The 56,071-nt window shown below is 36.6% G+C and overlaps 2 protein-coding genes across 3 annotated transcripts; one reads left to right on the top strand and one right to left on the bottom strand.

Moving 5' to 3' along the window:
• Positions 1–13,295: 13,295 nt before the first annotated feature.
• On the top strand, positions 13,296–43,337 carry UPF2 (Regulator of nonsense transcripts upf2). Its single transcript, XM_051219194.1, has 23 exons — positions 13,296–13,329; positions 18,216–18,283; positions 18,318–18,482; positions 18,522–18,752; positions 18,788–19,005; positions 24,973–25,289; positions 26,548–26,588; positions 26,630–26,722; positions 27,265–27,346; positions 28,821–28,958; positions 29,504–29,595; positions 30,663–30,915; positions 31,580–31,857; positions 32,388–32,516; positions 33,252–33,413; positions 34,081–34,219; positions 34,537–34,676; positions 36,395–36,932; positions 37,871–38,067; positions 38,629–39,093; positions 40,904–41,096; positions 41,276–41,402; positions 42,678–43,337. Exons 2-23 carry the CDS (start codon positions 18,248–18,250, stop codon positions 42,697–42,699), a joined length of 4,056 nt encoding a protein of 1,351 aa, XP_051067897.1. The 5' UTR covers positions 13,296–13,329; positions 18,216–18,247; the 3' UTR covers positions 42,700–43,337.
• A 1,068-nt stretch (positions 43,338–44,405) lies between these two features.
• Positions 44,406–55,138, bottom strand: GTF2B_1 (Transcription initiation factor IIB). 2 transcript variants are annotated; one of them, XM_051214710.1, is made up of 6 exons: positions 54,840–55,138; positions 54,697–54,798; positions 54,370–54,649; positions 51,232–51,361; positions 48,314–48,595; positions 44,406–44,935 (listed from the first exon to the last, which is right to left on the bottom strand). In XM_051214710.1, coding segments are annotated over exons 1-6 (927 nt in total). In that variant the 5' UTR covers positions 54,842–55,138; the 3' UTR covers positions 44,406–44,804. The 2 variants fall into 2 exon arrangements, with proteins under 2 accessions (XP_051067895.1, XP_051067896.1); XM_051214711.1 differs by having other exon boundaries at positions 54,370–54,798; positions 54,840–55,099.
• Positions 55,139–56,071: the final 933 nt, after the last annotated feature.

The raw sequence follows: 56,071 nt of genomic DNA, 5'->3' as shown, positions 1-56,071 counted from the left end.
GAGACTGCTGCTACATTATTTGCATTTGTTGGTGTGTATAGAATAGGAGGGCTAGGTCATCTAGATGAATGCAGGCTGTCCATTGTATTCCGTGCTTCCCTTCAGATATGGAGGTTTTCGCAATCCAGCTAACCACCAGAAGAAAAATAGAGGGTGAAAGTGAGCAGTTTTGTCTGACTCCGGTCATTACTTGGAGCACATCTGTCAGCTGTCCTCCATGCGTCACTTTGCAGTGTAGTCCGTTGTATGTAGTCCGTATGGTGTTGATGGTTTTCTCAGGCACACTATAGTGTCGAAGTAGTTTCCATAATGTTTATCTATCCATACTGTTAAATACTTACTCATAATCAAGGAAATTGATTTATGGTGACGAGTTTTATTCAATTGATTGTTCAACAATGATCCGTAGTGTGTCTATTTGGTCTATTTGGACCGATCCTTACGGAATCCAGCCTGTTGATCCCGAAGGTGAACGTCCACTGAGTCTTTTATCCGGTTCAGCAACACGCTGTTGAAAACTTTTCCTTGTACTGACAGTACTGTGATGCGTCTGTGGTTTTCGCATTTGCTCAAATCTCTTTTCTCAGGTTTCCCAATGAGTCCGTAGAATTATGGTCAAAGTTCGTTATTAGTATTGCTCTAATAATATACACAGTCATAAAATGGCAGATTTGTCATGATGTGAATACCTAATCCATAAGATCTTGCGTGGAAGTTACATCATTTTCTACACTGACTCGTCCTATTGTATGAATCACTGATATGATGTTACCTACTTTCGGAGAACACGTTTGTGCTGGAGATTGAACAATATATTTAATATGAATAAAAGAGATAATTTACACAATAATTGTCACACCTGCAAGGCTGAGACATGTCATTCGACTGGATCCTGAATGGATGTTCCCGCGTTCACGTTTACTGACCTTACAATGTTACACGTTGAAAGTTTACTTCCCTAGTTATTTCATGTTCAGCCTTGAGAATTGTGGTGAGCACCAATGCGATTATAAGGCATCCCTCTTTCCAATCTGTCGGCATTTGTTCTTCCTCCCAAATCTTCCCGAATAGCACGTGGAGTAGGTTTGCAGTTGCTTTTATGGGTGACTTCAATGCTTCGGCTGGTATATCGTCAGGGCCTGCTGCTTTCCCACTCTTGATTTGTCTGATGACCATGTAGATTTCTTTAATCGTTGGTGGAGTGACATCTATAAGAAGGACTATAGGTGCTGCTTCAATGTCCAGTGCATTCAATGGGGCTGACCTGTCCAAGAGTTTCTCAAAGTGTTCTACTCACCTCTTCCTCTGCTCTTGAATCTCAGTGGTTGGTTCGCTCTCCTTGTCATTGACCTGTCTCTCTGATTTACTATATTTTCTTACTAGTTTCTTCATTGTGTCAGATCGTTGTCTCTTATTTACTTCTGTTGCAGCTTTTTCCGCTGCCATTGATAGGTCTTCCACGAATTTCTGCCTGTCGGCTCTAATGATCCTCTTCACTTGTTTGTTTCTGTGAACTTGTAGAATTATGGTCTACTTCGATATTGGTACTGCTCTAATAATAAACCTAATCCTAAAATTGTACAACTGTCATGATATAACTGCCTAATTTATAAGATCTTGCGTGGACATCACATCATTGTCTACGCTGACTCATCGTTTTATGACAATTACCAAGATGTGGTGAGAACACATTCAGACTGGAGATAGAACAATATATTTATTATGACTAAAAATAAGTTGTGCAGAGTGACCACACCTGCGAGGTTGAGCCATACCATCCGATCAATTCGAATTCATTCACTTCCCTCCTCCCACCTTCTCCATCGTTGGGTTTTTCTCTGCTTTAAATGTTGAATATCTATTTTCCCAGTTGCCTCGTGTTCAGCTTTGGGGATTGTGTGATTAGAGTCAACGTGATATTGGTTCGATACAATATTGGATGGGATAGTCGCGCGCCGGAAGTTAACAAGAATAATAAGAATCCCTCGGGTATTGATAAACTGAAAGATAAATCAAAATGAAAGTGGCAGCATCTGGTCTGGAAATACATGAAATAACTTTAAAGTGTCTGTTTTAATACATAACACGCTTAAAATAAAAGCCCACATGAACATTATTTATACGTTAAGTATGGCGGGATTATTACAATGAAGAACAATTTAGTATAGAGATATTTTAACAAGTCAAATTAAAATAACAACATGTTGTTAATGACTCAAGTTTTAGGCCGTATAAGTAATTTTAAAATGTTTGGTTTTATTATTAACACGCAAGAAAATAGAAGTCTATTTATAGATTGTATAGGAGTTTAACAAAGTGGGACTATAAAAATTAAGAATGATTTCGTGTATAGATATTTCAATAAATCTCCGTAAGATGCGTAGTAATAGCCGTAGGTTAATAAAATTCCGTGTTTAGAAATACTAAAAACGATCAATATTGTAGAAGTGCTAATATTGTTACTATTTTTGGTTTAATTTATGAAATCGAATAACGTTTATGCAGACAACCTGTCCATATGTGTTGATTTCCAATTGCACCTGTATTAGTAGGCTAACTGAAAGAACAAAAGTATTACCGTGGAGGAGAATTCCAACTAGTGTCCCAGTTAATCTGATACAGTTTATTTAGTTACGGGGTGATTTTCATGACTTAATTTTTACTTGACCGTGATAAAATTTAGCAATACTACTAACACATATGAATGGCTATCAAAAAGTTTTTTAATATGTAAAAAGTGATAATTATGTGAATTTTGGTCAGATTGCTTAGAGCAATTCGTTAAACATGAGTGCATTCGTAAGATACATGTTCTAGTCTCAATGTTCTGATTTGCCATAGACTGTTTATTTATATTTATATCTATTGGCTGATGTTGCATAGAAGTTAGTCGCAAGTATGCAGGTTATCATAAGGCGGAATACGATTTCATTGAGATATAATGACCATAAGTTGTTGAAATCGACTGAAACTTTATACCGCAATTATAGATGATGTGGTGCTGCAAAATGTCGTCGGCTAAATAAGTCTTAACAAGATGATTTACAGTGAGTGATGACTATCAGGGAGAATATAGGGTATAACTAAGAGGAGTACACTCTCAACTGATGTATATGATAATGGCTTGATCCTTAGTCAGTTTTAAGGGTAATAATAATATACTTATGCATGAGCAGGCACACTCCATTTTTACAGGCATGATCTAGAAATTACGACATTTGTTGGCGCATAGCATGCTTCCCAACTTAATAAGTTTATAGTTGTTATGGTGTAGACTCGTAGAGCGCTTGCTGTAAACCATGACACTGAAGAGACGCGTATGTCAAGTTTGTTCCAGACGTCAGAAGTTCCATAGCTATGCCCTCAGAGAAAGATTCTAAAAAAAGAGAAATGGGTTGGTGAGGTATGTGAAAATTTGAAAATAATAAACATGGTCGGAAAAATAACCTCAAAATTAAGAGTACTTATGGAACTTCAGGAACTTTTCTAACCACACGATCATTGAAGCCGAACATCGAAGTACTGTGACGATTCGCATTCAACACATATTGGTGGATGTGGGAAAACTTGATTGGTATGGCCACGTAAACGTGGTCACTTTGTGAAAGTTCTTCTTCTTCATATCAAGCATGTTTCTATCTTGCCAGTACAAACATTTTCTTCTGAAGAACTGAATACCATACTGTTGGTTATCACAACACAACGAGCCAGAATAGATAGTGAAATAAATTCAACATAAGATCATATAGATTAGGTAATCACGTCATGGCAAGTCTAAAGTTTTGAAATAATTTCATTGTCATCGTATCAGATTTAAGTGCAATTACAACGACCAAGTCTATACTCCTAAAGTGAAGCTACCAGCATTAAATTAGCGGGCCCAGTTTTGAACAGAACACAGTTTTTGTTTTATTTGTCTTGTCATAGGGGCGAACCTTCCGATAAATCAGTAAGATTACCTTTGACATGAATTAAATGCATATACATGTTTATCTTCTATCGCATAATCATTTTTACCCCGTTTATATTGAACTAACACATCTATGTATCACGTAGCTAGCACTCACTTTTTCAACTTGTGAGCAATAAATTAATTGAAAACGTCGTACAGTACATCACCATTAATGGTATTTTGTGAGACGTTTCGATTTCAAAATAACTGATTCACTGGTCCTGCTTAACCTTAAACTCACAAATGGCTTGTATCCTCAGTAATTTCTAACCATTCATCTATGAGCACTAAAATGGACGAATGGTTCATTATATAATCAGAACACTGAGTTCTTTGCATGCCTTTCACGGTCACACTTTTGTTGAACCAATCATTGTCAGTTATTCATACGAAATTCATGATATTAACACTATTTTCACGTAAGGTAACATTTTTACACAACAGTTCAAGTATTTCTGTGGCATAACTAAATCCTATCGCACATGTGGCTATTCTGTTTTATTAATAATACTATGAGCACAATATACTTTTGCTGTTAATACTTTAAACTTTTAACCACCGATTTGTGCTACGCGCTTCAGTGTGCCTTGACAAGACACTTTACTGTACTAACCCTTTCTTAATTTAATAGCTGAATCCATGAGTCACTTAAAGTCAGGCTATTATGGAAAACATGAGAGCACTGGACGGGCGTTTCGTCTTGGCATGGGACTCCTTGACAGTGCTCATCCAAGATCCCACACGTGGAACTCGAACTTTAGTGATTCCAGGTTTTCCATGATGGTCTAGTTTAATCGACTCATGAATTCATCTGTTAAATTACTACAATCTACACAAACCCCCTTCCTTAATTGTCACAACTACATCCATTTTTGTCCTGAATAGCCCGCAGGTTGATCTCTTCTTTACGTGTGTTGAGAGAAAATTTAAAACTCTGCGGAACGGTAGACCGAGAAATGACTGGTACATTTTACACTTTGTTAGTCATACAATAAGTTAAATGCCACTAAGTATATTAGCTAGATTTTCTCCTTTCGATATTATTAATATTGTTCGTTGATGTTAAGAATTATAACCACTTCATTTTCATTACGAACTTTCGATATTTGAAGGCAGTTATTACAATCATAGTAACGTTAATGGCTGGCTAACCCCAAAAATGGTTAATGGCGTATACCAACCATAGAAGCCAGGTTTGGGAATTAATCACTTGTTCCGACTAAACGTCTATTCACACCTTTTCCACATGTCTGGGTAACTTGCAATCCGAAACATCCCATAAGAATGCGGTTATCATGTACAAAAGCAACACCTTAGTATACACCCAAACTATCGTTGTCATGATTGCTGGGTTACAAACCCAACTAACAGACCATATGCATGCATAGTAGGCGTAACTGTAATATTTTCTTACGTTCGTCGATTATTAACTATCGTTATGACCAATATGATATGCGCATTTGTATTGCGTAAAACGAACAAGCCTCTTGACTTTAGTGAACAAGGCCTCCTTACTATAACATGAATATTAACACCAAGCTAATCACGTGGTTAGTAATATAATGCTCTGATCATGTCGGTGACCCTTGGAAGTCGATTCGATCACAGGACACGACACTGAATTCTTTCTAATTTTTTAAATATTCTATGTTCAGACATTTTATATATCTAATGTTACGAACTAGGTAGTAAAGAGCGGTCGCCACAGACTCAAGGCCGTTTATACTTTCAGTTTACTTCCTCGAAGATAGACTCTTACCTCTTTTCACGGTGTGATGACTTACGAGCCAGGTTAATAAACACCTAATAGTCTGATAGAGCATAAGAACTTCACACCACACGCGAATGGTGTTGGGAAACCCGCTGGCGGCTCAGATATCCTTGTCTCATTATTTTGCCACCCGATTGCTTGACAGCTCTGATTCCCATGTAGAGAACATATACAACTACTCATGTGTGATAATTTGTGGAAAGGAGATAAATGCTACCGAGGCAAAAGTACAAGCTAATAAAGTATGTGAGGTCTGTAGATTTTCTCTGAATAATGATTGAGCTCTGGTCGTTAAGGGCTAAAAAAGCAAGAAAGTCAAACACTGAACGAGTTATTGATTATCCATCAAGTTGTGGAAACCGAACTGATATGTTTTTGCTTAAGAAATTGATTGAACCTGCATTCTTATAAAAGTTGCTTACAGGAGTAAGCCTATGTAACGACATAGGTTGGCTGGTTAAGAGTTGGTCGAAAACGCCTTGGTAATGTCAAACCATTTAAACTGAAGTATTTATATACTTCTTTATTTTGCGTAGGCATTGTGTTCCCTAACATCCCGTATTGAATGTTGAAAGTGTTGTGTTTGAAACTAGCGCTCCAATTGTTTTGTTTCATGCTCCGAATAGAAACTTACTCTAACTATTTGTCTGAATTTTCCAATGTATAAAAAGAAGAGTAACTGCTAGCATCAAAATGTCATACCGATGAGTTTGAATAGAATCAATGCTTTTGTTTTTGAAGGTCCTACTACAGCCTTAATAACTTTTTTTTAAATTTATTGAAACAAGTTATGTATACGGTTGAGTGCTACTTTCAGACTATTATGGCTATCTCTTTTCATAAAATTTAATACATAAGTCACTCACTCTCATTGAGGTTCTAAGATCGCACCAATTACGGTTAATAAGTTTATGGAATTGCTCGTAGGGGCAATGTTGAAACCGATATCAAACATACTAGTGCCTTCTTTAATCAAATTTGGCATGAAGTCTCCAACGTGTAACAGATTTGTTTAAGATACGACGTTTAGGGTCACCTTAAGGTCCCTCCGGGGGCTACTGCCGGTCCCAAGCCCGGATAAAGGAGGAGGGTTGGGCATGGGGTTAGTGTCCCCATCCCGTAGAAAACTAACTCGCTAAAAAAACGCTAACCAGAAAAAATTATTCAAACCTTCTAAACTCTGCCCTGGGAGTCAGAAGGTCTTCGTTTAGAAGAATTATGACGCCTCATGATGAAAGCCGAATCCCTTCGGAAGTTACGAGGCCGATGCCCCTTCTGACAAACAGAGCGACCATTTATTTAGGTACATGGAATGTTCGTACAATGTGGGACACCGGAAGAGCCTTCCAGATTGCTGCAGAAATGAGAAGATACAACCTAGAGGTACTTGGGATCAGTGAAACACATTGGACACAAGTTGGACAACAACGACTAACTACAGGAGAACTCCTGTTATACCCCGGCCATGAAGAAGAAAATGCACCACATACACAAGGAGTTGCATTGATGCTGTCCAAACAAGCGCAAAATGCACTTATAGGATGGGAATCTCATGGACCAAGGATCATCAAAGCCTCGTTTAAAACAAAGAAAGAGGGCATTTCAATGAACATCATCCAATGCTATGCGCCTACCAACGACTACAATGAAGACGCTAAAGATCAATTCTACAATAGACTGCAGTCAATAGTCGAGAAGTGCCCAACAAAGGACCTGACCATTCTGATGGGAGATTTCAACGCCAAGGTTGGAACGGACAACACTGGATATGAAGACATCATGGGACGACACGGACTGGGAGAAAGAAACGAAAATGGTGAGAGATTTGCAAACCTATGTGCCTTCAATAAACTGGTCATAGGCGGCACTACATTCCCACATAAACGCATAAACAAAACCACATGGACTTCACCGGATCACACCACGCAAAACCAAATCGACCATATTTGCATCAACAAAACGTTCAGGAGGACTATAGAGGACGTGAGAACCAAGAGAGGAGCTGATATAGCATCAGATCATCACTTGCTGGTCGCCAAGATGAAATTGAAACTCAAGAAACACTGGACAACGGGGCGGACAATATCACAAAAGTTCAATACGGCTTTTCTTCAGGATACTGACAAACTCAACAAATTCAAGATAGTCCTCAGCAATAGGTTCCAGGCCTTTCATGATCTACTCAATAGAGAAGGAACTAATGTGGAGAGCAACTGGAAGGGGATCAAAGAGGCAATCACTTCAACACGTCATGAGGTTTTGGGCCACAAGAAGAACCATCACAAGGAATGGATCACTGTTGATACACTGGATAAGATTCAAGAAAGGAGGAACAAGAAGGCAGCAATCAATACCAGCCTAACAAGAGTAGAGAAAGCCAAGGTACAAGCTGAATACACAGAAGTAAACAAACAAGTGAAGAGGAGCATCAGAACCGACAAACACAAATATGTGGAAGATTTAGCAACGACGGCGCAAAGGGCTGCAAGAGAAGGAAATATGAGACAACTGTATGACATAACAAAGAAACTCTCTGGAAATCGCCGCAAACCAGAACAACCAGTGAAAAGCAAAGAAGGCGAGGTAATCACCAACACTGAAGAGCAACAAAACAGGTGGGTAGAACACTTCAAAGAACTGTTGAATCGACCAGCCCCACTGAACCCACCCAACATCGAAGCAGCACCCACGGACCTCCCAATCGATGTTGGCCCACCAACAATTGAAGTGATCAGCATGGTCATCAGACAAATCAAGAGAGGCAAAGCAGCGGGACCAGACAACATTCCAGCAGAGGCACTAAAAGCAGACGTAGCGGCAACTGCAAGGATACTCCACATTCTCTTCAATAAGATTTGGGATGAGGAACAAGTACCAACAGACTGGAAAGAAGGACATCTGATCAAAATACCGAAGAAAGGCGATCTGAGCAAGTGTGATAACTACAGGGGCATCACTCTTCTCTCAATACCGGGAAAAGTCTTCAACAGGGTATTGTTAAACAGGATGAAGGACTGCGTAGACGTCCAACTTCGTGACCAACAGGCAGGATTCCGTAAGGATAGATCGTGTACAGACCAAATCGCAACTCTACGGATCATTGTGGAACAATCAATTGAATGGAATTCATCACTCTACATCAACTTCATCGACTACGAAAAGGCATTTGATAGCGTGGACAGAACAACACTATGGAAACTTCTTCGACACTACGGCGTGCCTCAGAAGATAGTCAATATCATACAGAACTCATATGATGGATTACACTGCAAAATCGTGCATGGAGGACAGTTGACAAAGTCGTTCGAAGTGAAGACCGGTGTCAGGCAAGGTTGCTTACTCTCACCCTTTCTCTTTCTCATGGTGATCGACTGGATCATGAAGACGTCAATATCTGAAGGGAAGCACGGGATACAATGAACATCTAAGATGCAGTTGGATGATCTAGACTTCGCAGATGATCTGGCCCTTCTATCCCAAACGCAACAACAGATGCAGGAGAAGACGAACAGTGTGGCAGCAGCCTCAGCAGCAGTAGGTCTCAATATACACAAAGGGAAAAGCAAGATCCTCCGATACAACACAGCAGGCACCAATCCAATCACAATTGATGGAGAAGATTTGGAAGATGTAAAAACCTTTGCATATTTGGGCAGCATCATTGATGAACAGGGTGGATCTGATGCAGATGTGGAGGCACGGATCGGCAAAGCAAGAGCAGCATATTTACAACTGAGAAACATCTGGAACTCAAAGCAACTGTCAACCAACACCAAAGTCAGGATTTTCAATACAAATGTCAAGGTAGTTCTACTGTATGGGGCGGAAACCTGGAGAACTACAAAAGCCATCATCCAGAAAATACAGGTGTTTATCAACAGTTGTCTATGCAAAATACTTCAGATCCATTGGCCGGACACTATTAGCAACAACGTACTGTGGGAGAGAACAAACCAGATCCCAGTGGAGGAAGAAATCAGGAAGAAGCGCTGGAAGTGGATAGGACACACATTGAGGAAATCACCCAACTGCGTCACAAGACAAGCCCTCACATGGAATCCTGAAGGTCTAAGGAAAAGAGGGAGACCAAAGAACACATTACGCCGAGAAATGGAAATAGACATGAGAAAAATGAACAAGAATTGGAGGGAACTAGAAAAGAAGGCCCAGACAGAGTGGGTTGGAGAATGCTGGTCAGCGGCCTATGCTCCATTGGGAGTAACAGGCGTAAGTAAGTAAGTAAGTAAGTAAGTAAGGTGTTTCTAAAGTGCCTTAGCTTGCTGAAGAATTTAAATCATAGTTGGGAGCGATATAAATGCGAAAGTATGTTACCTGATACCCATCCCTACCTGATCATCACCTGTAATAGAACACGCAAGAATAATCTGTTGTGTAACACACATTGGTGAGTACACTCCAGTTGAGCGTAAGCAGTATCCCTGAATGAACAAATGAATGGTCTCACCCTGGTGTCCGAGCAGCTATCAAGCCGAATGTTTGGCAATTTTTAAAATATGGAATGAATAGGAGCCATAAAGCGAAAGAACTTCCCTGATACTACTGTAAAAATACAAGATAACGAAATTTAACAGGTTTGTTTGTTAATCCGTTTCTAGTTTTGACCATGTATACCTCAACCTTGAAGATTTTTTTCAGAATTAAGTGAATTTGCATACCTCGAAACTCTCGTGTACAATTTTACATGCTGGGAAGAGGCATTACTTGTAAGATAAATTACTGCTGAAATGTTTTCTTGCGCTCTCACCGAATAATGGGCTTCAGAACTTTGGCTTCTCGTCAACTAATATGGTAGTCTGTGTAGGATCCAAACTACGGTTTGGATGTTGAAGAATAGCCTTCCGTGACTTTAGACACGCGCCCTTTCCCGTCGAAATCAGAACAAGTAATCGGGTAACTAGCGGTTCTATAATTCATAATAAATTTAATGTAAATCATTACCTAAACAAATATTATCACCCGGCTATTCAACCAATGATTGTTCAATCAATTAAATCTAAATTACAATAAATAAAGAAGTTGATAGAAGATGAGGAAAAATTACCAATCACAACAGATGAACGTTATTCTATCCTGACTGGATAGATCACACACAACAGGAGGAACAAATCAATATGGTTACCGCCACGAACAAGCGTCAAGTAAAACAACGCAGATGCAGTTCAGGAAGAAACACAAACTTAGTAAATGCGTAATAAAAATAAAAACTATAACAAAAATACAAATATTAACAATTCAAATGTAATCAAAATACAACAATGTACAACTAATGTGATCAATAGGAATAAAGTACAAGTATATACATGGAGGGATTTTCACCAACACACCAAACCTTCAAAATGGATCTTACAGTCTGTAAACACATATTAAGATCTGGACCGTCAAATCCCAAGTCCACTGAATAACGCAATTTATAGCAACCATCTCATTGCTTTCTAACTATAAGTAAATTAGAACGGCCCTACTATCAGTTAAAAGCCTTTCTTCCTCCTGGAAATAAAGAGCGACGGGCAGGCGCGATTTCATTCGTTTCACTCCAACTTTGGGGAATATTGAGACCTGAAATTGGAGGCCTGAAACATCAGGACTTTAAAGGAATGGTTAGCCTCGAAAGGAAAAAATTGGGAGAAAGAGTTGCCACTGGTGTTGCTGGCACATCGTGTCTCCATACAAGGAATAACCAATAAGCCACTATTCCTGCTTGTGTATGGTAGACAGTCACAACTTCGAATGCATAATAAGACGTGGCCACAATAACAAAGGTGGACGGTAACAAGGTTAAGAAAAGAAAGGAAGGAGGCAATAGGGAACGGGGAAACCTTTTACAGAAGGGGACCTGGTAAATGTAGATAGCAGGAGGGTGACATAGCAGTGAGATCAGGGTCAGGAAAGCTGATCCCGAAGTGGGAAGGACTGTGCATTGCCACGGAGAAACGTGGCTCGGTCTACACTACCCGGAGAGAAGACAAACAGAAGCGCGTAAATGTTGGTCAACAGTAGAGATGGTTTCAAGAACATCATCAGTGCGAGTCACGAACGGCACCAAAGAAAACAGCGATACGGTCACCGGAAGGACTGTGAGAACAGCTTACTAAAACGGGGGACGAGTGTGGTATATGCTACTTATGTCGACATAAATAGTATATAGCGCTAGTTAGAATAGAACGTCTGGAAGCAGAAGGTTGGGAAGATCGAGGAGAAAAGAACGGGAACAGGAAGCGATTGATATGGAAATGCAATAACAATGAAGTCTGAAATAATTAATGAACATTTTGCAAATGAAATATTGGAGTATAGTTTTCTCATTTTATTAAGTAACTGTAATTTTGTGCTAAATATAATCAGCTGTCTTCAGCTGTGTTCTCCTTCACTAAAAAATTACTTATTTCAGTAGGAAGAGGTAACTGTTTTTACCGCCTATTGTATGACTTACAACAGAAAGCAAAAACACGACTTTAATCTCTTGCTAATTAACCCCTTTCTCTAACAAATGACAGCAGGAGTGAGAAGGCAAACGTAAGATTTCGATACATCTGCATGAAGAAAAAAGTAAATTGCTTAACTGGGAAAAATGTGACTATTTTGTTAGGGTCATCATAGAGTTGAACGATTAATCACCTTTATTTTGGCTTGTGCTTTCACTTCACGTATTGAAATCTTTTCTTAAACATTAGTACAACGTTACTTTTATACAAGTGGTAGATGAGGAAGTTTCGGAAATGTCATGTCACCATTAGACTTGTGGTATCTAAATTTCGAAACTTTTTGGGAATATATTACTAGTTATCAGGTCCTTGTAATCTACGTGTGTATTGCGAAGGTGGCCCTTATTTACAAGAGTATAACTAGTGTTTAAACAATTTCAGGAATCTTAAAGAACACAGTATTACTCAGTAATAAAAGAAGTGACTAAGAGGTGGCTGTCTCAGTACGTTTAGAACGGAAGTGAATGTCAAGTCCTCTTTCGAAACATCAACAGAATCACCATATATATATTTTGTCCGTGCTTTCTCACATTCCAACCTTAAATTATTCCTGCCTAGATATGAATTAATACTAGGGTGCATTAGTAATCTTTCAAGGGAGAGATGATCGACAGTATGACTCGTTATGATCAAATGCTCCTTGTGCTTATGTGGTGAAGAGGCCTTGAGCTCAAGGTTCTGTGTAAGTTTTTTCCATATTCTAAGTACTTTTCCTTGAACTCATAATTGTATGAGAATGCACTCCTAAGGTGGGAAGGTGAGAAAAAAGTTCCGTTCCAGCTAGGCTCAAAATTGAGTGGTGAAGATGCTTCAGAATAATACATGGGACAAGTTACCTAGAGCTCTGTAGAGACCCCAAGCGAGTATTTGTTATGTTATCTAAAGAATACTTCCATTTATTTCTACCTGATTTCTACTTGATTATATGTAGTAGATCCGGTTGTGCGCTCAAATATAGGGAAGTAGGACATTAGCCTATTTTAATACATCGGCAGTAGCTGAAAAGCAGTTGGTTTTAACTAACGTTTTAAAGGACTGGAGGAAAACGCGCTGGCGGGACTCTTAATTCGTAAAAGTGTCTAGCGCAGTTTTGGACGTTGATGGTAAGTGGTTTTGATAGTGATACAGGGATATAGTCATCTTCTGTTCCTACCTTGTAGACTGTCCAATCCTGACTTAAGCATCCTTTTCAGTCAATAACCAATCACATCAACCCTTACACCCTACATTTTAAAAGTATAACGGTAATAATAGTTCTGATATTATTACCAACAGTTCATTAGTATAGTGTACTCCCAACCCTTTTTTCCTGATCTCTCGGACAAGCTTGTCACTCATCCTTGACACCACTAGTTTTATCGGGGTTTAAGTGCATGGCTACAAATAACGAGATGGTTTATTTAATCGATTCTAGGAGTCCCTTAGTCCTGTAGTAAAAGTAACAGATTAAAAAATGGTTTGTGAAGAATTAAGACTGGAAGATAAAGAGTGAACTATCGGAAATGATTCAAGAAAAGCTAGTGAACAGTTCTAAGCACCTTCAGTCACTAACCGCAAATATCTTGTCAATCGCGACCAGTTAGTGTATTACCACCGAAGTTGGAGCTAACAGTCAATAGTCGTGTTGACCATATCCTGGTCTGTCCATCACTTGTTCTATTTCTTACATCCGCTACGTTACCTAGCATTACATATCAGAGTAAGTAGTGATTAGGTATTAAGGTATTGTAGTTCCTTGTCTTGAAATCTTCGGCTTATTTGCAAAGTAAACGTGATCACTGGTGCCTTGAATTCCGAATCGTGATGGGGATCGCAAACTACTATGTGTCGTAGTTTTTAAGCTAAATAAATTAGTTGAAAGCTAGATACGAAATCTAACAGTGCCAATGTTAATGTTAGCGTTGAGACTTTTTCACATTTAGTTCAATCCTTCTGCGTTTCCACGTAATTTAATTACATCTCACATAATCAACTCTCGGATGTCATTAGTTGCGAAAAAATTGAAGGCCAGTGAGCATATAATTCTTTGTGGTCAGGCAGTTATGTTTTCACTATTTGGGATTTCCCATAAAAGCTTTTCATAACTTGAAACAGTCAGTCAGTAACAACGTAGAACTTCGTACGTACGTACATCAGTTCGAGTTGCCACACCACATTAGCACAGAGATGCAGTGGTCAATTCAAATCCCGTAGTGGTAGAGGTGGTAAGAGTATAAGCAGTAATCGGAAAGATTAGGGTTTGAAGATGTTATTCAAGGAGTATAATACAGTGAAATAAATTTAGAAAGAAGAAGGAAGGGACATGACAAACTCAGAAGATTAGAATTTGGGAGAACACAAAGAGTGGATGCATCTGGGCCATTGCAAAGGATTTTGACCCATGTCATTCAGGGTATCTAACCATCGGTTGCTATAATCTCGCGGTCCCCAATTAGGTAGTCTACACCTACCAACATGGCTCAGTTCACTTGTCAGTGACTTCATGGATTTGTGCGATGTTTTGGTCTGGTCGCTCCTAGCTTTCTCCCAACCTACTCCACCATAATTTATTTATTTATTTCAACACAGATATTGGTACAAAGAGGCACCAAATACATATGCGCCACACAAATCTCATTCGATATGTGTGAGGGCTGTGATACTGCTCGGGTGCCCAGACCGAAGCAGGTGGTTTTCTTAGGGGTCCACACCCCGAGCCTTTGACCTAAAGGTCTGACCCACAAGGCAGTGGAGCATCGTGAGGAGACGCAGTCCCATGGTAGCCGGTGACCAACGATTGGTTCATACGCCATTTGTTCCCACAGGATACTGGAGCCCATGTGCACCATTGGTTTGGGATCCGGTTAAAGCGCCGGACATTCGCTTTTCGTCCTCTCATTTTTGTAAACAACACCCTCGCCACGGGAAGGCAGTGAGTAGGACTTCCCTGGCAGAGGCTATATACGCGTGGCCATGTGAGAGCATTTCGAGAGGGAGGGCGGGTCCAGTCCACTCTCGGCCATACCAGGGCATTTGGGTGCGAAGCGTAAGCAAATGCGTGCCCGTATTGGAACATGATTAGAGTCTAAACATGTACTCTCGAACGAGTGGCAGTCTTATGTCGAGCCCCTGCAATGATGACTGATGGCAATATGGTCTCTTTGAGTCCATCGTTGGTTTGGTGCAGGCGGCCACTATGTTAGACGATGTCCCTCCTTATGCTTAAAATTAGTGCTTGTTAAAAATCAATGATTGTCTGAACACAGCTGCAGCAGATAGTCAACATTATCTGTTCACTGAGCCGGAACATCAAGATACCCACATAAATGTCTTTCTGTTTGGTTTAAGCTACCTACCTGGGCATTAAAGTCACCTGCTACGAGTACTATGTCTGAGTGTTTAGCTTTTGAAGAAGTTCAGAAAGCTTTCTATAAAAGTAATCTTCTACTTCATCCAGGCTGCAGTCAGTGGGAGCGTAGGCAGAAATGAAGAAAAGGTGACAACGTGTGTCCATATCCTTCCGAGTTCTTACGGAGCAGTTTAACCGAATACCAAAGGTGACTGTTAACAGCGATCTACTCTAGTAGTGCTTGTTCTGCCTTCGTACTTAGTGCTATGCCTGCACCCGCCAGTTCACGAGAACTAGTCGTCGGGTGGTCAGATACACGGAAGGTGTATCTCGTCAGCTCCTCGTTTTGACGAGGTGAGGTCAAGTGGATGACCACACCAGGATCCTGTATGCGTGTTTCTGAGACACAGCATCCACCAGTGGTACGAGATTCTAGGGTTTTAGCCAAGGAGGCCTGCTGACCAATTTGACATAGGGCGCGTTTGTTGAAGGCTCCAATGTGTAGCTTGGAGCGAGGTTTCAATAGACCTGAGACAGTGTTTTGCGTACTAGAATCATTGGCTATGGTGGTACTTGAGGAGGAAGTTTAGAGTTGAAAGTCGATGTAGGAGGAATAACAGGAATTGAAGAGGGAGTTTGATTATGAATACAGTTGTTTTGAGTGCTGTTTAGAAGTACGAGGGCGGTTATCACTTTCTTGTTGCCCACACCGTAGAAGGGTTCTTCTGGAGGTACCTGAAAAGGAACTTGGTTTAGTGGTGGTCTCAGTGATCTGATAGCGTAACCACAGTGCCCAAGGGACAACTGCTTGAGGTCGGTCACACACGACATTTTTATGGGTAATTTTCGTGTTAGCTCCGTACTTGTTAAAACCTTACCACCGGAGACAGATATCCGTGAGTTATTGCGAGGTGTGTATTTTTAGGGTTGACCTTTTTTTAACCACACCCCTCCTTGTGGGAAGGCAGCATCGCTGTCATGCTGGTTGTCTAAAGGAAACACCTTACTGCCGTCACACCTTTGTACAGTCAGCATTACAACTTCACCCTCAGACCTTGGGTTTATTGCTTTTAGTCTTACCACTCTTCAAGTTACCTGTCTGACATGGTAGAACTTTAAGGAATGATCGTTCCAGCCAGTATAGCTCGACTGGTTCATCACGATAGGCAAGCTCGACCACCACGCCAAGGTAGCAACAACGGTCGGGTGGTTCATCATCTATATCTCTCTCGGTCTTGAACTCCAATTTCCCTTCGAGGTTTTGCCTTTCTTTTTATTACTGCTACTACATTAATGCTTTTTGGTTTTGCTATCCATCTTTTCATTCTCATCTCGTGTCAACGTGATATGTCAACTTGTTTATATTTGTCTGTACAACCTGTTATAGGGTCTTCCATACTCCACTTAAAGTTTTTGACTGGGATTTTTTGCCCATTTTTCTTGGTTAATGAAGTTGACATCTTCAAGTGTTAGCTACCTCTTTCATTAAAAAAAAATTATGTTCACCGTCTCGGACAATGAATGATTGAACTATCATAATGATAGGAGAGTGTTACTTTAAGGGTAAGAACCCATTAAAAGCAAATGGTGGCTTGGTTTCAGCAGTCTAATCAATAGTCTGAAAGTAATTATCCAGTATATCCGTTTATTATTTGCCATAACTAGTTTTTTATTAAATTAGCGACTTAGGAAGTTATTTTTGCTTGTCAATAAAATGTAACAAATGGTTAGTGCATAACAGTGTAACTATAAGAGTATCGGAGGTCAATCCATTCTTCAGAAATATGACTTAAAATCAGTTGATCGTTAATTCGTAATAACGTATTTTAGACTATTATTCTATGGAAAAATCGGCCAAATTTGGGAAAACCAAGTAACCATCCCTAGAGTATTAGGCAATAATCACATTTTTGTAGAGCTTGCTAGTCGATATTCTTGAATTGTACTACTTATGGTTATTTTGTTGTTAGATATTCCTTATGGAATAATATACTTGTTGTCAATAATATACTAGTCGATATCAAAATAGGGTAAGACATTTCATAAATCTGTATTATTTAAAGTTGCTTCATTTCACGTCATCATAGAGAAGATAAATTAACAATAAAGAAGGTAAATTAAGATGTCAAACAATGTGGAAAACTTTTTCAACAATTGTTATCTGATAGTCACTGTCACTGTGTGCTTTTCCGTCATGCAAGAAGAACTAAATACCGTAGATTTTACCGTTTCTAATACAGAATGAGTAATTAATCAGTCAAACGCAACGTAGGACTTGGTGCTTTTGTACACCGGTTCAAGTTACCCCATTCCACTAACACAGCAACGCGACGTTGTTAGGACAAACGTCAGAATAGTCGAGTTAGTAACAGTATTATTGGTAATAAAACGAGCCATCAAAGATACGATTGGAGAATTATAAATTATTGAAGTAAAAAGTGTATGGGGAATCTAGGAACTTATAATCTAGGGGAATACAAAGAGTAAATACGCCTGCACCATCGCAAGTGATTTTGAGCAATGTCATTCAAAGTCTAATCACTGGTTACGATAATCACGCATAACCCAAATAGTATGTACATGTTAACGAGGCTCGATCCAATCCTCAGTGGCTTTGTTTAACCACTCCTGATTTGTGGAAAACTTTTCTCTTTTTTACAGGAGTGTAATGTGAACTTCTAAATGAACTAAAAATGAATGAACAAGATCAAATTATATCCGAAATAGATGTATGTTTTTTAAGCTAGTTAGTAACTTTTTCAGCGAAAGCAAGTAACCGAGTTCATTGTTGAAGCTTCTGAACGTTTGTCTTTGAGAACAACACTGTTGGAGCAAAATTTAGCAGTTGCAGGCAAATGGCCAGATGATTCCTTCTTCGTAAAAAAGGATTCAACTTTGAAAAAGAATACTGCTTTTGTCAAGAAAGTGGTAAGATTGAATATTTTGCGAATTTTAAAAAATTGGCAGCGAAACTTTCTCGATAGCCAGAAAGATGCGCTTTTATCAGAGTTCGAGTCCCTGAATCTTTCTAAATATGTCGAAGAAGTCGCAACCGCGATCGTTGAAGCGAAAATAAAATTAACTGATATTCCTTTTATGTTGAAATTATGTTCAGCGATGTACCAACGGTATTCAGATTTTGGAGTGTTGTTTTTTGATGCGTGGAAGAAATCATTCTCTTCCCACAAAGATTTAAAGGTAATCAAAATAATTTTTTTGAAGAGATCCCCTAGAACACTAATCTTTCCAAACTACGAGTTGATTTGGCCTTATTCGCTGATCTTAATACAATCGGAATATTTCGAGACGCTGATGGTATCCGACTGTTGGCTGGGCAATTGACTCTTCTAACTGCAAATGATCATGATAACTTCTCCAATATCGGGATAATTAGTAGCTTCTGTAGACATTGCAGTGACGACTGGATAGGAGTCATTCCGCGTCGTATACGGTAAATCGATTGAACGTTTAAGCATGTTATTAATTCAGCTTTATGTGAAATTTAAAAAGCTATATTTTCATGGCTTTTAACTACAGTCTCACATGCTAATATGATTCATTTTCATTTTTCCTATCGTAATGGTGCACAATTAAGTTCACAGAATACTAAAAGTAACTTGAATGCTCATAAGAGTACTAATATATCTGTAAAATTACACTAAACTGAGTTGTCTTTTGACGCTTCACCATCTTTTGAAAGCCATTTGGAAAAATATATAGACTGAAAGCTAACGAGCGTATCGATAGTTGAAGGAACAAACATTGTCAGCTAATGCTATAAAAATTACGGATTTTACAGATATATTTCTGTTTCAAGGCACCTATCAAATTATCAGACCGTCAAATCATGTTACTGGTACTTTAAAACTAGGTTAATTACATCCATTTACTAACTCTTCTAGCATGGTAAGTGTAGTGTGGAATTCATGCAATCTGATCAGGTCTTGTTATATCGAGTTATGTTATCTCATATACTATCCGTCGACCATAATATCGGATAGTATGTTAGTTAAATGTCCGGCGCATTAACCAGGTTGGTAGATATGGAGGGTCCACCCAAGGAGGTTGGAAAACCCTGATTCCAACCAATGCACATGGGCTCCAGGATCCTAAAGGAGCAAATGGCGTATGAACCAATCGTTGATCACCGCCCACCATGGGACTGCGTCTCCTGACGTGGCTCCACTGCCTTTTGGATCAGACCTTTAGGTCCAAGGCTCCGGGTGTGCTCTCTATGAAAACCCCCTGCTTCGGTTTGGGCACTCGGGTAGTATCCCAGCCCACACGAAAATCAAGTGACTTGTGTAGCGCATATTTATTCGGTGCCCCTTTGTATCAATATTTATGTGTTCGAATAAATAATAACAGTGGTAGATGATTCCTAAGTTTGTGCAGGGATATATATATATATATATATATATATATATATATATATATATATATATATATATATATATATTCTGAAGAGGGATTAAAATGAGAGTATTTCAACTACTCAAGCTATAATCAGCTACTACACAGCATATTACCGGTTAGGATAAACAACTGTGAGCAACGGGAATTCGTTTGTCTTAGGATATATTTCTTATCCACCCTCAGGTGTTGCCGTCAATCTTCAGATAATGCATGGATGGTATAATTGTCCATGTGAAATGAAACTCCGTTGTTTTTATCATATACATGCTCCAAAATATGGCTGAATATATACAACTTTTTAAATCATGCTACTTGTATTCAAGTCAGTCAGTAACAACGTAGAACTTCGTACGTACGTACATCAGTTCGAGTTGCCACACCACATTAGCACAGAGATGCAGTGGTCAATTCAAATCCCGTAGTGGTAGAGGTGGTAAGAGTATAAGCAGTAATCGGAAAGATTAGGGTTTGAAGATGTTATTCAAGGAGTATAATACAGTGAAATAAATTTAGAAAGAAGAAGGAAGGGACATGACAAACTCAGAAGATTAGAATTTGGGAGAACACAAAGAGTGGATGCATCTGGGCCATTGCAAAGGATTTTGACCCATGTCATTCAGGGTATCTAACCATCGGTTGCTATAATCTCGCGGTCCCCAATTAGGTAGTCTACACCTACCAACATGGCTCAGTTCACTTGTCAGTGACTTCATGGATTTGTGCGATGTTTTGGTCTGGTCGCTCCTAGCTTTCTCCCAACCTACTCCACCATAATTTATTTATTTATTTCAACACAGATATTGGTACAAAGAGGCACCAAATACATATGCGCCACACAAATCTCATTCGATATGTGTGAGGGCTGTGATACTGCTCGGGTGCCCAGACCGAAGCAGGTGGTTTTCTTAGGGGTCCACACCCCGAGCCTTTGACCTAAAGGTCTGACCCACAAGGCAGTGGAGCATCGTGAGGAGACGCAGTCCCATGGTAGCCGGTGACCAACGATTGGTTCATACGCCATTTGTTCCCACAGGATACTGGAGCCCATGTGCACCATTGGTTTGGGATCCGGTTAAAGCGCCGGACATTCGCTTTTCGTCCTCTCATTTTTGTAAACAACACCCTCGCCACGGGAAGGCAGTGAGTAGGACTTCCCTGGCAGAGGCTATATACGCGTGGCCATGTGAGAGCATTTCGAGAGGGAGGGCGGGTCCAGTCCACTCTCGGCCATACCAGGGCATTTGGGGCCCTACACCCTAAAACATCGCTCGTCGGGGTAGTCAGTGGTTGTGCATACGTAACACATGTCCCAGCCATCCCAACTAATGAAGTTTCACTACTTCATCAATTGATTTGCCATCCTTACCTAGTACCCGTTTCCTAACAACTGCATTACTTACTTACTCGATGGTCCCAGGATATACGAGCAATATTTCGAAGACACCTATGATCAAATACTAGTAACCTATGTATATCCTCCACTCTTACCGGCCATGTTTCACTGCCATAAAGTAGGACGGAACGAACTGCTGCGCAGTGAACACGTCCTTTGATTGATAGACGGATATCTCGCCTACGCCATAAATGACGCAAGTTGGCAAAAACTAGTCGAGCCTTCTGTATCCGTGCTGAGATTTCGTCACACACCAGACCTCAAGGGCTGATGAGACTTCCAAGATAAGTGAAGCGGTCGACACGCTCAACTACTTCACTCCCTATAATTAGTTCGGGTGTCGATGCAACCCAATCCTGAAGTAACATTTTGCATTTCGAGGGAAAGAATCGCATCCCGAACATGCTTGCATTGTTGCTTAGAGTGGTCAGAAGACTCTGCATTTTGTCAGCGTCTTCATTAAATAGGACTATGTCATCGGCATATTCTATGTCAAAAAGTAAATCTTCCGGTAGAAGTTCAACCCCTGGAAATTTAGATGAAGAAAGTGTTATCTCCAAAAGCACGTAAACAACAAAGTTAAACAAGAATGGAGAGAATGGACAGCCCTGACGAACACCACTTGAGGTAATCAATTCTGATGACAGTTCGCCATAAGCTCTCACTCTAGCAGTTGTGTTCGAGTAGACAGCCTTTATAAGGTTAATGTACTTCTTTGGTACTCCTTCCAGTGACAAACACTGCCATAGAACCTCACGATCAACAGAGTCGAATGCTGCCTTAAGGTCGAGAAATACTACGATTGTGGGGCGTCTGAATGTGTGTCTGTGTTCTAGAACCTGATGTATTGTCAATATCTGGTCTATACAACCACGTCCAGGTCGAAAACCAGCCTGATTTTCTCTAATCTGTTCTTCACGAGCTTTAGTTAGGCGTCGAAGTATTATTGAAGCTAATATCTTAGACACTATATTTGTCAAACTAATTCCTCTGTGATTGTCACAAGAGGACTTTTGTCCTTTCTTATGGACTGGCACAATCAGTGATTGAGACCAGTCAGATGGGATTACGTCCAGTTCCCAAATTCTACCTAAGACCTCAGTTAATCTCATTGCTAATGCTGGACCACCATTCTTAAAAATCTCAGGAGTAAACCCGTCAGGGCCTGCAGCTCTCCCTCGCTTCAGATTTTCAACTTCGTAAAGAGATGGAGGACCTACATTAACTTGCCATTCAGGTTGACTGGAGATCGTGGGAAACCGAAGTTTGGCTGCAGGCCAGTTGAACTGATCCCTAAAGTGTTCTGCCCATCGATCCAATCTCCTGGATTGAGAATGAATAATATGTCCATCTTTCTCTGAGAGTGTTTCGCTAACGGTCGGGTTCCTAATTCCGGTTTCCTTAACGAGTCTGAACAATTGTCTGCTATTACCTATTGCCGCTGCCTTTTCCATCTCTCTTGCTTTCGCTACCCACCACTGTTCGCGATCATTGCTTAGACTTCTTGTCAGCTTGTGCTTAAGCAGACTCCGCTCTTCGTTATGTTCAGAGCCAGGTGGAATGAGTTTCCGAGCATCTATCAGTGCGATAGATGCTGCTGAGATCCAGTGTTTCTCCCTAACCTTGTGGTTTACCTTACTAGCAGATATCACTGCTGTTTCCACAGCTTTTCGGATATCATTCCATGCTGCCTCGGGGTGGGCATCACATACATGGCTGCCTAACTGTTTTCCTAGTTGTTCCTGAAATATACTCTTAGCTTGACTATCATTAAGTAGGACCCTAAGAGGTTTCCTTGCAGCGTCTTTCCTACGTCCAGTAGGACGCAGGCAAATACGCGCTCGTACCAGAGCATGATGTGAATCTAAGCATGTGCTCCAGAATGAGCGACAGTCTTCTATCGAGCCCCTCCATCGGTGGCTGATAGCGATGTGATCTATTTGGGTCCGACGTTGGGATGAATTAGGGGGTCGCCATGTCAAAAGATGTTTTTGCTTATGCTCAAAGTTAGTATTTGCAAGAAAGAGGCGGTTATCTGAGCATAGCTGCAACAGACGGTCGCCATTATCTGTTCTTTGAGCCACGATGCTATAAGATCCACATAGGTGTCTTTCCCTATCGCTTAGTTTACCTACTTGAGCATTAAAGTCACCGGCCATTATTACTACATCCGAGCGCCTAGCTTTTAGGAGGAGGTCGGAAAGCTTTCTGTAAAACTCATCTTTTACATCATCTGCGCTGCAGTCAGTGGGAGAATAGGCATAGACGACGAAGAGGCAACGACGAGTATCCCTATCTTTTCGGATCCTTACTGTTCCGTTCAGTCGGACAACGCACAAACGACTGTCTACTGGGACCCACTCTAAGAGAGCTAGTTCTGCCCTAGGACTCAATGCTATACCTACGCCGGCGAGGCAACGGGAAGCAGAATCAGGGCTTCCAGATACACGAAGTGTGAATCGAGTCGGTTCTTTATTTTGGCCTGGTGAGGTCAAGTGAATGACGCTACTCTGATCCTGTATGCGCGTTTCGGAGACGCAGCACACATCGATGGCGCGAGATTCTAAAGTCCTAGCTAAGGAAGCCTGCTGTCCTATTTGGCACAGTGTTCGGACGTTATAAGCTCCAACATGAAGTGTAGAGCGTGGTTTCAGGAGACCAGGAATAACGTTCCGCGTACTCGAATCGTTTGCCCTAGCGGTGCAAGGTGATAAAGGGACGTGAAAAGGGTTAGTCGGGGAGATAAAAGAGGTATTAGGTGTAGGGAGGATTCGAATGTGACCAACTTGGTTTCGTGTGCTGTTACGGGTATGAGGGGTGATGTCACTTCCCGGCTGCCCACACCGTGGAAGGGTATTTCTTGAGGAACCTGAAAAGGAAGTTGGATTAATGTTGGCCTTAACGACCTGGGAGTGTGACCGCAGAGCCCAAGGGACAACTGTTTGAGGCCGGTCGCGCACGGCCTTTTTGTGGGAAGTTTTTGACGTGTTAGCTCCGTTCTTCAAAGGGCCTTACCGTCGGAGACAGAAATCCGTGAGGTAAGGTGAGGTGTGATATTTTTAGGGTCGAACTTTTCTAACCCCTTCCTTCCTTGTGAGAAGGCAGCATCGCTACAGATGCTGGTTGTCCGAGAGAAACGACTTACTGCTATCACTCCCTTACAGTCAGCAGTACGACTTCGCCCTCAGACCTTGAGGTGCTGCTTTTAGTCTTACCGTTCTCCAATCGACCTGCCTGGCATGGTAGGACCTACAGGAACATATGCTCCAGCCAATATAACTCGATTGGGTCATCACGATAGGCAAGCCCGACCACCGCGTCAAGGTAGCAGCTACGGTCGGGTATTCAAACGGAAATACATTTTAATGACTAACGTATGTTCCGATATTCCTTTGCTATTCAACTTTTTTTTATGAACTGATGCAAGAAATCTTTTAAGACAACTTTGGAGAGCCAGTACTATGTAAATGGGATCTTAGTGTGTTAAACCGAAAGACTCTCAAGCCAGAAGTCTTCACGATGGTTTTCCCAATCAGCTCATAACATTTAATGTTGTGTTCTGTTAGTTGTGGATGAATTAATTATTTCATGTGTTTTAATCTCATGCAGACTGTTATCTGAAAAGTATGAAATGCCGGTTCCACGTTCCGTCTTCATGTCATCTGAACGTCAAGCAAAGTGTCGTACACTATTCAATGACTATCTAGCTGGAGCGATGCATCGTTTACAAAATATGTTCAAAGAAACCCAACGAATCATCTCAGGAAACAGGGACCAACTCGAAAATCGTGGTGAAGTTAGCGAAGAGAGGCAAGAGCGGGCGGAGCATTTAATGTCAGCCTGTCGTAAATTTCATGAGTCCTTAAGTACTTTAGCTGATCTTTTGGACGCAGATCCACCAGTTGATTTTTCATCTATGATAAAAGGCAAGTTTGATTTCATTGTGTATATATGAGACAACTCATAACACCGGATACCAAATACAAATGATTTGTGTATATCAACCAAAAAATACCTTCAAAATATTACTTGGGTGTTGTGCAACTAATAAGTAAGCATTGCTGGTATTAAAAGATGAGTGTCGGATAGACACTGTAAATTAGTTAATAAGGTTATAAAACTTCATCCACTGATGTCGTTCACGTACGAGTCACTCCTGTCCTTTCATCGTCTGTTCCCAGTTGGTTATAATGGCTAGTGTAGAAGCAGGCTAATAAGAAACAAAAGGTTAACAGATTGAAAAATAATACCGGTCAATGAAAAATGTGATTGTTAGTCTGTAACACAGTGGAGTTGCAGTCTTCGTAATGTGATCTCACTTGATAACCAAATGTAGTGGTTATAAATTAGGTAATATGGTTGGGCGCAGGTACCAGTGGCACTGATATATTCATTCTGTATTTTTTTGTTTCTGAAATATTCTATTATTTCTTGCCTTTTATTATTGAGTTCATTCATTTCAGTTGATTATTCTTTTCAATTCAGCCATATGTGAATTGTAAAGAAAAGATATGGTTGTTTAATTAGTATGAAGTATTATCAACTTGTTTCACATAAATAAACAACACTTAGGGGTTTGTATAGGATTGAGATATAGTTATCCGGTCATGTAAATTGGTTGATTGATCGCTGAAGTTGTAATGTAGCGCAGTAGTTAATGGAACCAACTCACAAGTTCAGGTTCCAGTTCATCTTTATTGACTTAAATGGCTTGATAGTTAAGTTCCGTTCAAAGACTTGTACCTGGGTCAGTATATGAATGCTAAATTTCGAATTAATCTGGTTATTATTGGTCCGAGTTCAACTCTATCGTAGGTTTCCTTTGAACTTCAGTACTGAAAATAACAAAAATAGTGGGTTTCATAACCCATGCCATACAAGACAGTGTAATTGTTAGTTGAAATACAAGCGAGAAAGGCTTGACTTAAACACCAAATAAGCCTACGATAAAGGGGCTCTAAGTAGACCACGCTTTCGAAGAATGTTATTAAGAGATTTATTTTGTATTTAGGTGCTCATTAACTACATATAATGGTATGGTAAATTTAGTTTCCTTCATTTGACTTTTTGTATTACTCATTTATCCAGACAATTTACGATAGGTAAATTGACCATATTGGTTTAATATTTTATTACTTAACATATTATACAACTCAAATTAAATAACATCTTTGTCGTTTATAGATGAATCTATGTCAGACTTGACTGCACCTGATTCAGTCGAAGTAAGTGATAAATCTATTAATCATCAAATTTAAAATTACAGAAAGTTATTCATGAAGAGGTTAATCTGTTTGAAGATGAAGATACACGTTTATTTTACGAAAGTCTACCTGATATCAAAGCAATGGTACCTGCGGTTAGTTACCTGTTGTTAACTTTTTGTACTGTTTTTACTGCTTTGTATTTTGTATTGTAATTATCTACATCTAAGTAACCTTTAATCCTGTTACTCGGATATGGTCTAGTGAGTATTTGATTTATTCGTTTACAAGTGATACTTGGCTAGCCTTAACACATGTTTTTAAAAATCCATTTTATTACTCTACTGAAAACGTCGATTAAATATGGAATATTGTACCTCATAGTTTCAACTAGGAAAAATGTTATGAGTTTACTGTTTGCCTCAATGTATGTAAACGGTCTTTTAGTGTTGCCAAAGCGATTAACTTCCAAATCATTGTCTTCATGATTGTTTTTGTGATGTATTTTTTCTAGAAAGTTTTGTTTAGTCACCTGTGAAACATTTCTGTTCCATTAGTTACATAATAATAGTCAGTTTCTGTGAGTGGGACTTTTTGTATGAAAATTATCCACAAAATAATTGTATGTTTGTTTCCTGTTTTTGCTTTATTACCGGTACCAGTATATATCTATCATGTGTACTTTGTTTCCTAATAGATCCTTTATAAAGAAAGTGAACAAGCTGGTGTAGAATCAAATCAGTCAAAGAATGAGGATGGAGATCCTGCCGGAAGTGAAGGTAAGATTTACTTCCAACATTTTCATAAGTTCCTCATAATATTTTATGGATGTATTTTTGGGTCAAGTGAATTTTATTTGTCAATGTTGATGCTATATAAAATGCATTTAGTTGCCTTTTTTGTTGGGTATTTATAATTCATATTTAGCAAAATTACAGCACTATCTATTCAACGAACATACCTGATTCATAAAAAATATACCGGTTTGTGCTTTCTATGGTTTCCAATCTTACTCTCGGCTTGGGTAATCAAGCACAAAATATAAGGTATACATGTCATGAACTCAACTCTTGTTTCATCATCATACTGAGCGACAATTTGTTATACACGACCTCGAAATCAAATACTTGAAAAAATCGTCTTGATTTGTTTATTAATAATATTCTAAATCATTCACTAAGTACAGATTTACATGCGTCTTCTTGAGCCATACTTTAATGACGGCTAGTAAGGGCAGGATTTAGATTACAACATCGATTAAAAGCCAAGTGGTTCGGTCACTAAGTGACCCCCCCCAATAGATTCGTTTACTCGTACTTCATATTAAGATATATATACTATGTAGTATTAACTAATATTTACTTACTGTCTTATTTTCAAGTAGTATTGATTTAGTTTTTATCTTGTAATGCCGTGGTCGACATATAATTTGGTTTTTGTTTAGGGTATGACGTGCACACATTCAAGCAACTCACCCACTGCATTTTCATTAAAGTCCTCATCTGAACAAATGATCAATGGTGTGGTATTTATGTTCTTTGCGCTTAACTAGAATCCATACCAAAGGTCAGGTATACTCGTTATTTTACTATTTCTTTAGTCGTTAACTCCTATCCTGACTAAGAAAGCTGTGAAATAAAAATAAATATAAATAGATAAAAGATAACTTTACTTATTTTACTAATGTAGGAACACAGGTATTTGATTACTTACTTTGAAGTAATATCCTCATGTGTTGGAGTTGGGTTGTAAACATTGAAAGTAATCGAATCTAGGAAGTCGTCATTATAAATCAATAAAAACAGTCAAAGCTGTATGTATATATATCCAGTCAATATCCTTCATATCCCATGTTAGTTTGAAATATTAATGTCCACATTACCTCAATGTATTTCGCAATTAACATGAGACCAGTTTACGAAGTTTTTGAATGCTAGTCTAAACTGTGCATTACAAAATGTAAGGTAGTTGATCTTAATGATTTATGACCAGTTAATTGACTTAAAACACAATACCTATGAAAAGGGATTATGCGAATCCAGATGTTTCTTCGGGATTTGTTAACAAGTATTGCTACCAGTTACAACTATCAATTCAATAGTCTATGTATGTCAAATTTTAAAAAGATTCTTGTTGACCTTTAACATCTTTGTGATCATTAGCTCTGTTCATTTGACCAACTGAATTTTGTCATAATTGTCTTGCTGTGAACATTTTGATGTTATATTGCAATTTTCTCTTCATTCATTGTAGATATTGATATTGACACCGTTGAATCAGAATTAGCTAAAGAAGAAGCATTAATTCGAGTATCAGAAGATGGTAATGAATCAACTAATTGCACATCTATACCTGATAAATCAAAACCATATCTGTTAAATACCGATGATGGTATGTTTTTTTCACAATGTTTGTATGCAGTGATTATTTGCTGTTTTATGTTGTAAAGGTTCATGATAGGATTTGAAGATGTGATGTACTAAGTCTTTTATACATAATCTCGAGATTTTTAGTGCAACTTGTTCGAACTATGATATACAGTACTTCTAGGAATGTTTCTGTTTTACATACTCACTGAATCCAAGTATTTCATGCTTTGGAGTTTAGAACTGGTTTAATGCTGCCGCGTGTAAACTACCTTATGATCATACGATCCTGATAATTACATTGACATATCGTTGTGTCTACTGTGAAACTCGAAAAGTCGTTTTTTGATTTCATAGCGATGTAATTTAACAACTCAGAATTACGTTTACCCAATTCTCAGATATACAAGTCTAACTTCTTACAATAAACTCCCCTGTTCTGCTTTATAAATTAATGATAATTTTGGTAACCAACAGTAGTTATTGCTCGTAACATTTGTGTTTTTCACTTTACGGGGATAACTTCTGTCATTATTCGTACGTTTGTTTCAATGTTTTTCATGTCGTTAGGTGAAGAAGATCTAAATCCTTCGGGGAAAGTTCTCATGGAAACGTTTTTAACGCAATTACCAAACTGCATTAATCGGGATCTCATCGATCGAGTAAGTAAATATTATGTCTGAAAACTTGCACTAAACCTCTCTGAATTTCGGCATCAGAATTTGTTTCGGTATATTTGTTTGGTTTTATGAGGGATTCAGAAAAAACATATACTTTATTATCAGTTTGTCTTTAGTATCACTAATTTTCACTGAAAATCCACAGAATATGTTTCCCATAGTTTAAAAGTCTCAGATATTAAGTCTATTTTCACCCATAAATCTAAAGACTGTAGTTTTATGACAGTATTAATTGAAGTGATTAGTATTCTTATTATTATCTTACAATGTATTTATTCCTGACTTTCGACTAGTATCGGGAACTGCAAACGTTCAACAACAGCCACCTTTCGTTAAAAGTGTTAGTAAATCACAGCAGATTAAAAATACTCTTTGCTTTTGTGACTTGGTAACAGTTGTCATTGGATTTACATGTGTTACTTTTTCTGGAAGAAATCTCGTACAATGTATTTTAGGGATTTCGGTAAAACAAACAAGTTCATGTGAATATCGAATAATTCTTTTTATGGTGTTACCTCTTTAGCCGTATACAAGTAAGGGTAATTTCCAAATAAAAATGGTCGGATAATTTGTAATATTACTAAAATAGTCAATTGGCAAAATTTGTCTGGGTTTACACATTTTCTTCAAGGGATTGGAATAGTACTTCTAAAAATTCAGAATATAAAAGACAATGTTTGGACTGCAGGGTTTAATTCACTTATAGTCATACTAAATTAAAATATGTATGTATGTTGTGTCTTTACATGTGTTCTCTTCACTTTAAATTCAGTAGTTCCTGAGAATTGCTAATGTTAGCGGATACAGAACACGGTAGATCACATAAGGGAAATATGTATTTTGGTATGATCTTGACCAAGGTAATGGCTTTAAATATTATGCGTCCCATTTAAAAAGTGGCATTTTACTTTGATGTTAATCTAAAGAAATGACTTAATTTCCAGTTACATTGTAAAAAAATGTGTTAAGAATATTGCAGCTACTTGATTAAATGATGGATTCTTTGTTTTTAAATGAAGTAAACACTACCTTTTTAATTTCCATCTCAGGCAGCTATCGACTTTTGTTTGAATTTAAATAAACGGGCCAATCGTCGACGGCTTGCTAAAGCTTTATTTAGTGTTCCAAGAACGCGTTATGATTTATTACCATTTTATGCGCGCCTTGTGGCTTCATTAGCCCCAGTGATGCCTGACTTGGTACAAGATATCAATTCTATGCTTACTGCAGAATTCCGTTGGCGTCTATCTAAACGAGATCAATTAAATATCGAATCCAAATTGAAAGTGGTTCGATTTATTGGTGAGTTTACATAATATTTTCGTAACTTGGTAATGTATACTTGGTGATTTTATACTACTTTGACTATAATGACATTAGATTTGTAATTGGTCTAACTATGAGTTTTAAAATGTTACAGGTTAGTTTCATACCCTTAGGTTTAATTGTGGTTAGCGACTTTGCGCAATATGGCTCAAAATTGTTCACAATAGCCCAAATGCATTCACCTTTTATCTTCCTCTCGATCCTAAATTCCAGTATGCCTTCATGTATATCTACGCACTCTGTGTTTTAAAATCATATTCTTAAGGCACAGTCTTTCTTTATATCATTGACACTATTATTTCGATTTCTTGTTATTTTCATCTCGTCATGCTAATCAATTTTATTAGCTTGCCCCAAAGCATATGTGATACTCTGTTGATGATGTCTGTACATGTTTAAATAATGTTATTACCTTATAGACTAAACTTAGCAGCTACTATGCATTTATCACGCTTTCAGTTATTGTATGTACATACTAAATTAGGCCATTTCTTCGGTAGATTTGTGTTTCAAGGTTTATGACTACATTTTCTGTGATTTCGCTTATAGGCGTTGTTTAGTTATTAATGTCTATTCATGCTTCCAAATAAAGTTGTTTATAAACTCGAGAGTGTTTTCCTCTGATTATTTTTATTTTTAGGGGAACTTGTCAAATTTAAGATTTATCCAGCTCATCAAGCTTTGACTTGTTTAAAACAAATTCTTCCTCAATTTGTACACCATAACATCGATATGGCCTGTGCTTTATTGGATACTTGTGGGCGTTTTCTTTATCGTTTACCTATATCACATAAACGTACAAAAGTTTATTTGGAAATAATGCTTAGAAAAAAAGTTGCTTTACATATGGATCAGCGTTATTCTATTATGATTGAAAATACATATTATTATTGTAATCCACCACCGTCCAATCGCCAGGTATCTTATGATTCATAAATATGATATACAATACTAACAGTACATTATTAACTTTCATATTGTACTATTTTTTTTTACTTATGTTTTGTTTTTATAGCTCATATTGATTGTTCGGTTGGTATAATTTACCCTGTAAATATTTTGAGTTTATCGTATATGAATCAAAAAGCATACACAAAACTTGGTAATAAATGCTGAGTTATAGTAATAATTTAAATTATTTATTCATTAATAAGGCGGTCAGTAATCACATAAATTGTTAGAGAATTCTAATGGAGCCTCATTTACTAAGTTTGCATAGCATAGTGTCTAAATGTTTTAACGATAGCAGTGTCAAATATACATTCAAAAACGAATTGGAAAGTGAAATTTTTTAATTATAAATACCTTTTAGTTTGTGTAATTAGTACTCGGAGTTATTTGTACTACTTCATTTCATTGTATAAATAAGTAAATCAGATATCCAGTAGATTTGTAGTCCATATATATAATCATTAATTCGTCTATCTTTCTCTTTCTAAATGGTTTAGATTGTCGAACCTGTGAAGTTGACACCTCAAATGATGTTTATACGTCATATTTTGCTAACGAAATTGGACCGAACTACCGTTAATACTACTTTACGGCTAATTCGAAAAATGGATTGGGATGATCAAGAAGTAAGTGTAGACGTTTTACTGTCACGATTTTACAAATTTCATCGCTTTCTGTGTTCAGATTAATAACTTTAAAATTGTGGGTAATTATTGAGCTCATTGTACAATAATTTATAAGTCGTCTTAATGTGTACCTGATTTGACAACAATCAACAGCATGTCACAAAAAGATTGTTGATCTTCAGTTAAAAAAACTTATTCCAAGATGAAGACATCACAGTTTTGGGTATGATTTACGGATGTAAACATCGAGTTTTCATTCGCTAACTGTTAAGTGTGAGTCATATTCCACTTCAGTCAAACTAACCGGTTACTGCAATCAGTCCTGACGACAAGTCTCTTAGAAAATCATTTGAAGACTTCGCACTTGGTTACTAAGTCTAAATAGTTTTCTGACTTCATACTATGCAACATTTTTTCCTGATTACAGTTCCATGTTATCATGACTATACCTTAGTGGTCCACCAATTTACTGTCTCTTGCTTTTTCCAGTCATGTTGTATCACTAATTTTCACTCAACGGATATAAATAAATAGTCCATAATTGTTGGCATGGCGTTCTAAGTGTTTCGTTAATAGGTCTTAGCTGAGTTTTATTGTTATTGAGTTTCCATTTAGGTGTTTTCTCTCGTTCCAATGTGATTTTCCTGAAAACTGTTAAATGATGTACCATTTATCGAAAAAAATATTCTCAACACATATCTGATTCATTCTTGTGGCTATTTTGTCTTTCAATAGCTTGTCGAATTTACGTGCACCCTTTTCACTAGGGCGTGGGATGTTCGCTATACGAATATAAATTGTCTAGCCAGTGTGTTATCTGGGTTGGCTACCTATCATTCGGACTTTGCCATGGCTGTTGTCGACAATGTCATCGAAGATATTCGTGTGGGAATGGAGGTTAGTCAAAGGCTTTTTTAGGAAAATGAACATTCTGGTCTAATAATTTTCTTTCTATAACTGGTTTAAATGCATCTCATAAACTACCGAAGATTGGCGGCCAATTGTAAATGTTAGCGAGTTCTAAGTTTTCAACTATATACAAAAAGATGTAAATTAAATGAATCATTTATGGTACACATCGATCAGTATCCAAAACGTCCTACCCACCTAAAGTGTACTGGATATAGAAGTATTCGAATTCCTTACTCGTTTGATAAAAATAAAATACATTTACGCCTGACCTGAGTGACAGTAATTTCTCTATTGCTGTCTCTGGTGTCTTAATCGTTACGTTATTTTATGACACTTTTCTGTCAAAATAGTCATCTGTATATTCTTTTGGGTGTTTTTTTATTACAAAAGTCTGTTTAGTGCTCGTGAGTTTGTCGATTTAAGAACTGTTTAAAGCAAGTAAACAGAATGCCATGCGTAACTTTCTCTATCATGTCATTGTACTCGGTTAAGTAACTGTTGTAATCACCATGGTTTCATTTTCACTTCTGATCAATTTAATGACCTTAAAATTTGTATTTAGTTGTACATGTTCACCATCAGAATATATGGAAGTTTACCTTATTTCAGGCTCGGAAAGCTGTATATGATTTCACTTCTATTTGCTTTTCAGCTCAACCTTCCCAGTTTAAATCAGCGTCGAATTGTAATGGTCAAATACCTTGGTTTGTTGTATAACTATTGTCTGGTGGATTCTCCGGTGATATTCAAAACACTTTACTCTCTTCTCACATTTGGTGTTAGCTTGGATCGTAAGTTACCAATGCAAATATGTGTACATGATTAATATTTCTTGTCAGTAGTTGAAGGACGATTAGTGAATAAATTATTCAGTTGTAGAATAATCAAGTGGAAACTTTTCTCAGTGTACATTTCCCTCAAAAGGAACGACTGTTCTATACATATTTGCTTTATTGGCAGCCCGCCAAGATCTCTGATAAAATACGTAATATATATATATATCAATTGTCATTTGCATGGTTATATATGATTGTTTTGAGTGTGCTGCTATTATTTCAAATAATACATCACATTTCTTCGTGAAACAATTTTCCCTTCATTTTTATAGTTGATTTCCCAAGTATTATCGACCCGCCGGATTCATTGTTTCGAATTACATTAATTTGCACGCTACTTGAAACATCTGGAAGTTTCTTCGATCAGGGTAAAAAGCGACGAAAATTGAACATATTCCTTATATACTTTCAGGTAATTATAATGTTGTTGTTTATTCTCAAAGAAAATAAAAAATAATTTACTAGACAAGAAATTTTTAATACGTATGCTTCCCAAGGCGTTTATTATAAGAAATTGATCAATACGTGTTGAGTAGATATAAATCCTTTTTGTATGTTTGTATTGACGATTTCCACAAATAAATTCCCTATTAATAATCTATTCATTTTCAACAGGATAGCGTTGTGAAGATTGTTGAGTCTCATTAAAATCATGAATCGATCAATGTTAGACAATCGTTGTAAACCTGGAAGTACTGTACGTAGTTTTAGTAGTTCGTAAGCCGTCTTAGTTTACTGATAACGCACCGTGTGTTCGAATACAGAGACAATAATTCATTTAACGTCTCTATCTAGACACACCGGCTTCGGTGGCTTGAACATGAACTACAAATATTGTCCCATCAAATTTCACATCGTACATTATTTGTCAACTCTGGGACTACTTGGAAGAAACAGGTGGTCAGTCTGTGACATAACCTCGTCGTATGAAAGAAAGCTGTACAGTACTAGCATTTGTCGGTCACTCGCGGTCCCGTGGTTAGTGTTCTAGAGATAAATCAACAAAATGACTTCAGACGTCATCAGGATAGAAGGTAATGGCGGTTTTATTGTAATTTTCTCATAAAAGTGAGAGAGACTAACTGAAAGAATTCTTTCTGGTTGTAGCTTTCTTGACTGAATGGCTTTTTTCATTATATTTAACTTCACTTGTTTTTATTCACTTTCTGTTTTTCTAATTATACTCACTTTCCTTTCTCTATCTCGTCATAATCTCATTTCCTTATTGTATGGGGCATATTTGTTTTGGTGCTTCTTTGTACCAACATATGTATTTGGATGAACAAATAAATAAGCGCTATCTTAAATATCTTATATAAAAATAATATATTCTCAAGACCAGTAGCTTCAGTTGATTATTTAACACAAATTCGTATCATAAATTTATTATGATGAGTTCAATTATGAATAATGTTCGCGCTACTCAAGTTAAAAGTAATATAACATTCGTTTACAGATTTTCAGATTTACTTTTAAAGTGTATACTATAAGTGTATTTTCATGCATTGAACATTGTTGAAACCACTCAGTTCGTTTGACTACTTGAAATACGTGAAAGTTGTGAAATCAATAAGAATACAATATTTTTATATGAGGTTTGTATTACAAAAATGTATTCGTTAATTCAGTCATTTTTCTGAAATTCTCAAGTTTTTAATGCACTTTCTCAATATCGTCATTAATATATGTGTTGTGGATGTTTCAAATAAAATCAAATTACTATCTCACTGTTGTTGACCAATTTTATTTTATACGTTTAACTGACACTTTTGGTACTGTTGATCGTTGACATGAGAATTACATATCCGTACCTGTCTCACTGGTTATATTTTTCGGAAGTTGACAGTTTAACAAAAAAGCTACGATTTGCTCTCGTGTCTATTGCGTTATTAAACTGGCAACTTCATTGTTGACTAATTTCTTCGATTGGTTAGGATTTTAAGCAAAGACTAAAGTGAATAGATGCTGCAAGTAGGTGAATAGGATTCACTTGGAATTATTGTCCTTGTTTTACAAATATGGTTGTACCCTATGTGTCTCCTGGTCAGTTTTTCATCGTCTAAAAAATATTTTTTTCATCATAATTAGCGTGTTATGTATGATTTTTTCCACCAACGTTTGTTATTCTAGCGTTACTACTGGTTCAAGCGTTCTCTTCCTATATGGGTGCAGTCGAAAAACGACGCCGAGTTATTATCAGCCAAATCAGTAAGTGAAACGAAGACAGATCTCCATACTGGCGAACTAACGTCTTCGGTTGAAGAGCCTGCTGTAAATCATTCTGAAGATTCATTGATATTAAATAATCCTGAATCATCAGTTGATATCTCTAGTCTTAATTCAGATACCCAAACTAATCTACCTATGTTTGTTCCTGTGCGTTTTCCTGTTGCAGTAGAGCAACAATATTTTGAAACTTTACAACAGTTCCGTGGTAATGTTGGTCGAGCAAAAAATTTCACAGAAGCACAACGTCTCGTTCGTCATCTGGAAGCCCGATGCCTGCCACGCCTTGCACGCCTTAAGGCTACATATGGACTAACAAGTGAATCAGAAAACGTGGAAAATGGTGGTCAAGACCTAAAAATTATTTCAGAGAACAAATCACTTCGACCAACTGGTCCTGGTCACATGGATACGATAGCTGAAGAGGCTGAACAAGAAGATGGTAAGGTTTTCTAACATTTTAAGTAATTGCACTAATTCCACCGCTTTCATGAAGAGTCATTGAGTACATTTAAATTCCCATAATTATCATGACCACAGTTTACAATCAAGTAATCAGGAACACATCGTGTGTGAATGACCCAATTTCTGTTACACAAACTAATTAATCTAGAAAGCAAGAATGTTATTTGTATGATAACGTTTTCAAGATTAGCGATTATTTTCATTGTAAATTAAGGCGTCTTATTTTGAAGCAAATTGTATTCAAAGTAAACAACTGTGAGATGTTTTAGTCAATTAAAAACATGTTATGTAATTCAGATTTTCCACTCAGTGAAAAAATAGCAGAAGGTAATTATAGTAAAATTCAATCTTTGGAATCTAAATTGGTTAATTTATAAGTCTTGTTAACAACTAAATTAACGTATTAGTTCGATTTTGAGACTCTGGTGTCTTTCATCCAACTAGCCTCGGCTTCTAATCATATTAATTTCTCTTGATGTAATATTGATCAGTATGTATTGAGATATTGGTTTCCATAATTACCGGGTACGTAACTAAATCACTAAAGAAAGAAAATCCTAAAAGCCTAAACACAATTCAGACGTGGATATCGATCTAATTTCAATCTTTCTTGGTATACTGAGAAACACTAGTATTCCGTTTTAGCCATATTCCTTTATCTGAAAATATTGTTGGGCCCAACGTGATCAAAGTTCTTATGCGAGTGTCTTCATGTACGATAAATGATTGTAGTGTTTCTTCAGCGTAAGGTTAATTATATAGACATAAGAGTTCATTCACTCAAACCAATTCAGACAGGACTATCCAGAAAATCAATGTCCATGTAATTATTCCCAATCAAACACATGGATAACTATAAACGTCTCAATTATTTGCTGTTCGAGAGCAGTTTATAGTTTTTGTTTAACTTTTTAGGAGACATCCAGCTGGGTGACGATGAGTATTCTATGGATGAAGAAGATTCTGATTTGGATGACGAAGATGAAGAACAAGGAGGTGAGACTCATTCATCTCAACGCCGTCAATCTACTGGCTTGATAGAATCGGATGGTAGTCGTCGTCGTGCTCGCGTTGATAGCCAACAATCTCAAGAGGATATTGATCTCACACTGGTAAGTGGCTCGGTTCGTGCATAATATATATTGAAATTCAATGTTTAAAACCGTTATGCGAATAACAGTCTTCGTACATTCATGCATTACGCTAATCACTTCACTACTCCAACTTAAATATCGTGAACGAAACTACCCGTATTCTCTTCTTTTCCCTACCCCACTTACTCAAGTCAAAATTCCAGACTTTGTAGATGAAGCTTTTCTATGTAGGTCCAGTGTAATCAATTCAGAATACAACAAGTTTGTCGATTATATATCAGTAAGAAAACGATGGTTAAAATATTTCAAACTGAGTATTTGTCATATTAACATAGATCATCGTAAAAATCTGTTGAAATCCCCTTAATAGTGTTCCCACTGAATAATGATTTAACTGTAACAGAATCTCAATCTAATCGATGTTGGTTTGTTTTTCATAAGTTGTAACTGGTGATAATGCATCCTCAACAAATTTGTAAATTAATTTCGTCTGCATACTTTAATTTGTGTATGCTCTCATTAACTCTTGTGAAATATTATCACTAGATGATTTGGCAATTGTTTTTTTACTGTATAAAGGAGAAAACAGAAGAAAAAGAAGCAGAGGAAGAGGAGATTGATCAGAACTATGAGTTGAAGCCACGATTTATTGATTGTCCTGAGGATACTGCATTTTGTGAAGCTTTAGATAAAATGATCGCCGAAGCATTATTGTCATCTACATCAGGGAGTAATAGTAGTAGTGTCAGTGGTACAGTTACTAGTGTAACCAGTACTATCAATGTTAGTACTGATACAAATCCTGCATCATCTCGAACTCTCAGTGTGAATGTTCTTCCTGCTCCAGAAATACTACAACTAGCAGCAGCAAAGAGTCGTTTAGCAATGAAAGAAGATGGCAGTTCATCGACAAATAAAGTTAACCAGCAAGCGATTAATCATCATAACTCAACCCTTCATTCTGTGCCGACAAAATCTAATGGAGATAATTTAAAAATTAATCATTCGGATACGTTGTCAGCTGTAAATGGTGAAGATAGTCAAGTACGTAACATTTTATACATAAGTGTGTTATCACCTGAAATCATATGTCTAAAATATTTCGTCAATAATTCGCCGAGTTGTGTAGCAAATGTAATCAGTTGAGACTGCAGTGGTCATGAAATATAATTTTAGTGTAATATTATTGTGATCAATTTTAAACTGTTTGAAATTAGCTCTGTTTCCGTTACTTTTTAACACTACTTTTTAAGCTGTATGGATTAAGTGCACTACTTCGAACGAGGATCACTGCATTATGTCTTAAGGCCTGTCGAATATCATGTGACAAGATAGCTAGTCAGAATACCGACTTTTGTGACCGTGTCCCTGTGCTAAACCAGTGATGTGCCAAACAGCACTAGCAGCCATGGTCAACGTTGAATCTTTATTAGTCCTCTGTATAGTATCTTCTGGCCTGGTCCAGCCCGTTGAGTCCTAAACACAAATATCAGCCTCTGTTATATGAATCGTACATTTCAGACATACGTGGTTTTTATACAAGGAGACCAAACCGCGTTACACCATAAAATGGAAAATAATAATTATCACAAACCAATAGTGGTTATGAGTACAGGAGATTGTAACTACTAGATTGGGAATAAGTTGAGAATGGTGAATCGTAGCCAATGGTCAAATGAAAGCTTATGATATATATATATATACATATATATATATATATATATATATATATATATATATATATATATATATATATATATATATATATATATATATATATATAATCTGGTTACTTAATAATTATCCAATGAGAATATATGTAATAATAGTCGATAAATGATTCCTATCAATTACCATTCATTTATCCCTCGTTCGGATGTTACAAACTTTAAATTAATTCTGATCAAATTGGAAACAAAACAAATGGAAACTGAAATCTCGTATTCGATCAAAAGGAACGATGAAATATTGCTGACTAATGATAGACGGTTGCTAATATTAGGACCTAGTAATAGCTAAGTACGAAAAAACTGGACAACCGATCACAAACTTAATTTACTGGCCCGTAAACGTATACGTACATTTTCCACCGTGATAACCATTCAAATTTACTGTCCTCATTTATAAAACTACTGTTAAAGCAAAATCCATTCAAATCTTTATGCTTAATGATGAAATACCACTCTCATTTAATCTGAAATAGTATCATGCTAAAAAAGATACATGAGCGTTTTTATGTATTTCAGAGTTGATATCTTGTCTTGCTTTCTATGTTTACAAACTCTTAATTTCAAACTGGCAATGTTTACAGTAAAAAAATTTTCTTTATTTGTGCCGTCTTAATCCACAGCTAGTTACTTATTATCCCATTCACTTGAGCACTGTAATTGTGTATGGGTACCATGTTAGTTCGTTTGCTCGGTATGTTAGTAATGAAACAGTACCGTTAATCCATTTCGTATTCGAGGCAATTTTAGCAAGTTATTCAGCAAATAGAACTGTTTTATACCTAGTATCTAAGTTGTCATCGGTTCCAGTTCTCGTGTATGTGTTTAAAAGCTAACATTGAAATATCCATGTTTTGAAATTCTGTAGTCTTATAATATGGAGATCTTCCCTTAAATGGATTACTTTCTGGTTGACATTAATGATGCTAGGATAATCCATTCTTGCCATACTTACTCTGATGGGTTAATGTGATCAGTATTATAGCACAAAGTTTATTATCAAATCTGTTGTACTTTGATTTGTTTCTCTAAGCTTATCGGATCGCCCTCACATATGTGATTTTACTGCTGAACATTACACTCGTTAGAGGTTTTACTAATCACATAACTGTTTTCTACTATTTTAGAATACTGTTCCCTTTACACTAGTTTCGCGTCGTGGAAATAAACCTCATCTAATTCCATTGGCAGTCCCGGATTCAGTACAATTTGCAGCACGTTATATTCAAGCTGCAGCTGCCGAGAGAGAAGAAAGAGCTCGGATGAAACAACTAGTACTTGAAATGCATGAAGCTCAAAAAGAAGAAGAAATGGAGTGGGGTTAGTCAGTAATAGCTTATATGGCTCTTTCTAAATTCAAATCTGGAGTTCATGAATTTATCTTTACAGTCGTTTTGTAACCTATTCTCGTGTATAACAGTTTGGTTTCTGAATGTTAAAGTTTATGAGTTCTGCTGTATTATTGATAGAAATTTTCAATATTTGACTTTTATTACTAGGTCATTACGGAGGTCCAGATGCTGTTTTGGCTCATCAGTTCCCCGTCAATGTGAACCGTGATCGCTGGGTAAAGTATAATCATCCAAAAGGAGCACCGGACGCCGATGTAGTTTTTGGAACACACAGGTAACTTAAATATCCACCACTCTATGTTATCATTTTATTCTGCGTGAAGAAATAAATATACTCACCATTTTATAACGCTAGTCTTTTATCTTTGAATTTTTTCTCTAAGACTATTATGAAAAATTATTACATTTTTCAATGTAGTGATTTACTACTTGTTAACATAATTTCAACTTCTGAAATTTGTTTTAGATGAATCAGTTAGTTTTTTTATGTAATTTGGTTGGCTAGTGAATCAATTTTCATTGTTATCTATCTGGATTTTTGAACTCATCACTCATGAAAGATTCGATGACTGCCACTTTATTTATTGTTGTATACTCCTTACCGATTTAGACTGAGAAATTTTCGCTACTAGTTGCTTTCACTGCATGGCAACACAAAGTGCAGTATACCCGTACGTCCAAATAAGAGAGTGGAATTAAAGGTCGGAATCGTGACACAATAAATCGTGTTTATATAATAACAGATATGACCTTTGGACATATCATTTAGAATATACAAATGACGTTGTCGTACTTAAAAATAGTGATGCTGATGCTAGACAAAAGAGATAATTATATTATTTCGACGTCTTTGCTATTTATCTTGTTAGCTTCATCTCGTAGTGTTATTCTGTTATGGCAACTTGTGCCATCACACGTTTATGTTGGACTGTATGTTACGACTGACTGATTTGAAGAATACAGCAAATTAAGAGGAAAACTAGCCAATCAGGTATTAGCAAATTTGGTGAAATATGATTTCGAAATGTTAACGAGAAGTACTTGTTCATTAAAATTACTATGTATTAGTAAGAGTAATAGACAGATAATTTGAGGCATCCTTAGCATACAAGTATGTCAGTGTTTTAAGTTTCTGAAAATTAAGGTATTTTGAAAACTCTGTTTTATAGCTAACTTTAAAAGAAAGGTTTCTTGCTTTTAGGATATTATCATCTATTGATGTTTGTTTGTTAATCAAACGCGGTTGTGAATGTGACTCCAGATGGAGAGATGTGTCTCTAAACGATTAAATAAGAAAACTTTCAGTTTACTCCAGCAATATTTTAAATTAAAAAGATTAAAGACAACATTTTATGACCAGAATAATATGAGTTCATTTTATTTTGCTCAAAATTAACTCAATCTCTTGTATAAGATTGGTAGTATAAATTAGCTCAGTAATCCACGTAAAAATCAACGGTCATATATACAAATTAGTTCCCATGCCGCTTAAAGTTTATTTCATTGATGTTAAATATTTGTCTTCATTCACTCTTTGTTTTCTTGACAGTCAAAAACGATGTGCCAATTAATAAGCGTATCCTGTTAGAAAGATTCGTTAATTATGGTCATCTGTTTCAAAAAATGAGACAATTTGAAATGGGAGAAGTTATGGATTGTTCGATATCCAACGAATCCTTGTGTGTGTTGCACAGCATTCTATGGGCATAGCATGTGTGCAAGTATGTTGAGATGCAGTTTTGATGAGTTGAACAGACAAGATGTTTTAAAATGTAATCAATAAAAGAAATATGTATTTAAGTATTTTTTTTCCCTTTCTTCACTTTATTCCTTACTTTTCAATTGTTTTATAAAAAGAAAGTTTTAAAAAAAATACTTCTCATTAATGAAGATACAAGTCACATAGTAAAATAAGACTGGGTTTTGGTTGTATGGACTTATTTTATTTTGGATTTCTAATTATTTAGTGTATGTACTCATGTTTCCAAGTTCATTATTGTGCTGTTTTATTCATTCTGTTGTTTATTGTCCTCCTGTGTAAGAAATAACTATATTATTATCCTTTGAAAAGTTTAAGCGATTGCTATGAGACCGTTTATCTTTAACTATTATGCTGCGATCTTCACATTCAACAAGGACTGCTGTATCCTCATTCTTTGTCCGTCTCGCAGTTTTTGGTCATTCAAAATACAGTTGTTTTATTTCTCGTATAAGCTGTGTTCTTTTCAAATTTATAAAGGTTCGTTACGAACAATTATCTTAGTAATTTTCGAAAAAGAGCTTAGGCATGTCCTGGTGTTGAAATAAATATTATTCTTTGTTCATGTCACTATAATAAACTATGAGGGGCGAAACTTGTTCACACTCGGTTTGTACAAAAATATCGGCTTACTAAATTTACGGACCATCACGGACATGTTCGAGATCGTTGAGTCTCATTCACCGGGTTGTGTTAAAGTATATGGTTCTGGACAGTAGGATATATCAGTTTGTCAACTCTTATTGGTTAGGAATAGGTTTTATGTAACGCAGATTATGTTGTCGACGATGACTTACATTAGTAAAGACCATTTCATAAGCATACTGTCCGTTTGGCTAAGTAGTGATTTGATTGTTACAGGTTTTAGATAAAATTGTTCGTAAACGATAATTCATTTTAATCGCTAGACTAACATCATTCTTTGCGAATTTTCGGTAGGCCATACAATCACTGACTTGTTGATTCAGTCGAGTTAATATATTTCCAGTTAAGCTTATTTTAGTGTTCGTATAAGACATTTGTTTCGTAAACATCCTGTCGCGTTATTCAAAATCTAATGCAATACATTCAAGTGCGCACACTGTTATGACCCAGTCGTGATTATTGGAGTACGTACTGGTTAGATCTAGGAATTCCCTAATCCACATGTTAAATCTTCGAAATATCTTACTTGTTAGGTTATATTTTGTTTGCCTTCAAGCCTGTGAACAACTTCAGTATATTGCACTTCCCTAATAAGATTTATGTCAATTTGGCCATCACCAGTAAACCAAAAGGTATCCTATGTAGTGAATTTAATTTCACTCGGACTTAACAGTATGGGTAACGTTTTATTGCGTTACCTACCGGATTCTATCTCAAGTTTGTTGTGTGACAATCAAGCTAAGTCACTAAAAATCCCGCTAGGACTTCATTTGAAAAAATTCACATTTGGACTTATATACTACGGTTTACCTTCACTCGGTAGTTATCAGTAAAGACAAGTTGTATTTTACGGAATATATATAAAACAACAATCAGAATTGGATCATATTGTTCTAATGCTGGAGTTAATGAGGTAACAAACTAATCAATTCGGTACAATCTCTGTTAAACTGTTAAGTATGATCACCAAACTAGCATGCATCCTTATTGTAAAAGCTAACATCTCTCTCGCGAAGATACAGATCACAATGGTTGACACAATCCCTAGTAACATTTTACTCTAAACCACAACTTCCGAACCTGATATAGGAACCCTTCTCAATCAAAACAGTACTTATGATAAATATACCATCTGTTACACACAATATTCCAACTCTCAAATAATCAATGACTGACTTTGGTATTTTGCATTTACGGTATCATAACTTTGTACAGAAACTGATCAACTTTGAAAGAAAATGAACTTTTTGTATACAAGAAAAATAAATGAAATCACAGTGGTAATTCATCTGGTCTTATGGCAAGTCTAACATCTTCAGGAAATAGTTCACTGGCTCTTGAGTGCATTGCACGATAAGTACATGTGATAGTAGCCTCAGCGCATCCCGCCACATCACCAATTTCTACAAAGGAAATTATCACATTGTTTATTAACAGATAATAATTGGATGTAATATAACGTTTAGGTACATGTTTTGAGGATTTTTATCTACGCTGCAACCTGAAAGTATCTTCGATAGCATAAAGTGGTCAATATTTGTGTCATTTTGTCGCCTTTTTCCAAGCCTAAGCTATCTTAACTGGTAATTGCTTTTTTTAATGTACTGAACGATTATTCGTTACAATGCTAAGCAAAAAGGCCAAAGTTAAGTGGTAGTTGGATTCCAAGCACTAGATTTTAGTTAATATTTATTCGTTTACAAATGAGAACCACCATATGTGTACCTAGTACAAGACATTTTATAGACCTTGGTTGGCAATCAAAGCTCAGCTATTTACGCTATCAATACGGCCCTAAGCAGTTTACACTATTAAGTTAGGACAATTCATGTAGTCCAATGCAAAACCTATAAGCTTACATTAGCTAATAACATAATTTAGGCGTAAATGACTAATATTTTGTTAGCACAAACTAGATGGAGTAATCAAATAGGAAGTTCATCATGACAACGTACGTACTACGGCAATATTGTTAGATACAGTTACGTTTTTAAAATTTACATACATAAGCTGAACCATAACCACAAGCAAACTGAAGTACAAAGAATGTTTTAAAATATCGTACACCTAGTTCATTTGCAGTCTTCCTACAAACACATAGAAAGTGCGGCTCAGAGCCGAGTACGAATTACCTATAATTGGTGCATTAGCCACCTTTAGTTATGTATCAATTATCGAACGAAACGACCAACCAATGAGTAATGACCATTACGAAAAAAATCAGTTCACATGGTGTCTGAGTGGTAATAATGGTTATCAGATACAAATAACTGTTCCACAAAGGTAAAGAAAATAGACTGCTGTAGTTTGGAGTAGTATCCAGGATTATAACTTCTAATCCCTGCCCTCTGTTCTAATGGACCTTACTGAATATACAGCAGTAGTCAGCTGCCACTATTTTAACCTGATAATTATGTTTGCTATCTTCACTTAATTGAATAACATTTACTACTGATCGCATTTGTAGCGTACCAGCCAATTCGTATCCCTTCTGATGTAAATCTATAAACATATTTTTGTGAACGCTGCTGGTAAAAATTGAACTGTTTAAGACAAAACGATTAATCAAAAACCGAAACGGTTATCGAATTAATGATTTCAGAATGTATTGATTATTTATACCTGAAATATTTTTACCAAGTTTAGTAAGTCACTAAGACGTTATCATATAACGTAGAAGATTTCTATCACTCCGATTATTTTACATAACATAACACTTTCATCAATTCTTCTTCGAGTTTGTCAGTGGTACATATCTTTTCTGCCATATAAAATAGTGTTTTAACTAATGCCTTCTTGTAACTGAGTGGACAAAAGCTATTGAAATTCAGGTAAATGCCATTCCAAGTACTTTTTCGATAAATCGAACGTTGGACTGTCTCGTCTCTCCTACGTTTTATAGCAACATCAAGTGGAAAAATGCCTGCGAGACAACTTTTACCCACAAAAGTTTATTGACAAGTATAAGAAGCGTAAAGAAAACAATACTGAAGTAATTACTGTCAATAAAAAACCAATAACGATAAGTCTTAACTTCAAAGGTGACGAGGTTGCAAACACAATCAACAGGAGACTGAGTACTGCGCTAGCCAGAACTTATCCGGCGACCAAACTTCAAATTCTGTATAAAACAACATGCTCAATAACTCAATCAAAAGTCGATAAGCATCCTTTTCATGTTACCGCCAATTATATTTATAAATTTACGTGTACCTGTCAAAGCAGCTACATTGGCCGAACAGAAAGGAGGGCATATCTCAGATTTTTTGAACATGTTCCGAAAAGCCTCAGAACAAGAGAAAGAAAGACTCTAAATAGTGCAATCACCAAACATCTTGATACAGGACATCAGGTCGATACCCTACAATCATTCAAGGTGATTAGTAAGCAGCCAAACTCCAGTCTTCTGAAGTTTGCTGAAGCAGTTGCTATCAGGCGCCAAAAGCCTGATTTATGTGTTCAAAAGGAGATGGTTATTAATCTTTCCTTGCCTTGGTGATTAATATTCCTTCGTTATATCTTAATAATTTTTTTCTTTTTCTTTAAACTCTTTCTTGCATTTATTACACCATTGAGTTTTATTCCAACTATCTTATTTTATCAACTGAACTCTACTCATTTTATTCCTATCAAGGTTTGTTTGTTTCTAACCGTTTGAACTGTTGTCACAATGTTCTTTCATCACATAAGGTATATATTTACAATATTCAGTCTATTAAATTTATTTACACCCTTGCTATACTATATGAATATGTCTTTAATATGACTTCCAATCAAACTCTTTTATGTAAGTAATTTAAACCCATTAATTATGATTTTAAATACCACAGGTTGTAAGCAGCTGACGAGAACTAACGAGATAAAAATGAATTCATGTTATTCTGCTAGAATGTTTGTTCTTGCTCTTTTCAAAATAACATATGCTATGGTTTGTCTGTGAAAAGAAACTGTGTTAATTCAACTCTATATAGATACACAGAATTCTAAATTCTTTTTAAAATCTAAAAACACTAACTTAATATACGAATATTCGTCAATATTTGAGCCAATAGTTTGACAGGAATCGGTCACCAATTATACAGATGTTATTTATGAAAATTATGTTTGAAATAATCTTAGTGATTGAAATTTAAATAATTCCAAAGTTTCGTCCAACAAACTTATCTGAACTTCTTCAGTGTAATAGTCAAGATCAAAATTATCAAAGAATATTTGATGTTCAACAATTAAATCTACACTAAATACTCATACAATCATATTCAGATGTTGACTTTAGTAACTAGGATAATAAATATGAGTCAGTAACATGTGAATCATGTGAAAAATTCATAATTTGAAATTAAATGAATGAGTGATTTTATGTATGGCTGTATATATGTAATTTCATGTTATTAATAGTTGATAGAAGATTTTAATTTGCTTTTTTGTTTATTAGAAGAATAAATGTGCAAATTGAAAATGTTTTCAAAACATCGATGTATATGTAAAATGAGAATCATCAAATACATAATTGTAATGATGAAATATTTAAATTAATTTCTATCAGCATAACTGTGCATATGAAACAAACAGATTGGATAGAGATATGGTCCAAATACTTGTTACTAATGGTTGAATACCTCTTGATTATTACCTTAAAGAAGTTCAGACAAGTTTGATAAACGAAACGTTGAAATTATTTAAATTTCAATCGGTGAAATTATTTCAAATATAATTTACACAAAATCTGACAATTCTGAAAAACTTTACTATCAGTAAATGAAGAAAACAATGATAGTTACCTCGTTTTTCTTTACGACAACCTAATGCATAAGCTGCCATGTAAATGGCTGCGGCTGCCACCGAAACTGGGCTACGACCAGCAACTAAATTTAAGTTAAGAGCTCTTCTAGCAACCACATTTGCAACTCTTTGAACAGTAATGTTCAAATTGAGATTACCACAGAATCTAGACATGAAGTCTTCAACTGTAACCGATTGTACATTTGTCTCAAGTATTTTTAGAATCTTTTTAAAAACTTTTCCTATTTCTTTCTTTGATACTCGTGACACAGCGCATACTTCTGAAAAAGACAGAAAAATATGAAACATTTTTTATTCATAAACTAGTCATAATAATTGATATGACAGGATAAAAATGCAAAATTACATTCCTAATTCATTGTGATTCTTATTTTACATTACTTACACTTTTAATTCTAAATGATGATTATTCAATATAACAGTGATTTACTTCAGTTTGATGTTTATATTCAAGACACAATATTCTTGTATAAACTATGTTTAACATGACATGAAGTATGTGCGATTTTGTTATCAATTCATATACCTAACTTTTCACTAAATAATGATTAAATATGTGTACAAATCGATATACAGATGAATACATTTTTAATTAGATTATTCATTGTGTTTTGAGATGAATAAATTTCTACTTGTATCAGATTTGGTGTATTTTACTTCGCTTCCTCGGAACTGTAACGGTTCTTCGTTTTTAAAATATAAGTAGCAATCGATGTCGATAAAATAATAACAAATGAAAGTTCGAATTCACACATCAGTAAACTATGATTTCAAAATCAACATAATAAAAATGGAAAACTGAAATAATTAATCTCTAATATTTTAAGATCACGTAGACCCAACTAATTCGTCTAATTTTTTTTTAATTAACTGCTCTATTCCAAATTCTACTTCCAAAACTAAAGTATATAACTTTATACTCATCTCAGTAGGATAACACTGATGCATTGGAAATCAATTTATTTAGTACCAGTATACGAGTTCTAATACAATAGGGCACCAAAAGGAAAGCACCGCACAAAGGGAGTGATAACATTGTGAAGGAAGAGAAAGGTAATGGAATAAACGAAGTAAATGGAAAGTAATAATTAATAAGAGATACAGTTCAGTTAAAAATGTAGACAAAAAGACATTTCTCAGTTAAGGAAGATCACCTAAACATTTTTGACAATGTAATAAAAAACTACAAAAGGACTTCATTTAATTTCGATCTTATGTTATATATGATAACGCCTCAAGCAACTGAGTTGTATGATCACTGGGTATTCGTAAAAAATGACCGAGTCAACGAGCTCGGTGTTTCAAGATGACACTAATTAAATTATCGTCATTAGGCCCGATTACACACGGTTGAACCCGGGTACTACTAATAAAGTGTTCCAAAAGGATGTGAGAAATTCTTCACAGACAACTATGATCGAATACATATGATAATGAGTAGTTGTGAAATGGAGTATCAAATGAAGTGTAGAAATGCTGGGATTTCCAATTTTTTTTAAAACTGTTCAGTTAAAATCTGTATCGTGAATCTCTTTGTAATGTTATGAGAAAAAGTATGCAAAATTTGGTACATCGTAAATAAATATTTATTGTGTTGTATATTGTGTCATCTACTTGTTTTTATTTATAAAGATGGTTCTAGTACGAAACAAGCATTAATAAGAGTAAGCCACCTAGCGTTGAGTAATCCTATACACATTTGTTTACTTCATTTTTAGAAGAATTAACTTTTATCATGCTTTGACTTATGTAACTAAAACGGTACAATTCAATGGTACTAGAATCTGAAAAATTGAGAGTACATTTTAACTCTTATTCTCAAATTAGAAAACTAATTCCTTTACAGTACGATCATTACATTATTCACACTCATACAAACATGCACAAGAAAACATATTACACAGAAGTATTCAAGACGTGGATGACATAACATTATCTTGACTAGATATCCTTGTATTTAGTAGATATTTAATTTAACTTGTTTGTCATGCTACGTACGTTTATACTGGGTTGGAAAATTTTTTATTGTCCGAAGAAGCAATTAACAGTAAGTCGCGAGATATTACGAAATGCATTGCAATTTTTATTAAGAAAAATGATAATCAGTCAGTCAGTCTTACATAACACGGAACCTGGTACATACATGGGTGGGTTCAAGTTACCACACCACATCAGCACAGCGAGATAACAGTGTAGTATAAGTAGTAACAGTATTATCGATAACATTAGGTATAAAAGATATAATTCGATAAGAAATGGATTCGTAGAATAAATCTTTCTTAAGATGATTAAGTAACTTAGGATCCGAGGGGAAAAAAGTGAATGAACCTGCACCATTGCGGAAAATTTTGATAACTCCGTGATGATTGATAGCAACCGATAGTTTTAAGCTATGGTTTTGTGTTCATTGATAATCACCAGAAAGACTAAGAATAAAAATATATATGAGCGTTTCTAACCCAGTAACATATAGTTTATGTTGATCATAAAAGAAAACGTCCCCATGCATGAGAACAAACAGCCTCCGAAAACGTCTGTAGATAAATATAAATGGTTGATATGCTTGATAATTTAGTAATACAAAAAGAGCTTTATATTTGAATCTATAGTTTTATATAAGTTAGTTAACCTTTTGGAAATTTAAATAAACTTTAACATATGTCGCTAATATAAAGATTAAAAGCAACGCTAATGCTTCTCATCTACTTATTAATATACAATGTGTGATATTATCTAACATATTTCATGTGAGATATTGATTAAGCATAAACAACTAGTAAGAAAATGTACTGAGATCCTTTCACTACATCTTTATGTTGTGTGTGCTTAATATTAAGTGAGATTAAGTCTTATACCAAAAAATAAATATCCGGCTAAAAACTTATTACACTGTCACCTTTGAAAGTCCGAGGGACACCCTCTTGACGACAGGCCATGTAGAGACAAGCAGTTGAGACAGCATCATTACTGCGACCTCGAAGATTTTTAGTCTCATGGACTTGTTTGAACAGCAAGTTAGCATGGTCCTACAATATTTCAAAAAGGAAGACGATATGTAGGGAAAAAGCAACTTGGACTATTTCTAACACAATTAGAGAAAGCTTGTTTAAAACTGAGTTATTAAGATGAGATTACATTAACATATGAACATTGATTTTGAAAAACTCTAAGTTGTTTAAATTCAATTACTATTTCAAACACCATAACATTCTTAACATAATGTTGTCGCTGTTTGATTAGCTATTTTCTTATTACAATACTTGTTTTTGACACTGCAAGCTGAAAATAATATTTTGATTCAAATTAGTGACCAAGGCAATTCTGGAATACCCTCATCCGGTTTTCTTTTGATATACATATATCTAGCCTCTCGTAGGAAATTTCCACTTACAGCCTACATCGAAGATTTTTAGAAGTAGTTAGGGAAAATTGATTCTTCTTTAATGAGTAACAGAGACTTATCTTTTAATAAAATGGAATTATCAGGAATCCACACCATTCTGATAAAATTATTTTCGACTACAATATTCGAGTTATTCAGAATAGGTTGCTTGATCACTGTTCCTTGGGTTTTACTGACATATTTATCGGTTTATAAATAAAAAGTGAACACAAAGGTGATGGTTCGAAGTAAACTATAGTAATTCTCAATTTAGATATTTTAACATCCACTTGGAAATATAATCTTGAGATTAAGCACGGGTACTTTTGTATGCTAATTCTTTTAAGCTTATTTAGGTAAACATGTATATTGGTTCTGACTGATTCATACGGACGGCCAGTAGGAAGAGCCAAATTAGAGGAAGGTGAGGGATATAGTCAGGATTAACCCTATTATTAGCATCCCGTGACTGATACGATTAGTGGCATGACATTACGATAACTTATTTAGTCACCAATAAGGTTTAGCGGCCTGTTTTTTCATAATAATTTAAATACTTACAGCACCACAATAACTGCAGTTTATCACCAAAAATTTTACCCTGTCAGCAAGTTATGACCAACATAAAACTTGACAAAATTTTATACCATCCGAAATCGTCACAGCACATAAGCATAATGAGATGGAAGGTAATGACTGGTTATGTGTAACACATGTCTTGACTTTCCAAGATGATGAATGTTGACATCATCGACTAACTAGCAATATTCACCCAGCACCCTATATCTGACTACAGAGTTGCTTGCTCAGTCATTCCACTGCATGGGAGCAATACTTTGAAGGTATTCGTGGTCAAATGCTAGCAACCTACGAATGCATTCTAATTTTAGAGGACATGTCTTAGTCATTAAGTAAAAGAGGATTGGTAGGCGGATATCTCCCACATATAAATGATGTAAAAGACAACTGAGCTTTTAGAATCCGTACTGAGATTTATTCAGTCACAAATCCAATGGGGGTGATGAAACTTCCAAGATAAGTAGTTTCCTTTAACTGTACAAGATACCCAGATGTTAATCAAACAAATTGGTGGGTAATGTTTTTTGGTTTTTTCGCTCAAGATAACTGACGTAAGTTAACATTTAGTTGTTAGAAAATCACTGACAACACTTATAGGCATGTCTGTTAATTCACTGGCTTTAAAAAGTAAAGCTGGTTTTCTAGATTTCAAATACTATGTATCCATGATGAGCCAGTTTATCCAAGTGAAAACAGCTATCTGACGCCACAAATGGCATTTACAGATACATTGTACATCATTAACACAACATGAAGGATGGTTATGCTAAACAACGTGAGCATGTAAAATTTATTTGTTACATGTATATTTTCTCTACAAGTAAGGCAGTTTTTATCCTGTACATAGGTGTTTTTGCAAGTGCGTGTCTAACGAATAAAACTCCACGAACTGAACTATTAAGTGGATCGGACCTACTGTAGGGTCTAATGACACGTTAAAAGCATACATTTTAATCACAGTCAGACAGTCAGCTACAACGTAAGACCAGGCACATATTTCCATCGGCCGAAGCTGCCATACCTTATTAGCACAACAAGATGAACACCAAATTCATAGGAGTAGTTAAGTCAATGGTGATAATATATAAAAGAAAGATTGTATATAAGGGCATAGTACATGTAGAAAGAATCAGTTCGAAGAAATATATGAAGCGATTTTAATCTCATAGTTTAAAGGAAGACAAAGAGTGTATACGCATACGCCATTGTGAACGATTCTGAGCCATGTCACGCAGTCTCCAACCATGGGTTACAATAGTCACGCGGACCCCAACCAAGTAGTCTGCATCTACCAACATGGCTCAGACCAGAAGTTAGTGACTTCAGGGACTGATGTCGCGTTCTGGTTTGGCCGTCCCTAACTTTCTTCCAACCATCCCCAACACTAGTCACCATTGCACGTCGTGGTAATCGGTCTTCACGCATACGTAACATGTGTGCCAACCATCACAGTCGATGAAGATTCACAACTTCATCAACTGATTTACCATCCTTCCCTAATACCCTACGTCTAACCTCACTATTACTTACCCGGTGGTCCCAGCAGGTGCGAGCAATATTTCTAAGGCATCTGTGGTCAAATATTAGTAGCTTACGAATATCTCCTACTCTTAATGGCCATGTTTCGCAGCAGTAAAATAAAGCAGAACGAACTGCCGCGCAATATACTCCTCCCTTAATTGATAGACAGACCATAGAATGGGATTCGACTACATTTCCTTGGTTAAAATTTTCGCGCTCGGTCCAATGAACGCGTCAGATATCAGCAACAACAAATCCTGTGATATACGACTGCATGAAATCGAATCGGTGTATTTTGCCAATCGATAGGAGGGATGATTTCGACAGAAATTTCACAACTACTAGTCACAATGTCTCGAACAATGTGCGAAAAGTTGGCATACAAAAATGAGGTCACCATTACAGTTGTATGTTTAGAAGGCTTTAAAACAAATGTCCAAGACTTCGTATTGACCTACAGTATAGTTTTCTTACATAATGGTTCCAAATGGGTTTCAGATATACATATAAAATACAATGAAAACTTATCGTGAGACTAGGAATGAAACTTACTGATATGCTTTTGGGGAGATTTAGATGTTCGCCCATTTGACTGATTTCTCTGAACGCACTCAAAAGTACCCTATCAGGCGCAGATATATTGCGACGGTTTCGGTACATTGGCTTCCCATGCTCATCAAGTTGTCGCGAGTCAGAAGGTGATGGACCACTGATCATAGTTGAAAGATCACCCCCATCTAACAAGAAGTTTTCACTAGCTCCTACTCGACACATATCTTTGGCATTGGCATCATTAGAAAACGTGCGCCATTCAGACCCGACGTCAATTACTCTGCACGAAGCGGATGCAAAAACCATGTTTATTGTGATAAAACATACCTATCAGCAACAACCAATCCACACATCGAGCAAACCATATCCCCAGCATGAGAATCTTCAATAAGGACTGCATATGGATGATACTTACACTCTAGATGACTCCTTTAGAAATGAGGAGAATTATTAAGCTTTATAGCGTTTACATGGTGTGTCAGATATTGCCTTGGTAGACACGATATGTTAAGTGTCAGGTCAACAGTACTTCGACTAGAAACCTTTGGCAACTAAATAACTTCACACTTTCCTTCGGGACGAAGCTCGGAACAGTTTCAAGAGAGTCTCACAAATATTTTAACAGATAAGATACCAAAAAACAGCTGGAAAGGCCAGCTACTCAAATGAACAAGTCAGTTTAGGTGTAAACCAACAACGACCTTGACGGGCCGAAGTAACCGCGGGTATTTTGTATTTGAACGACACTAGGTGACCCGCTAGATTACAGATTCAGATTCCGATTTGTGTGGTAAGGACAGAAGGCCTACGGCCTATGTTATTCCTATTCTAGTATGCTTCTGTGAGTGTCCAGTCTTCTGTTGAAAGAATCAATTGAAGGTGCGGACACCACTGCTTCAGGCAGCAGGTTCCAAGTATTGATGACTCGGTGTGAAAACCTGTATGCCAAGGGTATTTTGTTAGTTTATGGTTTTTCTACTCGCCTGCTATGTCCTCTTAGGTGTCCCGATCTAGTGGGAAGAAAAAGAGAGAATAAGTCAGGTTCAAAATCATTTCTCAGTATTCTGTACATCAAAATTAGATCTCCCCTTAGTCTGCGATAGGACAGAGTAAAGAGGTCCAGTTTTTCAAGCCGCTCTTTATATGATAAGCCCCGAAGTTCCGGAATTGCACGAATAGCTGCCCTCTGTACGTTTTCTAGCATGTCCGAGTCACCTTTTAAGCAGGGGCTTGCAGCCTGAAAAAATTTTATACTCCGTGCAAAGTCGGAGTTGGAAAAAATGAGTTAAGACTCACTGTATTGTGCCTCCCCACGGAAATGTTTAGTAAAAAGCGAAAGATTTATCCGCAAATGAGGAGACATCCTAACTTGACTTCCTGGTATATATACGTCTGTAACCGCCAGATAATTTGTAAAAAATTATTAATAATGGATCACTTAGACAATTGTTTGTTGCTTTATATCCTGAAACTCCGCCTGGAGTCCCTCCGGGGGCTACTGCCGGTCCCAAGCCCGGATAAAGGAGGAGGGTTGGGCATGGGGTTAGCGTCCCCATCCCGTAGAAAACTAACTCGCTAAAAAAACGCTAACCAGAAAAAATTATTCAAACCTTCTAAACTCTGCCCTGGGAGTCAGAAGATCTTCATTTAGAAGAATTATGACGCCTCATGATGAAAGCCGAATCCCTTCGGAAGTTACGAG

Source organism: Schistosoma haematobium, chromosome 2, assembly GCF_000699445.3.
Source record: "Schistosoma haematobium chromosome 2, whole genome shotgun sequence".
Lineage (NCBI taxonomy): Eukaryota > Metazoa > Platyhelminthes > Trematoda > Strigeidida > Schistosomatidae > Schistosoma > Schistosoma haematobium.
The sequence above is the reverse complement of the archived record's forward strand: the minus strand, read 5'-3'. Positions and strand labels throughout refer to the sequence as shown.

Coding starts and splice junctions, on each gene's coding strand:
- UPF2 (XM_051219194.1), top strand. CDS start 18,248: ATGAATGAACAAGATCAAATTATATCCGAAATAGAT. Junction 27,347..28,820: donor AGATCCTGCCGGAAGTGAAG/GTAAGATTTACT, acceptor CATTCATTGTAG/ATATTGATATTGACACCGTT. Junction 41,097..41,275: donor AGAAGAAGAAATGGAGTGGG/GTTAGTCAGTAA, acceptor TTTTATTACTAG/GTCATTACGGAGGTCCAGAT.
- GTF2B_1 (XM_051214710.1), bottom strand. Junction 51,362..54,369: donor ATCTCCCCAAAAGCATATCA/GTAAGTTTCATT, acceptor GAAATATTGTAG/GACCATGCTAACTTGCTGTT. Junction 44,936..48,313: donor TTGTCGTAAAGAAAAACGAG/GTAACTATCATT, acceptor TTTCCTTTGTAG/AAATTGGTGATGTGGCGGGA.